Source organism: Pituophis catenifer, unplaced genomic scaffold (genome assembly GCF_029215685.1).
Source record: "Pituophis catenifer annectens isolate HBS135680 unplaced genomic scaffold, rPitCat1.0.hap2 SCAF_6, whole genome shotgun sequence".
Taxonomy (NCBI): Eukaryota; Metazoa; Chordata; class Lepidosauria; order Squamata; family Colubridae; genus Pituophis; species Pituophis catenifer.
Genome location: NW_027256886.1, coordinates 28,197,026 through 28,269,114, shown reverse-complemented (window position 1 = coordinate 28,269,114; position 72,089 = coordinate 28,197,026). Strand labels below are relative to the sequence as shown.

Genomic DNA, 72,089 nt, shown 5'->3' with positions numbered 1-72,089 from the left:
CACAGTGGTTAGAGTGCAGTACTGCAGGCTACTTCTGCTGATTACTGGCTGCCAGCAGTTTGGCAGATCAAATCTCATCAGGCTCAAGGTTGACTCAGCCTTCCATCCTTCCGAGGTCAGTAAAATGAGGACCCAGATTGTTGGGGGCAATATGCTGACTCTGTAAACCGCTTAGAGAGGGCTGTAAAGCACTATGAAGCGGTATATAAATCTAAGTGCTAGTGCTATTGCTATTCATGTTATGTTTTAAATCTTGAGGCAAGTCTTGGTGGTCTGTGGCCACAAAAGGTATTTAAAGGTGGGTCTGCAGTGAAGAAAAGGTTGAGAACACTGGTTCAGAACATTGTATGTTCTGTATGACATCATAGTCTAATGTTGGTTTCTGTACTTGTTTAGAAAGCAATAGTTATAGTTTCCTAGTTAGATTACAAAGTTTCTGGCAGCAATTACAGACTATAGGTAGGTTTGTCTGCCACAATAAATACATATATGTAGCAATGTATATCATTCTCTTAAACATATGCCTGTTACACATACATGCTGGATTTTAAATTTTAACAAATCCTTGCTTTCAATTTCTTAAGCCTGCAGAACCCTTCCCTTAGAAAATTCCTTGGAAGATTCATTTTTTAAAATCCTTTCTTTATATTTCCTTTTTGAAATCAAAATAATGGATAAATGGTATGACAAATAAATTAGTAAAAATTACTGTAGCTTATCTAGCTTTTATGAAAAAAGATGAGCGAAAACCTCACTTGTCATAGCTACCAAAAGTATTGGGGAATAGAAATTATGGATAAAAATTGGTATTTTTACCCATAACTCAAAACAAATTAGCATAAAAAATTAGAAATCAGCTATGCTATCAAAAGTCAAATTTGTCCAGCATGATTTCTCAGACTATTTCCCAAAAATGTTATATAGATCCCATAGTAAATCTAAATAGGAATATCATCTTCCCTGAGCAAGAAATATAAGCAAGAGGCCTAGAGTCCATTTCCCTCTCCAGTCCTCTTAGTAGTTTAAAATTGCATGTCTTCCAAAGGAACCTGTGATCTGGCCATTCTTCTGCTACTACTTTCATCTTATTGTATTTACAAAGACATTCTTCTTCACCACAACTTTATTTGGAATTATCAAATAGTACATACAAAAGACATGAAGGCAACGTGGCACAGACTTCTATGCCTAACTGGTGGAGAAAAATAGGAAAGCCTTTAATACAACTAGTTCTGACAGCTTCATGGGGACTCTGAAGTGCGTGCTCATACACACTATTCCTCCAATTCAGATGGTATCTCTTTGGAAGCAGAGAAAGAAGAAACACACAATTTGAACGAATTTCTGGTGCTAAAGGGAAAGATAAAGAAAATGAATGAATTTAATGTTGATTCTTGCAAACACACTCTGTCCTCTGAATCACTGAAAATTAAAGACCACCACAACATACTATTAGAGATCTATAAACATTACAGCTAGTATTTTAAGAATATGATATTAGTTTAAACTATACAGATAGACAAATAAAACATATTTTATCAGTGTACTTTCTGCAATTCTCTGGTCTTTTAATTCTGCATTCATACTAGAAACAATTTTTTGCTAAATATTTCTAAATTTGTAATTTATTGAATAGCATTAACTTTTGATTGTTTAAATTACATCTCCAGCTTTCACAGGTATAGCTGATGTTGAAACAAGATCAGGCCTTATTTGTGGCATCCTGACTTTGAAATACTATATTTAAAAGGGTTGCCTAAAACATTCATAACGTCTAAGTGACAGGACTGTTTAGACTAGTTTCTTAAAAGTAGTCCAAGTACCCCTACAGGTCCCCCAATTTGCTCTTAGGGGTCTGAGAAATCAAAATTATTTGCCAAATGATGTGGGGGGGGAATTCAAATATTTTAATATTTTTATTTGTTACAAAATACAGGGTTTTTTTTCAAGAAAAATATTTGTTAATAGCCAATGGATTTTATATTATTTTTTACACGATTCAATAAATAACAATTCAATGAATGCATTGATTTTAATATTTAATATAGTAAATATCAGTATAATTCATATAGCCAAAAGCCCTTTTGGGGATCCACCATGATTTTTAAAAGTTGGAACCCTTTGAGAGCAAAACATTTAAGAAATATTTAGATTAAATAAAAGCAGTTTGTAAAAATCATCTCTTAAGACACTAAAGAAACAGACAGAACAATAAAAACATAAAAAATAAACTAAATTTCTATCTTTAAAAAAAAGAAACTAAATTTCAAATATGATAAGAATTTTTTACTTACTAAAATGGCTTGCCAGATGTTGACTCAAGGCCAAAAGATCCAAATTAAGACCAGTAAGCATGGATGGAAAATCATCTAAATGGCTGGAAATCCATGGCAAAGACAGTATTCCAAACAAGTTGTCAAACACTTCATCGTTAAACTGGAATTTAACTTTTAGGTGGTAGAAGAAATGCACACACACTTTTACTGATGATTTACAAGAGGTAAATGCATTAACAAGAGAACAGCATCAGGTCATTTTAACTTTGTGGGGAGACTATATTTTTGTAATAAGATTTATATTGACATTAAAAAATGATGATCAAATTTGAAATTCTGAGGATATGTAAATTGGATTTTATCAGGTACTGAATTAATGCTATGCTCCAATAAGTCAAGTTATTGGGATAATTAAGGTAAAGCCTCGCTCAAGTCAAGTTTGACTTTTGGTAATTAGTTGAATGCGTGAATGTAAGGGTTCTGGCATCAGTATGGCAAAATGGAAGTAGTTTGCCATTCTAGTTTTCTGTGGCCTAATGGGCAGGCACTATAATGTGCCACAATGCCTCTAGTATAACCTAATACGTACTTTCCAATATTCCATCCAAGATTTGGTACAGACATGACTTGAATACTTTGTTATATTTTCCTCTTTTCCTCTTTCTGTCTTTTTAAATTTGCTGCATGATGGTCTTGGAAATTCAATACCATGCAAATATGTTGCAAAAGCAGCTCCAGTAAACTGCCCTATTTCCATCATCAATATGGCTATTTTTGCTTTTTAAGGTATTTTAAAAAGATATCTCACCTTGCATATAAAGGAAGGCATCAATTATTTTCACCACTTTTTGAATCACTGGCTCCAGGTCAATTACCAGTGAAGCAGGATCCAGAAGCTTCCAACAAACTCTAATTGCTCTCATGATAAATTCTGAAGAAATCCATATTAATTGGATGTGTTCTCTTGATTCTGAAGCATTACCATTTTCACGACTATATAAATTACACACATGAGCAACTTGATGATCTACTCTGTTAAGAATAAATAAATAAAACTGGTCACTGAAAGAGTTTAATGAGTAACATTTAAAAATTTTCATTTTTCAAAAATGGAGATCAAAAACTGTTTGACACAGCAAACAACCTGATCAAATCTACAGTTCATCAAGATCTTTAAAACACTATTTCTATCAAGTTATACATTTCTTGACACCATAGAAGGAAGACCACTACCACATCATGCTCGTTTCCAAAATGAAATGCTGGCCTAGCAGTAGGCAAGTTTCTAGAGAGCCCCTAGTAGTTGGTAAGACAGTTGCTGTTATAACTCCATGCTTTTTTTTTTTCAAAGCTTAACTGAAGCAATAGCATGTGGATATTTACAAAAACCTTTTCAGAAATATCTTCAGATATTTTTGTAAAGCTCAAATAAACTGAGCTGAAATAAACTGACTTGAATTTTTTTACCTGTTGAAATCTTCTTTAGAATGGACTGTACACATTGTGGCCAGTTGAGCTATTAAAGCAATTCCTTCTACAGTTTGCAAAACTTCCACCGGAAGATTGTCTTGTTCCAAAAGGGACAACAGAGAGTCTGCCTTCTGGCATATCAAATTCCACAACTTGCTCTTCATTTTCATGTTCAGGACATGGGGCCTATGAATCAACATTTTGGATACCATTTTAGAGCATTTTGTGATAAATTTACTATAAAACTAAAAGTGAAATAAAATATCTGGAAATAGTGAAACTAGATGAAGACTGTTTTAAATCTTTCATTTTGAAAGAAACATGTTTAAGGAAATAAAATATACATATTAATATCAGGCAACCTTATGTAATCCTATAACGTATATAAGAATGGTGGGGTTAATTGTCCTGATTTTTAGGTTTACCTTTAAGTATATTTAGATTTTTGTTTCTTTATGAAATACATGTGATAAAAAAAAAAAACTGTGGGCAGAATTAGAAAGTTATTGTGTGAATCCTCTGAAATCATGATAGGAGCTTGGCTCTATTTTAGCCATTGTTCTATTGTATTTCTTACAGTAAAAGCTCCAGGATGCATTAAGAAAAAGTTGGACAGAGATAAAATTTTGACTTGTATTTATATGAAAAATTTGTATTATGGGATAATAAATTTGAAAATAGCAGGTAATCCCTTTTTATGTGTTGGAGCAGTTAAGGATTTTTATTTTATTGCTTCCTTTGAGTCAGTTTTTGACTCCTGGCGACAACCAGACAAATCCCTGCAGTTTTCTTGGCAAGGTTTTTCAGAAGTGGTTTACCATTGCATTCTTCCCAGGGCTGAGAATGATTGACCCAATGTCATTTAGCTGGCTTTGTGCCTCATGTAGAACTAGAAGTCGTATTTCATGGTTTTTAGCCTGATGCCTGAACCACCACAATAAACTGGATTTCCAAGGACAATTATAGATGTTAATACTTCAAATCAAAGTACTATCAGTCAAATCTCAAGTCATCTGAGTTCCTGCAGCTGGAATGTGGATTTTATATACAAATAAAACCTTTCTTAATTAAGCAGTTTTATCCAGATGAATTAGCAATGTCAAAAAATCTGAATTATTATCAGTATTAGAATATGATTTAGATGATTCAGGTTAACTTTAAATTATTATTTTGAAATAATATTGAAAAATTTATTTTTAAAGAACTCTGGAATAAGAAACTGAAATATAATGACAAAGGTACTTCAAAAGTATGAAATGTATTTCTTTTAAAGTTAATACAAAATTAATACTAATACAGAAATGTTAACAATTAAGCAGTTTATGAGTATTTAAAAACAAATGCATGGCTTGGAATGAACCAACAAGAGTTTATCAAGAACAGCTCATGCCAAAGCAATTTTATCTTCCTTTTGGTAGTGATGAGTTTACTTGACCATTGAAATACAGTAGTTTATATGTTAACTTCAACAAGCATTTGAGAGTGTCCTGAAATCCTAATAAAGAAAATGCAAAATGTGAACTTAACTATGTTACTATTAGATGAAAATACAGTTGACTGAAAAATTGTATGTAACAAGGGTACACCAAACTGGGAGATACCAAGAAGTGTACAACAAACTTTTGTACAACTATTTATAAAAGACTTGAATGAGAGATTAGAAACTATTTTAATCAAACCTACAGATACTCTAGTGGGCATGACAAACATCTTAGAGAACAGTATTAAGATTTGGAAGTAACTGGACAAAAGAAGCATATTCAAAATAGATCCGAAAATAAGATTGGTTCTTAAAAGCTACCAATTACTTACTTTGGTGGTGCTGACAATTTTTTAGGATGTTTTAAGGACAGACATAAACGAAGCCTTTTTTGTGGGACATCATCAGTACTGCTACTACTTCCCCCATCAGTATCGGAAGTCTCTGGATAACAGCTACACTGCAGCTCCTGGATAATTTCTGCTGTCACAGTCTTCAACACTACATAGAGTGGACTCAGCAGATACTTTATCAAAAAGAATAAATTATACTATATAACATCTTCATAAAATTAATAGATATTTAAATACGATTAAAAGGACATAAAAATCTCATATATACTTCCTTGCAATTACTGGATTATGTAGGCAAACAGGTTTATTGATTTTAAAACTTTAAGCTAAATATGTACCAATTAATTATAAACTCTACTAAATCAGTATCCTATACTGAAATTACACTGTAAACTCATGAATTTAGACCATTAAAATGTTTAAGTTATTCTTACTTGTGTCGGTATAGAAAGCAGAAACTACTGCCACAAAACCTGATGACATTAGCCTTAGGAGAAAATGAGCTTCTACTTAACACTAAATCTAATAATTTCCTCAAAATAATTCTCCCTTAATTTGTCAGCATTTTGTGGCAAACCTTTGTTAACTTTTTAATAATACTTACCTCTTGTTCTACCTGGCATCCAATTGCTGAGATGAAAAATCTGCAAATGTTGTTAATATAAGTCTTTCTAACCGGAACAGCAGATTCATATCCAGCTGGCACATACATCAAGAAATACTGTAATATGTGACATAATACTTTTTTTATCTTCATAGACTGGAGAAACCTGAGCACATCAGCTTCAAACAATGCATGAAGTTTTTGCAGTAATATGTTTAGATAAATAGGTTCAAAAGTCTCATGGGAATTAATTTGAAAAGGAAATAAAGTTCTCACTAATATTAAGAGTGGTTCTTCATATAATTCCAGCTTTGTAGAATCCATTACAGGAATGGATTGCAAAATTCCAAATAGAAATGAGAAGAAATTATTGGCTAGGTCTTCTGGAAGTCCTCCAAGTTCTAGGAGTTCTGTTAAAAATACCATACTCAAAATTTTAACTTTAGGACTACCATAGTCCAAAAGGGAACACCCTATTCCAAACAGGGTAATATCTTGTGGTTTGAAAAACATGTAAGGAACTATATGAGTAAGAATCCTTATTGAAGTTGTTTCCAAGCATTCTACATTATTCATTCCATTTAACTGTAGTTGGACAGAACTTAAATTGCCCAGATTTAGCGTGGAATTGCAAGAAAATCTGCTCACAACCGCAGGCCATGTCAAAATAGTTTGTATATTTTTTTCATGGATTGAAATCAGATCTTGAAGAAGATACAGCAGTTCTTTTGTTGCCAAGTTAAACAAGCCACAGTTCTTGACTTTGAAAAGGCAAAGGTAAGAACAAATGACATTACTAATGTTCTCATGTAAAATGTGGCAGTTTGGACTAGCAGCAATTCTCAAAAGTCTTGCTATTATCCAATTGCTGAATTCTAAAGAAAAGAAAAAAGAAAACATTATGATCATATTAATTAGGACTAAAAATTCCAGGGGTAGGAGAGTTTCTTTTTAAATCTTCTTGCTGCAACCTTTTGATTTTTTTATATGAGATTAAAGAAGAGTGCCTTTTTCAGCTAATTTTTTGTTTATTTATGGCCTGATATAAAATATATAATTCACATTTCAAACTGCTATAATTTGTTGAATTATAGATCCAATAGATATGTTTCAATAAACTCACCAATACAGCTGGAATCTGTGTCATTTTGCTGATCAGGTACAGTTCCATTTACAAACACAAGTGGAGATGATTTCATGATATGGAGAATAAAGTCAAGCAACATTACAGAACTTGGCTGAGATTCAGTCTTCTTCATAAGTTCCAGAGCCACTAAAAAGATAGCATAATCTAAACAGGAAGTTCAATACCTATTTCCTATTTCAAGAAATATGTAACATTTCTTGGATCTCTATAATAGGACTGTACAATTACAAAGGGATTCCTTGAAGTTAAATGTTTTGTTTCTCATGTATGCTATACTGCTTCCTTTCCTCTTCCTCAAAGAAGTCATACAGGAAAATAAAATACAGGTAGTCCTTGACTTACAATCACAATTGAGACCAGAAATTTTGGTCACTGCATGAAGTGCTTATTAAGCAAGATATCATGTGACTGTTTTGATCAACAACTGGCACCCGGAGTTGCGGTTGTTAAGCAATCTTCCAGGTTGCTAAGTGGATATAGCAAAAGAGCTGCCTGCTGGAAGGACTCAGCACCCGCTATCTCCAAGCGGTGGCATGCCTCGGCCCCCATGACTCTTCTCGTGTCCCCGAGTTTCAGAGCCCAGGCCTTAGATTGATGCTGTGCAACGCCAGGTCCGTGGTTAATAAGGCCCCCCTCATTTGTGAGCTAATACAGGAGGGGGGCGCGGACCTGGCAGGTATTACAGAGACCTGGTTGGGCCAAGAGGAGGGGGTCCCCCTCGTAGAGATGTGCCCACCAGGTTTCCGCACATTCCATCAGCCAAGGGCCCAGGGCAGGGGTGGGGGGGGGTGGCGGTCGTTATAAAGGAAGGTCTTGATCCGAGGGAGGCCACTGTACCTCAAATAGCCGGATGTGAGTCTCTCCTGGTGAAGTGGGGCCATGGGATGCAGGTGGGCCTGCTGATCGCGTACCTGGCTCTCTGCTACGTGACAGCGGCCCTGCCCGAGCTTCTCAACGTTATTGCCGGGGTGGCGGTTGATACCCCCAGACTTTTGGTCATGGGGGATTTCAACCTGCCGTCTGCCGGTGAGGTGTCTGGGATGGCTCGGGAGTTTATGGCTTCCATGACAGCCATGGACCTGACACAATTAATTCATGGCCCCACTCATGCGGGAGGACACACTCTGGACTTGGTTTTTATCTCTGGTCAGTGGCTGAGTGGTCTGGATATAGGGGATATAGTTACTGAACCCCTGTCATGGTCGCACCATTCTCTCCTGAGGCTGGACTTTTTGACCGCTGCACCCCACTGCAGGGAGGCAGAACCGACCAGGTGGTTCCGCCCCAGGCGCCTGATGGATCCTGATAGGTTCCAGAGGGAGCTTGGGCCAGTTCCTGAAACTCTGGCTCACGACTCAGCTGAAGACCTGGTGGCTGCCTAGGATAGGACGGCCGCCGGTGCTCTGGACCAAGTTGTGCCTTTGCGGCCTCTGACCCGACGCCGAACCTGCCCGGCCCTTGGTTCTCTGAGGAGCTGAGGGAGATGAAGCGCCGGAAAAGACGCCTAGAGAGTGGTTGGAGGGCTAGTCGCTCCGAATCCGACCGAACACTAGTTAAGTCTCATATTAAGACCTATCTAGTGGCGATAAAAGCGGCAAAGCATAACCACTTTTCCGCTCTTATTGCATCGGCAGATAACCGCCCAGCCGCCTTGTTTAGGGTGACTCGCTCCCTCCTACATCAGGGAGCGCGGGAAGACCCCTTGCAAGGGCAGGCTGAGGATTTTGCACAGTATCTGCACGATAAAATCGCTCAGATTCGGGAAGGCTTGGACTCTGACTGGGTAGATCCTGGCGGGATGACTGAGGCTGGTCTTGAGAATGTTATCTGGGACGAGTTCGACCCTGTGACTCCTGAGGACGTGGACAGGATCCTGGGGAGGTTAAACGCAACCACATGTAACACGAGGCTGGCTCCAGAGGATTATAAATGCTTCGAGAGAGGGTTTCTTGTCTCCCGCCTTGAAAGAGGCGGTGGTGAGGCCCCTCCTCAAGAAGCCTTCTCTGGACCCAGCCGTTTTGGCAAACTACCGTCCGGTCTCCAACCTTCGCTTTGTTGCGAAGGTTGTGGAGAGTGTGGTTGCGCGACAGCTCCCACAGTACCTGGATGAAACCGTCTATCTAGATCCGTGCCAGTCCGGCTTCAGGCCTGGGTACAGCACGGAGACGGCATTGGTCGCATTGGTGGATGATCTCTGGAGGGCTCGGGACAGGGGTTGTTCCTCTGTTCTGGTCCTGTTAGACCTCTCAGCGGCTTTTGATACCATCGACCATGGTATCATGCTGCGCCGGCTGGAGGGATTGGGGGTGGGAGGCACCATGTTGTGGTGGTTCTCCTCCTATCTCTCTGACCGGTCGCAGTCTGTGTTGGCAGGGGGGCAGAGGTCGACCTCGAGGTGCCTTGCTTGCGGGGTGCCGCAAGGGTCGGTCCTCTCGCCACTCCTGTTCAACATTTATGTGAAGCCGCTGGGTGAGATCATCCGTGGTTTTGGGGTGCGATGCCATCTGTACGCTGATAACACTCAGTTGTACATCTCCACCCCAGACCACCTCAATGATGCTCTCGAAGTGATGTCCCAGTGTCTGGAGGCCGTGCGGGCCTGGATGGGGAGGAGGAACAGGCTTCGACTCAACCCTTCCAAGACCGAGTGGCTGTGGATACCGGTGTCCCGTTATAGCCAGCTGGTGCCATCGCTGGCTATTGGGGGCGAGTCACTGACCCCCACAGAGGGGGCTCGCAACTTGGGTGTCCTCCTGGACACACGGCTGTCTTTAGAAGAGCATATGACGGCCGTGGCCAGGGGGGCTTTTTATCAGGTCCGCCTGATACGCTAGTTGCGCCCCTTTCTGGATCGGGACTCCTTGTGCACGGTCACTCATGCCCTGGTCACGTCACGCCTGGACTACTGCAACGTTCTCTACATGGGGCTCCCTTGAGGAGCACCCGGAGGCTCCAGCTGGTGCAGAATGCGGCCGCGCGGGTGATTATGGGAGCGACGTGGCGCTGCCACGTAACACCTCTCCTGCGCGAGTAGCATTGGCTCCCGGTGGTCTTCCGGGTGCGCTTTAAGGTGTTGGTTCTCATCTTTAAAGCGCTCCATGGCTTAGGGCCAGGATATTTGCGAGACCGCCTGCTGCTACCGATAACCTCCCACCGGCCAATACGCTCTCACAGAGGGCCTCCTCAGGGTGCCGTCGGTCAGGCAATGTCGGCTGGCGGCCCCCAGGGGGAGAGCCTTCTCTGTGGGGGCACCCGCCCTGTGGAACGAGCTGCCTCCTGGAATACGATTGATCCCGGACTCTGTACCTTCCGTAAAGCCCTGAAGACGTTTTTATTCCACCAAGCCGGCCTAGCCTAAATGGTTTTTAATTGGGATTTTAAATTTTATGGATTTGGGGGTTTTAAATTGGGAAGCTAATGATTTAATTCTTTTTTAATTATCTTAACTTTTGTATTTGTATGTTTTTTAATTTTGGCTATTCACGGCCCTGAGTCCCCTCTGGGAAAAGGGCGGTATACAAATTAATTAATTAATTAATTAATTAATTAATTAATTAATTAAATAAATAAATAAATAAGCATCACACAGAGCTGAATCCTTCTGGGGTTGAATCTCTCTGCCTGTCAGAGAGATTTTTCTAGGGCCGCATGCTGCAAACACTCCATGCCAAAATCCTGTGTGGATTTCAGGACAGACCTTTTTGAGGCAGTCCCCAGACTAGAGGGAGTCCTCTAGGCAGGCAGCAATGGCTTGTAACCTTCCTTGCCAGCTTCCTCAATGACTTTCTAGGAAAACTGATTGGGAAAATGGGCAAATGGAGATCACATGATCACAGGGTGCTTGGTAACCAATCATAAGTGCAAATAGGTTGTGAAGTGCCCAGATTGCAATTGTGTGACCATGTAATTCTAGGCATGAGTCATAAATCCCTTTGTGCAATACCATTGTAATTTCAAACAGTCACTGAAAGAATGGTCATTAAGTGAGGACTATCTGAAGGGAGTGCTTATTTCAAACTACAATGACCCAACAAAGCATAACTAGACTAACAACAAATGACTTAATTATATTTTAATCAATCCCTATCTAAGAATTATTTTCATTAAGGTGAAAGTTAATATTTCATTTTCTAACAAAGAATATTTTTATCTAGTTCTCTCCCTCTGTGGTATGAATGAATAATAAGACTGTCTAATGTTAGAGATTTTGTCCATGACCATGATTTAGGGTTGGAATAACATGTAGCAGAAATCACACATAGTTTGAGTTTTTTAAATCTAGGCCATTTACTAACTTTACTCACCAACATCTACATCCACAAGAATTCGATCAATGAACTGGCAGAGTATTTGTCTTGGCTTCTGTACCACGGTATTATATTCTTCCGGTGTAGCACTGAAATAAAGATGCATTTAAAAGTTATGTTATCAAAAAAGCTACCTCTTATACTGAAATGCATAAAATCAAATCCAGTATTATGGTCACCGACCAGAATAATAGTGTTATATATAATTCTCACACACACACAAATATATATTTATTTGTGTATATATTTATACTGTATATATACTGTATATATATGTGTGTGTACATACATACATATACCTGTATACTGTTAAATTTTTTGCACATGTGTAAACAAATAAAAAGTACAATGTGAACTATTTAAAACATTCCAGTTATTAAAATGAATTTCAAGCACTATATAATTTTGCTCAAAGTCTCTTAGGAAAAGAAGTTCTATTTTTAGAAAATGAATTTTCAGTCAACAGAAATTTGTTCAGGGTATCAAAATCTTAAGTAGCTTGTGAAACATATGAAAAGCATATATATATATTTTTAATTTGATTTATATGCCGCCCTTCTCCAGAGACTCAGGCGGCTTACAGTGCATTAAGCAATAGCCTTCATACTTTTGTATATTTTATACAAAGTCACTTATTGCCCCCACAAACTGGGTCCTCAATTTACCTACCTTAGAAAGGATGGAAGGCTGAGTCAACCTTGAGCCTGGCAAGATTCGAACTTACTTTAATTGCAGACAGCTGGTGTTAAATTGCAGTGCCTTGTCTGCAGAGCTATCCAGGCTCCCTATTATTCAATAAGAGATGGAACCAAGCTACCAATGAGAAGTATGCTTCTATTATCAATGATTTTGTGAATGAGTACTTACATACAATTAGAATTGTTAGTGTATTAATAAATTGTGCATTTCACTTTTTTCTGGCCACTCCCTGTGTATATGTGCTCAACTGAGAACAGCACTTTATTCACCTGTTTAAATGACCTCTAATCTATAAAGTTATTCTAAAATGTTTTAAGTATAAGATGCTCTAGCCATATATTTATCCATCATATAAAATACTTTCATAGGCTAGTGACCCTCATAAGACCCTCAAAAATCTATCCCAAATTGAATAACAGAATTGGAAAGGACCTTGGAGGTCTTCTAATCCAACCCCCCTACTGGAGCAGGAAATCCTATATCATTTCAAACAAATGGTTATCCGATCTCTTCTTAAAAACATCCAGTGTTGGAGTTCCACAACTTCTGGAGGCAAGTTTGTTCCACTGATTGTTAACTGTCAAAAAATTTCTCCTTAGTTCTAGGTTACTTTTCTCCTTGTATAATTTCTATCCATTGCTTTTTACCCTGCATTCTTCTAATGCTTTGGAGAATAGGTTGATCTCCTCTTTTATGTGATAGCTGCTTAGATATTGGAACACCCTAATCCTTCTTTTCATTAAACTAGATATACCCAATTCCCACAACCATTCTTCCTATGCTTTAGCCTCCAGTCCCTAATAATCTTTGTTGCTCTTCTCTGCACTCTTTCTAAAGTCTCATCAGGGCCTTCCAATGTACTAAATTCCCAGAAAGTTGGGTAGTCCCACATTTATCATTTTTGTTCATTAAGGAAAATAAAATAAGGACGCGAGATAAGAGTGTACCTATGCTGTAAAGTATATCTATTGTGTAGTAAAAGCAAACAAAAGATATAGTAATTAATAACTTCAATTTCCATTAATTAAAATGTTAGCACAATGAAATGTGCTAATTTTAAAGTTTTTCTAGTCTAGGAAAAAATAACAGCAACGTTTTTTTGGATTTACAATTCTGTTCAAGAATTGTTCACCTCCCCACTTTTGCCAGTCTCTGAATTGCAGTTCCACACGACCCAGGAAAGACAAATAATGATGAAAGGGAGCATCCCGAGCTCCTGGGAACAGAACGCGATTACATATCGTAAATACAGCGATTCAGAAAGAGCCTGAAGGCAAGCAGCAAATGGGTGAAGCACTTCTGACTTTCAGCAATAATAGTTTGTGATTCTGATGCATCCATCTCACACATTTAATACTTGCCAATTAGTCTCAGTCACTGGACATGTTTGCGTGAGAAACTTATGCAGCATAAGACATAATTTTAACCACATAACTCACAGACCTGCCCAGTTCCCGGAGGGCTGGAATCATGGAAGCCATTTCGAGCCCCTGGTCAGCCATCCTTGACTCTCCCGAGTCTCCCGCCAGCTCCGTTTCGACACTTCGTCCCCACCCCTTTTCCTAGCTGACAGAAAACTGAAGGACGGTGGCTCGTTTGAGCCAAATTTCCCACGACGGAGATTCGTGTTTCTTCCATAATTATACCCCTTCTTGTAGATTGATTGCTTCCCGCGAAGAACTTCGTATTAGATAATTTGCATATGTCTTATTATTAACAACTCGCTGTCAGACACAGCGCTTGACTTTTGAAACTTCAATTCTACCTGCGTCCTGCGCTGAACTCGGCGGAGTTTATTTCCTAATTATTATATGTTGTGTGTTTTGTACGTTTGCACGAGTGATGCAGTAGCTTTTTTTTCAAATTATTCCCAGTTGTCTCTCTATATACGATTGTCATATGTGTCCAATGCACAACTACGTCACTGTAAACGTCTTCCGATACTTCAAACCCGTGCTGTTTCCTAGCAGGCTAATCATATCACAGTACATAAAAGAGTTGCATGCAGTTCTACTAACAAAATTCAGTATGCACACTAAACAACGTTTGGAGAGACAGGATCCTCTTTAAAAATATCAGAACTGAAAAGACAAGTATGCTCAAGTGCTGAGAATACTGGTAAGGAGCTGTGACTGGATTAACAGTTGAGTGGGTTATGCTTCTTGTGCAGTTCCCCCACAAAGCACGTTTAGAAAGGAGGGATGAATACAGGGGGTCCTCAACTCAACCACAATTGAGCCCTAAATTTATGTTGTTAAGTGAAAAATTTGTTAGGTGAGGCTTGCCCCATTTTACGACTTTTCTCACCCAATTTGTTAAGTGAATCACTGCAGTTCTTAAATTAAGAACATAGTGGTTAAGTGAATCTGGTTTCCCCACTGACTTTGCTTGTCAGAAGTCACAAAAGGGGAGCCCACATGACTGCGGGATACCACAACTGCTATAAATGTGATTCAGTTTCAAGCATCCAAATGTAAATCATGTGACCATGGGGATGCTGCAACAGACATAAGTGTGAAAAATGGTTTTAAGTCACTTTTTTCAATGCCATTGTAACTTTGGTGACTACATGAACTGTTGTAAGTGAGGACTACCTGTAAACGACTTCAGTGTCAGGCCATTCCTTACAAAGGAAGGTTGGAAAGGATTTGTGTGCATAAAAATGTCAAACACTTTGCAATAATAGTTTGTGATTCTGAAGCATCCATACCACACATTTAGTACTTGCCAATCAGCTTCAGTCATTGGACATGTTTGCGTGAGAAACTTATGCAGTGTAAGACATAATTTAACCACACAACTCACAGAAATTTATCTTTATCTTAGGCTCTTTGATATCATGTGAATATAAGTATACAATTTTTCTTAGATTAACATCTGTTTTTTCAGCCATTGATCTCCCAAGCTTTATTTATTAAATAATTCTTTCATTAGGAGCTCAAAATACTATACACAGCACCCCCTTCTATTTTTCCCCAAAAACCACCATGTAAGATAGGTTTATCCAGTGAACTTCCATGGTTGAAAATACATTAGAAAGTGGATCTGTCCAACCCTTAACATTACTCTAAATTTGCTCTAAATATTTAACAAATGGAATAGGCTGGGAATTAGTTAATATGATAAGGTCCCAATACTTTAGCACTTGCAGGATTTATTGGATTGAGAATAAAAGGGATTATGGGCATTGTAGTCAAACATATTTGAAAAGCATTCAGTTGGAGCAAATTACTTTACCTCCTGCCATGACTGCACGTGAATGCAGACTCTTTTGTAGTGGATAATGTTTTATATCCTTACCACCATCTTACCATCATCATTAGGACCCCTATGGCTGAACTTCTATCTCACAGTCATTTGTAGTTGGGTGTGACATAAATTTAATAAATTATTATTACTGTTATTATCTCCAGAACTCATCAAAATCTGAGATTGCAAAGTTATCTGAGAGCCTTTAATGGGATGGAACCGCCCATCTGAATTACTGTTGCCACAACACATTAAGCTACGCAGTATTTTTTATGAGATTGCTTGTACTGCTACTTTATCTTAGTTCAACATAGTATTTTAGTTAAGCACAGAACGTTATTGATCATTATTCTCACTCTTTGAGCTTTGAGAACTACCATTTCTAATTATTGCAAACTGGAATTTGAAACAAGCTTCCAGAAATTCCCATCCAAGAACTTAATATTAAGAAAATTATTAAATAGATTCCAATGAAAATTATCTACATATCAGTAAATTTTGTGGGCTTAATTCACATGCTCATTTGTTTACTCATGGTGTAAATGAGTGAATCACAATTTTGCACATAAAGTTACAATACCAAGTTTACAAATCATAATGGTTGGATTCATGTAGTAACTAAGCCAAAGCCAAACTATAAGGCATAGTGAAATGTGAATGCAACTTGTTTTTTTTTAACTGAACCATAGTGAATTTGTACAAGAAATTATTATAGTCAACTCAGCTCCCATTCTAACTACATTCCCTTAAGATCTACTCAATTAGACGGAAGGAGCGCAGTTTCCAAATCCCCAGCCAAGACAGCCACTGTCTATAACTGTTGGAGATTGTAGGAATTGTAATGCTCCAATACCTTGGGGTTATCGAACTGGGGAAAAGTGTTGTAAAACAGGGAGTCTCGATCTCTGTAAAACTTTTAAAATCGTATAACTTTTTGCGCAATAAATGAACCAGGTAAAAACTACCCGTCAGAAACTCATCAGACCCGTCACCAGCTCAGAACACCCATGCAATTTAATTAGTTTCCACGAGGATAATTGCGGCTGGAATTTGATCCCTAGCAGCTCTCCTCCCGAGTCCTTTGTAACGGCGATGTTTGTGCTATAAACCCGCCTCCTACTGCCGGGAAGACGAGGAGACTGATTTGTATAGCTGTCAATCAATAGCGATACTAGGGAGGGACCGGCGACTGCCTGCAGGTGTTCTCCTGCATACGGTAGTACTTTCCAAGGCTTAGTTCAGAAAGTGGATCTGCGACGAAATCCAGCTACGAAGTGGCTGCGGCAGGAAGGTGAGTCCAGATCCTTGATGTATGACAGGTACTTTTCCAACAGGGGCGGTAGGGCGGGTAGCACCGATTTTTAAATTTCATTTTAATTATAAGAAAAGATGTTCATCAAATGGGCGGTTTGTTTTTAGACAGCTTTAATCGTTTTGTAGGCTTTGTCATGCTATTTGCGTGACTTTTACTTCTTTTTAACTCTCGTTCTTAACTTGTCACACCCACAGCTTCTGTGTAAATAGGCCCTTTAAGTGAACCTTTGATTAAATACAAAGCAACCTGCCGTTCATAACTATTTCCTCCAGCACAAGGTGTGTTTTCAAGAATCTCAATCTTCACAACAGCAATTTACAGTGTCGTTATTCTTAGTTTTATACGGGTGCAAAGTGCAATTGTATAAGCTTTAGACAGGCTAAATAGGAAAAGTATGAAACCTGTTTTTTCCTTTTCAAAGGTAGAATGATAGAGTGCAATTTTGAATATGAAAACAAATTATATTTCTGACAGTAAACGTATTTCTTATGAAGGAAACTGTTCAGGATTGAAATAAAGGCTATATTTTAGCACTTCCCTTGAAACAAGATGGATGAACAATCGGTTCTAAATAAGCAAAACTCAGAAATACATAACTCCTGTAAATTGAGAACTTATTTTAATAAGTCTTTAGAATTGCTGCTGAAAATGGCAACCGTCTCTTCATTTACAGTGAACTATAAAATATGTATACATCAGTAAATTCCAAATTATTCCTTCTTGTCTTACTTTAAAGATCAGAGATGTATCAGTGGTATATGAAAGATTTGGGACAACCCTAGGTTATGAAACATCATATTAGTTTTACTTTTTATGTATGACTATAGGATCTTTCTTGCTCATTACAATAGATAGCAATGGAGGAGAATAAAAAATTCATGTTGTAATCTAATCCTAATGCAGTCCTAGGAACTCAAAATCCCCCTATTGTTTTCTAAAGAGATTAAATATGTATCTATTTCTAGAATTTGCCAAGATATTGTTGCAAATATTTTTGATATGACATTGTGACTCCAAATGCTGTTGAATAACAAAACAATTTGAGGTCTATATTCCAGGATAGCATTGAATTTGGTTTATGTTTTGAAGCTGGAATGAACATGTATCCTTCCATGGGAATGTAATAAAGAATCCTGTTTTATATTAACAACACAGTTAATAATTTTCTGCCTCTCTTAAATTCTTGATTACTTTTTTCTCTCTCACTCTTGAATTCAAAACTGCTTTTAGGACAAATTTGTTCTTCGTTCTGATCAGAGGTTTTCAGTATGAATTATTTATTTTTATTTTTATTGTCCTGCAGTTTTTATATAACACACACACACACAAACAATTTCAATAAAAACAATTTTACATAGTTGTGTAAAATACATATAAAAAAATAAGGCAATAAGTAGTGCCTCCTTTTAAGATGACTGTAACTTTTAATTTATGTTTTTAAAGGAAAAAATACCCCCCACCCAACTTTATATCTTTTTCATCTTTCTGTAAAATTTTATATTGTGTGATGATATCACTGTGAGCTTTCAGACAGAATCTCTCAGTAAGCATCAATTACATTAAAGGCAAAATATAATAATACTTGTTGAAATGTGAGCTTTACAAATTAAAATATATACTATTAAAATACAATGGCAAAATGAGTAACTTAAAACAATGTAAAGCATACTGATTAAAAAGGAGGAAAGAAATGAAATAAAAAAACTTTCATGCATAATATTCACCCCAGGAAATCTTGAATGAAGAATTAGTTCAATAGATATTTAAAAACATAGTGGGGGAAGACTCAATATTCAAGAGTGAGAACATCCTAGAATAGGATGAAGGGTGAGGCATCATATGAAGGGACATTTTATCAAGTTTAATGGGCATCTAAAAAAACTTTAAAAATGGATACAAATGCATATATTAATCCAGAAGATTTTAAAGGTTAATGTACAATTAGAATCGGAAAGCTTTCTTTTGGGACTAACTATAGAAAAAAGTAGAAAAAACTTGAACTTTGTTTTTATACATGATAATCACAGCAAAACAATTATATAGTCTAAAACAGAAAGGCTTAACTCTACCCATAATTTAATTTAATTTAATATTTAAGTTTATATACCACCCTTCTCCTGAAGGACTCAGGGCGGTAAACAGCCAGAAGTAAAAAACATTGAATACAAAATATAAAAACAATTTAAAAATGAATTAAACAATTTGGCCTGACAATTAAAATCCCCCATTAAAAATCCAAATTAAAATACCCAATTGGAGAGATTAGGCCAGCCCGACTTAATGAAATAAAAAGGTTTGAGGGCCTGATGGAAAGTACGTAAGTCTGGAATCGTCCGTATCTCCGGGGGGAGCTCGTTCCAGAGGGCAGGTGCTCCCTCAGAGAAAGCTCTCCCCTGGGGGCCGCCAGTCGGCATTGTTTGGCCGATGGCACCCGGAGGAGCCCCTCTCTGTGGGAGCGTACTGGCCGGTGGGAGGCTCTCGGTGGCAGAAGGCGGTCCCATAAATATCCCGACCCTAAGCCATGGAGCACTCTAAAGGTGGTCACCAACACCTTGAATCGCACCCAGAGGACCGGGAGCCAGTGCAGCTCATGCAGGAGAGGTGTTACATGGGAGCGCCATGACGCTCTCATAATCACCCGCGCGGCCACATTCTGGACCAGTTGGAGCCTCCGGGTGCTCTTCAAGGGGAGCCCCATGTAGAGAGCATTGCAGTAGTCCAGGAAGAATAAACGGTAAAGAGATGGAAAGATGGTTAAACTAACCTCTTTGATTAGAAAAAAAAAACCTATGTTCATGTTTGGCTGGAAATAGACTTTTTCAATGAAATAGAAAAAAAATACACTGATGTTTTGTGGGTTTGATAAGGAAAAAAATTGGTTAATGGGGAAGAAACACTTTTTAATCTAAGTGTTAATATTGTAAATATATTATATTTTTGTTGCAGAAGCTTTTTTCTATTTCATTTTCTCTTTTTGCACATTTTCTCTTTTTGCACTTTTTCTTTTATTTCTTTTGCTTTGTATTAGTGTGTATTAGTTATGTTTTTGAAAAAAAACTTTTAATAAGATCTATATTTAAAAGTGAGGATAGGAACCCCAGATTTATGCAGCTTCAAAACTACATGTATCAGAACCCAACTGCCTTTAGTAATTATACAGGTCTGCAAAAGGACAGGAAATCTATTCAGCACCCTGCTCCCAAGTTGTATAGGTCCAGTATATAAGAAGCACATCTTAAGTCTTAGCTTTTTTTTCTAATAATGTTACAAATCAGTCAAATGTATCAGACAAGAAATTTAGGAAGAGAAAGGCCAAGCATGAGAAGGCTTCTGAACTTGTGATCAATAATGCAGTATTAGTTAATTCAGTGATATGGGCCAGAAGCAAGCAGAAAAAAATCCATAAAAAGTGAAAGTATAGTAAATGTGTCTTTGTGATGATATCTCTGCCATGGGTACTGTAACATTCTAAATAATCAGTGTTATCACTTGCATTAGAATCCATATATGGTAATGTAAGTGGCCTCCTAAATGATAAGTTAGGCCACTAACCTTTGACCACACTGTTTTATCTTATCTGCTTAGAACAAACTTTAATCCTGATTCCTTTGGACCTTGCAAAAATGAAATAAAATTAGTTGTCTTTAAAGTCTGACAATTTATTTGTTTTGGAATGATTTGCATCTTCGAGGACATATTTGGCACTGGGACTGCTATTTGTAGCAACAATTTTTAGATGCTAAATGTATTTCATAAAGTTCTCAAATGAAAAATATGCAATAATTTACACAACCAGTGTAAAGATGTATCTATCTACTTCTGCATAAAAACTGCGTTTGGAGTTTTCTCATTAAGAATTTAGAATGAGACATGGTGGAGAGAAGAACAAAGCTGAGCAAAGCCTTGACTGATTTTTGGATTATGTCTCTCTCTTACTCTTTCGCCACTTTGTTTAGAAGGGTTCAATTAATCTTTTGGAAAGACTTTGCAAGGGCTGAAAGGAGTGAAAGAATCAGGAAATATTTTGTAAGTTAATTGATTATTATAAAACCCAAACTAATATCTTGCCCCCTAACATTTAGTGAAGGAATCTTCTCTGAAATGAGCTTTGAATGTTTTCACATAAATTTCTAAGAATAAAAGACTTGGAAGGTATAATTTTGGGCATTGCTCAATGCAGAAATTGAAATTCAAGAATTCACGAATAGTGAATGTCTAGGCACATCCTGTGAAGAAGAACCCTCTCAAATAATTGGCTCCATGTCAAACTGCTCTTGTAATTATAACAGTTTTACAACTGTTATGTATAAAATAACAGTTATTATTATAAAATAACTGTTATTTATAAAAAAAATAAATTGACATGAGGGAAAAAAATGCCTTGACCTTCTTCTATTTGACATTCTTTAATATATTTGAAGAATGCTATCATATTCCAGCCCAGTCATCTTTTTTAAGGCTAAATATAAACACTCTTCTTATATCTCTTCATAAGTTCATAGGCTCTTGATCTGTTCCCCTGATCATCCTCATTACCCTTCTCTGAAACTCTTTCAATTTCTGTAAAGTCATGCCCAGAACCATATACAATAGATAAAGGCTGCATGAATCATGATAAAAGCAGAATAAATTGAAACTATTACTCCTGTGATGTGGAAATTATACTCCTGTTAATGTATCTAAAACAGTATTGCCTTTTTTTTTGCTCAGAACATTACTTTGTTGATTTCATGTTCTATTTGCATACAGCTACTGTTTCAATCTTTTTTTTTTTTTTACATAGGTACCATTATCAAGCCAGGAACACACATAAACACATACTCCATTTTATACAGCTTGATTGTTTTTTGTCTCATGTTTCTTAAATTTCATTCTAATACTTCCAACCCATTTCTTTAATTTATCAAAATAATTTTGAATTTTATTTCTAGTATTAGGTTTTCTATTTGTTTTGTTTTTTCAACTATACATTTGATAAGATTTCCTTCTATCCATTCATCTAAGTCATTAATGAAAGTATTATACAATAGTGGCCTTAGAGCTGCTTCTCATAGCATCCCACTTTGTCTCTATCTCCAGATTGATAAGGAATTATTGATGAGCTTCTATGATTTTTAATCATGTACATATTTACTAAATTGTTATGCATCCAGCATACATTTAACTAGCTAGCTTTAAAAGATTAAATGTTTTACTAAAGTCAAGATATGTTTGTAGCATTCCCACAAATTATTAAGAAGTAACTTAAACAAAAAATGAGAAAAACAAGCCTTGCTAGAATAATAAATCCATGCTGACGTCTGATGATTTACCATATTGTTGTCAAGGTTTTTGCAGACTGAACACTTTATGATCCAGAATCTTTTGATGCTTGTTGATTAATATGTAGTTTGCTACACCTTCCTTTACCCACATTTTGAAAGTGAAGACAATACTACACTATCCTTTCTATGATCACCATTCTGCCAGTTCTCCAAAATTTCTCAAAAATAATACATAAGAGTTTATTCAGCTGGACTATAAATAAGTATCTTTATTATCCTAGAAGTGGGTTCCTCTGATCTTGGCAATTTAAATTATTCAAAGAAACAACATGTTCTGCAACTACATTTCTATCCATCTCAAACTTCAGTCCTGGTGGCTCAGCAGACTGATAGCATTGTGATTAACACCAGCTCTCTGCAATTACTGAAAGTTCGAATCTCACCAGGCTCAAGGTTGACTCAGCCTTCCATCCTTTCTAAGGTAGGTAAATTGAGGACCCAGTTTGTGGGGGCAATAAGCTGACTTTGTATAAATATACAAAACTATGAAGGCTATTGCTTAACACATTGTAAGCCTCCCTGAGTCTCCAGAGAAGGGCGACATATAAATAAATAAATAAAAAAAAAATTCTGCTGTTCACATTTTCCTGGTAGAAAAAATGATTGTTTAAGACTGGATCAAAGTAGGAGTTAAGTGGCTCTGAGTTCTGTTTGTTAGCATTAGCATTTTGTCATCTTAATTGAGCATCTGGTATACACATTCCTTTCATTTTATTTTGACTATATCTAAAGGAATCCCTTTTATTATGCTCAGCATTCTTCCTTAACCTTAGTTCATACTCAACTTTCCTTTTCCTAATGCCACTATCACCATTTGATGATTTATTTATTTATTTATTTATTTATTTATTTATTTATTTATTATCAGATTTATATACCGCCCTTCTCCTGAAGGACTCAGGGCGGTGCACAGCCAAAGTAAAAACATAAATACAAACATTAAAATACAGTTAAAAAGATATATATGCGTTTGGGCCCATAGTTAAAAAACAATAACAAACCTATTAAAAACATTTAAAAATGTGTTAAGCCAGCCCGGCTTGCTGAAAAAGAAAGGTCTTGAGGGCACGGCGGAAGGCACCGAGGTCTTGGATTCTTCGTATCTCTGGGGGCAGTTGATTCCAGAGGGCAGGTGCCCCCACAGAAAAGGCCCTCCTCCTGGGGGCCACCAGCCTACATTGCTTGGCCTGAGGAGGCCCTCTCTGTGGGAGCGCACAGGACTTCTTTTTTCATTTCTATATATGATATTTTTTTGTTTTCAAATATTTCTAGGTTTCAGACATTTTTGGGCACCTACATTTGCCATTTCTGCTCACCTCCAACTTCTTTTACCATAAAAATAGTTTATTTTAAAAAAATTCTGAATTACATTATTTGTTATTGTTCAAGTACCTGAATAGTTTTGATCCATAAAAGTCTTTACTCTTGGACTTCATTGGCAGTCTTTACAACAAAAGGACTAATTACATGAAAATTATTTTCTGTGGTCTTTGTTTATTTTATAGCTGTTATGTCATTTTACCCTTAAACCCAATCAACTTCATTTAATATTTAATATGAATTTAATTTGATTATAATGTAAATTTTATTTGGAATGTAAACTTAAGGTTTGCTTTAGGCTATCCTAGGAGCTAAAGATATTAAAATGTTTTCAAAGTATGTATTATATTATAAAAATTATTTAAAATAATGAAATTGTAATGTCCTGCAATACATAAATAAATCTGACTCATCTGGATGATTCAATTTTCAGAAAGATTGAGCATTCAGGTACATACAATTCAGAGTCTTGGCTTATGTGTAGTTTTAATCTTGGCCGTTTTTATTATTTTCAAGTTCAGTTTTATGTCACATAATTCCAAAGTTATTCTTTTTCCCAAAAAACCCTAAATCTCTGAGAGAAGACGACTAGGAGCACGGTTTCATACATATCATATTTATTCATAAGTAAGTCATATTTAATTCAAAGGAAGTTCCTTCTGGCATGTAGAGTATATATTGAAATGTAGCATCATAAGAACATCTGCCCCTTGAGAACAAATACTCTATTACTGATTTCATATGTTATGCTGTTTTGTAATGGCATAGCATGTGATCCCAGTCCATTTAGCATAATATGAACCAGGTCAATACAGATGGTTCTGTTACAGGGATGAAGGAAAAAAGCTCAGGCCCAAACTGTGAAGTTTTGGGCTATAAATTGCTGTATAAGATATTCAGGAAGCACAAGGTTCTGGATTCCAGTTAGCAAAATTGTTCTGATATATTTTGATCCTTAAGGCAAAGGATAGTTCTTGATACCTCTATTTTACCTACAGAAGTATTTCAGACTGCTGGTTGAATCATATTTAATGCTGTCACTCAATGAAGAACCTCCTCACCCCCTGAAAGAAGTAGTTGCAGAGAAGGAGTTGCTATTGTATCTCTCACCTATCTGCTCATGTATTCCAACAGCTACCTTGCCGCTCCTAATAGAGCAATCAGTCTTAAAGTCATATGCCACTGAAATGATACCTCAGCCTACTTACTTTGTCACATGTAAATCAGTGTAAACAAGTTTTGTCTAATTAAGTTGAGTTTTGGATATGACAATGCATAGTCTTAAATTTTAAATAAAATAGCTAGAATAACAAGATGCTTTTTTGTTAGCCAGAATGCTACAGCAATTTTTGTTCTGAACAAAGGAGTTTGAGAAATGAAGTTCATCTCTGCTTATAATATAGCACAATTGAAAACTCTGTAAGGAGGATGACGGATGCAGATAGCACATTTGGGAAGTTTTTAGATCATTAACATTGGTATAATTATAGGAACTTGCTGACTAATTAAATCCTTTTAAATGTTTCAGTCCAAAATCTGGCTCACTGCCATTCAGTTCATATTCTTAGTTAGACCCAATGTGTAATTTATATGCATAAGACAACCTCTTTCTGGATTTCCTTTACACGCTCTTCCCTGTCATTAGTAATTCTTTCTCTTTATCCTAAGTGACTTTACCAGAGTTCCTAGCATTTTGCTGCCAAATGCATTCTTCATCAGAATCATGTGGTTTAGAAGTGTAAGCCTGTAATTTTCCTAATAGCTTTCATTTACAAGCATGCTGGTAGCTTCAGGCTCTGTTAAGAGTCACAGATGTTCTTTTCTCCTCCCCCTGTGTATCTATTACTTTTTCTTCCCCACCATGATCTCTCTATGCATTTGCTGTGGCAGATTTTGATCACAGCCAGTCAATGCTTCTACTGTCTTTCTCTCCCAAAGTAGGTCAAGAGAGAAAAAGAAACATGAGGTCCAACATTCCCAAGAGTGCTGGGTGTACAGTTTCTGCTGTTCTCTTTGTCTCTTTTAAGCTAGCAGGGGAATGGCACATCCTTTTGGGAAGAGAACAGCTCCCACTTTACAACAAAATGTGTAACATTTAGTGATAGCAAAACTGTTGAATTTGGCATTTGTCAAAAATGTTTTAGCTGTAAATGGTTAGGAATGGATGATTGGTTCCTAGAAACTTCAGAGGTTTTCTTTGGAAATGTATAACGAGCCTTTCTCTTAAAATCAGTTATAAAGATTTAAAAAATAATAACAGAAGCCCCTGAATTCCTAAATTACCCCATATAATATAATGCCATTTCTTTTACCATGATTTATAAGTCCCATCCTTAGTATTATCTTTGACCTTTGAATCACAGTGAATGTCTGAAGAATTAGATGGTGTGCGCTTTTGTCATCCATCCAGAAGAGAGTAATATGACATCGGTATGAATAAAATGTTTATTCTGTAACATTGTAAGTATTGTCATAAATTAAGTGTGCTTAAAGTGTATTTGTTCATTACCTTACTTGGCTTTGCAATTAAACTATGTTTGCTAGCCCTAGAGCATGGGAAAGTCCTCTAAAATTAAAGCAGTCTAGAAATCTTATGAATAAAAAAAACACAGTTAAATCTATCATGGATAAAAATTTTCTGTCGTTTGCATCACACATCACTTTTGTCTTTGTCTGACAAATGTAATTCTATGAGTCTCTCCTATTGTTGTTCATCTTTTGGAGTGTTTGAAGAACTACCCAAAATTATGTTTTTTAAACAGGAATTCTTAACTCAAAAAAAGAAAGAGAGAGAGAAGCTTCTTTTAAAAAAAATTGGTGCCTGCCAGATTGTAGTAGTATAGCAACATATTCAGTATTTTGAAATAGTTAAGTCCTCATTGCACACTTAGATTCCCTAGGAACACTGTGGCAGGATCTGAAATGTTATTGGGCTAAAGCAATTGATCAAGGAGCAGTTAGTGAAAATTCTTACACAACAGTGTGAGAGATTGGTCACCAATTAGAACGGATATATAGTTGTTGTTGCAGCTAAAAGTTGTACAATTCAATACTGCATTTAAAAAGGCAATTACTTTTGTACACGTGGACATTGCATGTTGGTTTATTTTATGTATGATATAAATTTAAAAAGCAGTGAATGTTGCTATTGCATTTTCAAGTCATGCTCCCTTTATATAACCCTTTCTTTTACGTACACTGAGAGCATATGCACCAAGACAAATTCCTTGTGTGTCCAATCACACTTGTCCAATAAAAAAAAACTATTCTATTCTATTCTATTCTATTCTATTCTATTCTATTCTATTCTATTCTATTCTATTCTATTCTATATATCAGAATGGTATAATATAACTTTGTTATGCAAAAATTCAAAAAATTTATAGAAAAACCTAAAAGAAAAACCTAAAAGGATTCAGTACTTTTTAACAGAACTCTAGGTATTAAGAATTATAAGTTCATGCTTGATTTGTAATTGTCTAACCAAGTTAAAAGTTAGTATCAGTATTTGAAAGCTAGTATTTAAAATTTTGAGTTCTGTTTCAATTTCAAACCTTTATTGTCAATGCACAACATGTGTACAATGAGATTGGTTGAACCTTTCTTAGTGCACCCCCTCAACACAATACATCTCAATAACTCACAGTGAAAGAAAGAAAATTCCTAATCCAGTAAATCATATTAACAAATACACAATCCTCTATACATATATGTGCATAACATTACATTGTAATGCACCAATATGAGCATGTTGCACATTGCACCAGCCCTCAAGTCTATCATACTACATACTTACAATGTTATGTGGCATTCAGAAGTCTGACAGCCCACGGATTAATTTTAATTTATTCTTGGCTTTTGACAATAAGCTTCATATGGACTTAATGCTGCTTTAGAGATGCATACCTAGAGTGTACTGTACTGTGAAATTCATTAATCCCAGGTCAGACAGGCATGAACAATGTTATGTTGAATTAACTTCAGGAGTAACCAGTTCTTTGGTTTTGGCAGATGTCTGTGTGGGTGATTGGCTAATTGTTATGTCAGTCTTATGCTTTCTCTCCTTCAAGAGGATTAAAAGTTTCTAGTTCACAATGAAATGAAATGTTAATTTTTACTGATTTCTGGCAGAAATCATAGACAAAATTGAATAATTCTTTAAATTTTGTGGTTACATGAATATTGGAGAAAAACATTATTCTTGATATATTATTTTTGTACGGTTATGGGATTATTTTAAATGGAATGAACAATTTTTACTCCAACTTTTTTTCCAGCACTCATAGTAGCCTACAATTACCGTAGCAAAAGTAAGAGTAATTGACACAACTAAAATGAAGGAAACATTGTAAAAAAAATTTCTGTGTACATCATTCTTAGAAGTTTAAACTGACTCTTCTTCAAAAGAAGTGAAAAAAGCATATTATGCAGTTTTGTAATCAATACTGATTAAGGAATAATTTGCTATTAAAATCTATGTATCAAGAAGATTTCTATATTTAACCAAGCAAATTAAAAAAAGGAAATCCTGATAATGCTTAATGCTATGTTCATAATCATAACTGTGTCATGTGATCACTTTTCCTTTCATGCTAGTGTATAATATATAATATAACCTGCTTAGTTTTGACCTAGGCTTATAGTAATGTAGTTTTGACCTAGGCTTATAGTAATGTTCTGGAGAAACTTTAAAAGTTTCTGCAGAACATTACTATTCATTAATACTTTTATTTTCATATAATCCACTTTTAATGCCAGTCCTGCTGGTTCTAGGATGTTATTGCCTTAATAGCCAAATTAACAATGCAGGTAACTGGTAAATCACAGCGGAATCAAAAGCCAAACCAAATTTTACACATAAGTTTCTGATATTGAATAAATCATCACAGAAAGCTGGACAGTAACAATCAGTCCAAATAAGGACTCAGTATTTCAAGTAATACTGTTTATTAGTTAACATATCTTGTTATCTTATCCAAGACTTTGATGCTACTTTTCAAAATCAATCAAGGTCATTAAGGTGTACATAAAGGAAAAACACACACACACACACACACACAGAGCTTTATCATCTTAGCAATAACACTTAAATACCACTTTATAGCACTCTCTAGCCAGTTTACATAGTCAGCATATTGCCCTGAACAATTTGGCTCCTCATTTTACTGACCTCGAAAAAATGGAAGGATGAGTCAATCTTGAACCAATCAGGATCGAACTCCTGGCAGTAGATAGAGTTAGCCTACAATACTGCATTCTAACCACTGAATCACCACGGCTTTTAAAATTTTCTAAAATGATGGTTTTTTGCATCAAAACCAACAAAGAAATTTCTGGTGTCTTAACAATTTGATTATGGCATATGCTTTTATAGGCCAGTCTATGTCATCAGATATATGCTATGTGGAGATAGAAGCACAGATAATTGGATAATTTGGTTATATGTGGACTTCTAATTAGTTAGATTGAAGAGCAATAAAATTCAAAAAGTTGGATTGTGAAAGTGACTGAATAATCAGATTTACAAGATATAAGTAAAAACAAATGTAGCTATTATATCTATATGGAGTGTTTTTATTTTCTGTATTTTAGTTTCATGAAGCTGTCACCCAGAAATGCAGAAAAATATCTTGCATTTTTAAAATGAAATGAAAATAAATGAGTTTTATTAACTATAGGTGAAATGAGTGCCTATATTTTAATCTTGCACTTAAATAAAATTAGTGGTATTTACATTTAGAAATAAGTAAATTTTCTACCCATGTTTTATTTGACTTATTTCCTCTGTTTGCATGACATACTTAACTGGGTCATGGGAAGGGAAGTGTGATACATAGACTCTAAAACCTAGCCAATTAATCCAGAGGAAGTTAGATATAATCCCAAACACACCCGGTAATCCGTATTATTTGCTGTAACAAGCTACAAGGTAATGAATTGATTGGGGGAAGGGATTGCTCGGTCATTTCTGACATGCAAACGGGGCTATTAATTCCAATTTATAAATCATGCCAATTTTTTCCAGTAAAGAATGTTATGCTTTCAATGATACACTGATAATACCATTGATAAATTCTGTTCTTTGCTTATGACACAGTGGGTGTGATCAGAATTCCAGTCATCTTGTACCCTAGGTGGGATTAGTGGGGGAAAAAAAGTGTCATTCTTCTTTTTCTACCACCACAAAGCATCATCTGCAATAAGAGCAACCCTGCAAAATGGCACTGATTTAAGAACTTATCTTTTTTTTTAAAAAAAAATTAATCCTTCCTCAAATAGTTAGGCAAAAATAATGGAATCTTCCTTAGCTCTGCATAGTGACACTGACCCTGATTAGGGCATATGGATTTTTAATTGGAGGGGGGGAGGGCAACATAAAAGAAAAAGTGGCAGGAAGTGCAATATGCTGGTCAGTTCCCAGGAAGCAGGTTGGCCTTCTCCACGGACCATGTGGGTCCATTATAGTTTGTTTCACAGCTCTGAAACACCACCCCCGGTTTACCAGGCAGGAGAGGACCCCCTTAAGCTGGGGATCAAGTATCACAGTAGCAGGAATCCCCGGACCACCGGCGTGTAGATTTCTATCATTTCGAACCACTGACGTGCAAGTCATCCTGCTGTTACACTACGGTGCTCCGTTTGTATCCCTGGGCATACTTTTTGACCTAGGACTCGAACCTGAGACTCTTGGTTCCTAATCTGAGTCACAGAGTCACCGAGAAGAATTTGCAATCTGCCTGTGCTCCCCTGGGTCTTAGAGCCCTCCCACCATCTAAGGTTGTTTGTCGTTTCGTCGCCTCAGCTCTACCAGGGCGGGCTAGCTAAGGCAGCTCAGAGTGGAAAGAAGCAATGTCCAGAACAACTGTAAATTCGGATAACCCTTAATCTATGGACAAGCTCAGTTGTGGTTTACTGAAGAATGAGTCAGTAATTTTAGGACTGGAAATACTACTAATTTAGCTGAAGGTAGACGCAGAGAAACCCACTAAGTTTATCAGCATTCTTTGCAATGGGAATTCTTTCTGGGAAAATTCTCAGCCAAATTGACTTTTAATCTTCACTTTCCACGCCGCCAATAAAATAGCTATCCTGGACTAGAGGTTTTCTTTAGAAAGAACTAGGACTTATTCCCGTGTAAATGTTTTTTTAAATAGAGCCAAGTTGTGGCTCCTTAGACTGTCCTAGCAGAGAGGAAAGTTGGACCTCAACCAGGAGGAGTATTGGAAGGAAAAACTGGAGGTTTCCGTGAAATGCACTGGGCCTCCCAAGGCAAGATGGCGGAATGGCCCTCGACTTTGGGAAATGATCGGACAGGGCTAAGGCTCAGCGACTGGAGGGTACCCGGCTGTTTCCTGGGATACCTCAATATGTGGCTCTTCACAAGCCATTGGTAGAGTCCCTAGAGCACTCCCAGACTTGCTTCAATTTCATCCGACATCTTCTGAAGCTTAGACCATTCTTTACTGTTGTTTGATATATTAATTTTATCTTGGGAGGGTGCGTGTGTCTGTATGTGTGAGTGGGTTTGGGATAGTTTGAAATTTAAATTATAAGAATGGAAAGAGTGGGTTTGGAATGGCTGGAACTAGGGAGAATGAGGGAGCTGGGGGCAGGGAGTGGAGTCCCCTCTGCTGAGTGTGCAAGCAGAAGCAGATGGGGGCTTATATATGACCCCTGTTTCGGTATGAGTGGGGTGACTTGCCTGCCAGGGAGGTGGAGGGTCGCTGAGGTGGGGAAGGGGATCTCTGGGGGGATGGAGAGCCGGAACATTGCGGTTATGACTGGAAGAGGTAGAAATGGCGGGAACTGCTGATCTCGGGGAACTAGGATTCACTGCCTCAAAGTGATTACTTGTTCCGGACCCTTTGGTTTTGGTTCACCGGGCTCACCTCGTATACCTGATGACTTGGGATGTCAGGGCAGGCTGCTGCTGTTTAATGCCAGGTCTGTTGTTAACAAGGCTCCCCTCATTCGGGACTTAATCCTGGAGGAGGGGGCTGACCTGGCATGTATAACTGAGACGTGGCTGGGCCAGGAGGGGTGTGTGCCCCTCTCAGAGATGTGCCCAGACAGGTTTCAGATATCACATCAGCCACAACTCCAGGGAAGGGATGGAGGAGTGGCAGCTATTGTCCGGAAGAGTCTTTGTCCTCACAGGATCCCTGCCCCAGAGATTGTTAGGTGTGAGTCTCCCCTCTTGAAGTTGACTCATGAGTTCAGTTGGGCTTGTTAACGTACCTGCCTCCCAGTTGCATGACAACAGCCCTGCCTGTGCTACTAGAGGCAACAGCCGGCTTGGTGGTAGAGTTCCCCAGGTTTATGATACTGGGGGACTTCAATCTGCCATCACTTGGCGAATCCTCAGATGTGGCTCAGGAGTTCATGGCTTCCATGACAACCATGGACCTGACCCAAGTAATTCAGGGTCCGACCCATGAGGGGGGACACATGCTCAACCTGGTATTTCTTTCGTGGCAGTGGAGACAGGATCTGGAAGTAAGGGGTATAGAGGTTTTACCCTTGTGGTCAGATCATTTCCTGTTGAGGTTGGACTTTAAGACGTCACTCCTCTGTCGCAGGGAGGCGGAGCCTATTAAGTGGTTCCGCCCCAGACACCTAATGGACCCTGAAGGGTTTCAGAAGGAGCTTGGGGAGATACCTGACTCCCTTGTCCAAAGTCCGCCCGAGACCCTAGTGGCTGCCTGGAATAGGGCGGCGTCTGGGGCATTGGACCAGATTGTGCCTTTGCAGCCTCTCAATGGCAATGGATCCAGGAAAGCTCCCTGGTTTACCGAGGAGCTCCGGGAGATGAAACGCCAGAAGAGATGTCTAGAGCAACACTGGAGGACCAGTAAATCCGAATCTGACCGAACACTCTTGAGAGCCTTTATTAGGACTTACTTAGTGGCGATACGGGCGGCAAAATATTCACATTTTTCCGCACTTATTGCATCCGCTGATTCTCGCCCAGCTGCCCTATTTAGGGTGACCCATTCCCTCCTTAATGCAGGGAGAGCGGACGAGCCCTTGCAGGGTAGAGCTGAGGAGTTTGTGCAGTTTCTGTTGGATAAAGTCGCTCAGATTCGGATGGACCTGGACTCTGATTGGGCAATACCAACCAAGATGACGGGGGCGGGTCTTAGTCCTATTGTGTGGGAGGAGTTTGAGCCAGTGATTCCTGAGGAAATGGACAAGGCTGTAGGTGCGATGAGTTCCTCCACTTGTTTGTTGGACTCGTGCCCCTCCTGGCTGGTTTCGGCCAGCAGGGAGGTGACACGAGGCTGGCTCCAGGCTTTAGTTAACGCGTCCTTGAGGGAGGGGTCCTTCCCGCAACCATTAAAGAAAGCGGTTGTAAGGCCTCTCCTCAAGAAGCCTTCCCTGGACCTAGCAGAATTAAAGAACTTTCGGCCAGTCTCCAACCTATCCTTTGTGGGAAAGGTTGTAGAGAAAGTGGTGGCACTTCAGCTCCTGTGGTCATTGGATGAAACAGATTATCTGGACCCTTTTCAGTCTGGCTTCAGGCCTGGCTACAGCATGGAAACTGCCTTGGTCACACTGATGGATGATTCTGGCGAGCCCGAGATGGGGGGTCACTCCTCTATCTTGGTGCTACTTGACCTCTCAGCAGCTTTCAATACCATTGACCATGGTATCCTTCTGAGACGACTAAAGGAGTTGGGACTGGGAGGCACCGTGTTGCGGTGGTTCTCCTATCTCTCTGGTCGGTCATAGTCGGTGTTGGTAGGAGGACAGAGGTCGACCCCTAGGCCCCTCGTTTGCGGGGTGCCTCAGGGCTCAGTCCTCTCTCCCCTCCTATTTAACATCTACATGAAACTGCTGGGTGAAATCATCCGACAATACGGGGTGCGATATCAGCAATATGCTGATGATACCTAGCTGTATATCTCCACACATACCCCATCAGTTCAGTGAGGCAGTGGATATGATGTGCTGGTGCCTGGAGGCTGTGAGGGCCTGGATGGGAGTCAACAGGCTCAGACTTAACCCAGACAAGACCAAATGGCTGTGGGTATTGCCTCCTAAAGACAATGTCAATTGTCCATCCTTGGTCCCGGGGGAGAGAGAAATTGTCCCCGTCAGAACAGGCTCGCAATCTGGGTGCCCTGCTAGACTCACAGCTAAGATTGGAACATCTGACAGCTGTGGCTAGGGGGCCCTTTGCACAGGTTCGCCTGGTGCACCAATTGCAACCCTACTTGGATCAGGAGGCTCTCCTTACAGTCACTCATGCCCTTGTCACCTCACGGTTGGATTATTGCAACGCGCTCTACATGGGCCTACCCTTGAAAGTTGACTACAGTTGGTCCAGAATGCAGCCGCGCGAGCTATTGTGGGTGCACCTAGATACAGCCACATTACACCAAATCTCTGTGAGCTGCACTGGCTCTCTATTGGTCTCTGGATGCAATTCAAGGTGTTGGTCATTACCTTTAAAGCCCTATATGGCTCAGGGCTAGGCTATCTTCGAGACCGCCTTCTAAAATATAGCTCCCAGCGACCGGTAAGATCCCATAGAGTCGGGGTCCCATCAGCTAAACAATGTCGGCTGGCGGGCCCGCGGAGGGCCTTCTCTGTGGCTGCCCCGGCTCTCTGGAACCAATTACCTCCTGAGGTCCGGACTGCCTTCACCCTATTGGCCTTCCGGAAAGCGGTGAAGACCTGGCTTTTCCGGCAGGCCTGGGGCCATTGATCTCGCTACGGCGATCTTGCGAGACCCGGCCATGGAATGGAGTGTATGGGTTTTTAATATTCTTTTAAAAAAATTTTACGGGATATTGTTCGCATTGTTTTTTTGCTGTAAGCCGCCCAGAGTCCCTAGGGATTTGGGTGGCATAGAAATGCGACAATTTATCTATCTATCTATCTATCTATCTATCTATCTATCTATCTATCTATCTATCTATCTATCTATCTCCCAGTAAACTTTTGTGACAGCTGGAATGCTATAAAAATTTTATAGATGTTTGACCAGGACTTGGTGATCTGCGTTACTGTTTTGTGGAGTGTTTACTCTGGGAGAGTGTCTGACTGGATAAATTGTGCTATCCCATAGCTGCTGTTGTACTGTGAGATAGTTATCTGAGAAAACGTATATAAAAATAAATAAATTTTGAGGTTTCATTTTTATTTGATGGTATTTCATTAGATGTGTCAACAAAAACAAGATGGATCTACAGGCAGGAATCTCTCATACAGCACTAGTCAAAATACTTATTAGAATGTTGGCCATTACTGTAGATACCCCCAAAGCTCATTGGAATAACATGGGCTAGTCAATGAGTCTCTGGCTGTCAAATTCCTAAACAGTATATATACATTAATATAAAACAAAATGCAAAATGAAAGTATAATATACAGAAGGTAGCAGTAATAATAATTCAAAATCTAAATCAATACAAATCAATGCATTAATTAATACACATTGCAAAAGAATGCATTTATACAAATTAAAAACTAATTAAAAGCCAACTAAAAAACCTGGGAAATAGAAAGGTTTTCACCAGATACTAAAATGCTAATAGGGTGCCATTTGAACCTCTCTTGGAAGGAAATCTGTGGGAAGGGAAGGGAAATCACCACAAAAAAAGCTTTCCCTCTTGTACAGATCTACCTCACTTCCTTTGTGGAAGTGGATGTCATTACAGTAGAACATCTTGAGGTCTGTTGGGAGGTCCACTAGAAGATTTTAACTAATTAACTATTTGACTTTTAAGAAGATAGTTAAGAGGATTAAGCAGAAAAAAAGCGATGAGAAAAATGTACTCTGACCTTCTAAAAAGAAGTGTTACATAAATGCAATTTCATAGGCTACACTTACATTTAAAGTTTTGGAATAATGATTGTTTATGACAGAAATAAGCTGTTTTCTGAAATTAAAGGTGAAACGACCAGAGTCAAACTGAAGGAAACATTGCCATCAGTCCCGTCAGCTAAACAATGCCAGCTGGTGGGCCCGCAGGGGATGGCCTTCTCTATGGCTGCTCCAGCTCTCTGGAACCAGTTACCTCCTGAGGTCCGGACCATCCCCACCTTATTGGCCTTCCGAAAAGCGGTGAAGACCTGGCTTTTCCGGCAGGCCTGGGGCCGTTGATCTCGCTCTTGCGATCCGGTGAGATCTGGCCATGAATGGCGTGAATGAGTTTTAATGTTTTTAATGTTTTTAATTCTTAAATGTTTTTTATAATGATTTTAAATGCATTGTGAGCCGCCCTGAGTCTTCGGAGAGGGGCGGCATACAAAATGAATGAATGAATGAATGAATGAATGAATGAATGAATGAATGAATGAATTAAATAAATAAATACTCATCACTAGTAAGTGATGTAAGTACAGTAAGTACAGAAATAATATTTTATAAACATAACACATTACAGTCTAATTTTACACACACACACACACACACACACACACACACACACACACACACACACGCGAATATACCATTATGGCCATTAATAAAATAACTTAAAATCTAAAACATCCTATGAAATTTATTTTAATCTTATCCCTACCAGCTAAAACAGGTTCTACCAGTAAAAGTGATATCCCTTTCTAGTAGCTAGAGATACCTCCAAGGAATTTAGTAATTGCCTTCTATAGTTTGCCCTCATTTTATAGAAACTTCCTCAAGAAATTATAACCATTCAATTAAATATATTTCTACCATATATTCTTCTTCTATCTTTATAAGAAGAAATAGAACATTATTATTTTTTCCCCACTACAAGATCAGAGGTATTTCTAATAGAAGATCATAGAGTATCTACCAGCTAAAATTATTGATACCATACCATTTACCCCTTTTACAGTATCTGGCACAATTAAGGAAATACATGCTGCTACTGGTTATTTATAGAATGTATATGACTGTCTGTCTTACATACTGTAATCCTAAATGACTTACAATAAAAATCAATAGTAAAACAATCATACTTCTAAAAGGATGCATCAATTCTTCTGTCCAATATTTTCTCTAAATTTACAATGAGAAAATTCATACTTTTTTTCATCAAATTTTTTTCATCAAATCTCTCGCCAAAATCATTTTAAGGGAAAACAGGTAATTTTTAAATATTCATAATAATTGAGAGAAAATTTGGAATTGACCTAGGTGTAATAATTGCGAAACTTTTGTATTTTATTTTACTAAAAATTGTAAATCAAAACTGAGAGATTCTTTTTTAAAATATACTGCTGTAGTTTTCTGCACCAAATTATATAAATTTGAGTTTTTATAACCTGTCCCAATTTGAAAGGAACCTGGATAGTGAACAACCACGATAGATTACAAATAACAATATAATCAAATAGGTTACAAAAGAGCATCAGAAATTCTGATTTAAAAAATTATATTTTTAATCAGCTCAGGTCAAAGGCTCATTGAAAAAATAATTATTGATTTGCTTTTAACATTCATGGAGGTAGAGGACAGGCAAACCTCTGCAGAAAGTTCCATAAAGTGGAGTTTGCTACTGAGAAGACATACCATCTATATATTCCATGTAACTTGCAAGGAGTGGGAGGCCTTCTGTAATTGACTAAACTAAGTTGGGAGGCAGAATGTATTCTACCAAGGTCAATGTAAAATCTGTTGTTGCATCCTGCAGAGTTTCAAAGGCATAATAAGTACTTTGAATTTCAGCTGGAAGCTTCTGGTAGCCAATGCATAATGTAGATATTATTCTGAGTGGTGGGGTTTTCCCACCAGAAATCTTGCTTTTGCATCTTTGTGCAGTGATCAAGTTATCTCCGGGGTAGCGGCATGTAGAATGTGTTACAGTAATCCAAATATATAGTGATCAAGATATGAGTTGCTGTTCACATTGTTTAGACAGTATTAGCATAAGTAATATATTTAAAAAATATACATCCCACTTGTAATTCATATGATTTTAATAGCAGCTTATATGTAAACACAGCTTTAAAAACTCTCACTAAAAGTACATGCAAGTACATACATAGCATCTAACAGCAAGAGACAAGCAATACAAATTTTAAAAATCTCAGATAAAAATTCAAGCAGCAACATAATATTAACATTTGTTTGTCTTCTATTCTTTCTTAGGCTTGTTGATCATCTTTATTCTATTATTTTTTATTTTTTCCTCCCAAAAATATTGAATAACATTCTCAATTACTCAGAATTGTTGGGATGCACAAAATACTTTAGCTTCCTGCTTTAGGTATTAGCCCACAAATATTGGGCTGCAATCCCATAATTTCTAGTCATTATGAAGCTGCATTGATACCACTGAAGATTTTCCTTTTGATGCAGGTGGAAGCAGAATCTTTTGTCTTCTGTCAGCATAATTTAATAAGCCCAATTGTTATTGATATAACTGTATTTGTCTGGTAAGAAATAAAAAATCCAAAATCTGTAACTTTTGCATAATGTGAAACTTATACTTAGAAAAAAAAAACGTATACCTAATGCTCAGAATAGTATAAATTCTGATGGATCACAAAAATATTTCAATTAATTGAATATGTCTTTCCTTATTGTACTTTGTAAATATGTCTTGTTGATTATTTACAGACATAAAAAATTGGCAATCAAGATGGAAAATAACATAACAACAATTTCTCGAGAAGAACTGGAAGAACTAAAAGAAGCATTCAGTAAAATAGGTAAGTTTGCTGAAGTTTCCCAAGATTTAGTTGACCCTTGTTGAGGATATAAGAAGATTAAAAATTGATCACATCTACTACTTTTCATTTCATAACCCTATCCCTTTCAAATATTATATTAAGATATCTGCCATGATAATTTAATAATAGATTCTATGTATAATAACGATATTAATAATATTTCACATGTGAGTTCCCGTGACACAGTGTTTCTCAACCGTGGAACTTTAGGATATGTGGACCAACTCCCACAATTTCCCAGCCACATGAAATGCTATACTGTCATAAGTTAGCTATAATTACATAAACCCTGCTGATCCCCAATATTCACTATCATATCATGAGAATATTGGAAGAAAATCCTGGGTTCGAAGTTCAGCTAGGTCACAAACATGCTGGGCAACTGCTTGAAAATTAGGGTAGTTTTATTTGACTACATTTCATGGAGTACAACAATCAAAAGTAGGATATGAAGTTAAAATGCTGAGCATGGTAGTACTTCTAGCAGTAATGGACTTTGATCATGGAATATGTACTTCAATGTGAAGTATGTTAGATGTCTAAATTGAGATGTTCCTACCCCAGGGACATGTTGTTTCTTGTTCTGTGGGGTGCGTAGATCTGTTCCTAGGTGTGAAATTTTATGATGGGTGCAGTATTGTAATAAAGATTTCCCTTATCTTGAGGGAATTGTATTTATTTGCCAGTGCACACTGTCTTCCCGAAGAGACCTATTAATTAATTGCAGTCCAAATGTTAATGCAAGTGGGAAAGTTCAAGGGATTTCATTGTATCTTTCATTTGTGGCTACTGGTAGATCAGAGGTGTTTTATGAATGGCTAGCACAGATATCATGAAGGTTTTTATCTTCCAACAAGAAAATTATGCAGATTGGGAACAATGAAATCTGAACAATTGCATTAATGCAAAGGCACATTTCCTTGATATATTTTGCCTGAAATAACCTTATACTCTAATTTGAGAGCTATTTATAAGTCCTTAAAATATATATAATTAGGCTTCATTGCCTCTTGTAGTGGTATTAAAAGGTATACCCTATACTTCATTAAGTTGCCTAGAATATTAAAAAGCTGATGTCTGGCAATCCAAATAAACTGATTACTCTGTAGCATCCTTCCCTTGCTTCATACATAATCTTCATATATAAGAATAGTCAGATTGCCATGAAAGAAGCAAATCTGTATTGCCTCAAAACTGGGTCTTGGCTTTGCTTGTTGGGAATGCAGTGATTACTCTATTTCTTTATTAGTTTAATGAAGAAACTGGAACACTTCAGTCATTAGAGGTGAGTTTTTCCATCATACTCTGAAATCTATATTTTAGTGAAATAAAGCAATATTCTTCTCTTTCTGCAAACAACTGCTGTACAATCTGAGATTTGTGCTTTACTCTGTTTGTTCCATGATACTATGGGGCCTGGGAAACTCAACTAATTATCTATGGTGTCATCTCTGGCTTCAGAGGAAGGTTATGAAGAGAGACGGGAGATTTTACATTGATAGGGACTTGTAAGATGACTAGTGAGAAATGAATTGGCATATAATAGACTGAATACAGAAGCAAGGTAAAATTGCTTTGGCAAAAAATAAATATGAGACAGATATAAAGGAAAAGAAATTGAGAACAAGGAGTCCAACCAATTATACTATACGGAATATTTCTACACTAATACACAAAATATGGGTTAAACAAACAAGATGAGCTAGAAGTAATGAGGCATAAAGGCATAATAAAAGATTATATAACATAGTAAGACGAATCCCACCGGTGGAGCATTGGATTTGATAGGAAAACTTTATTTCAGAGGAACAGGCAACACATTATATACCAAAAATGAACTTACCTACACAGAGATCTATTGGATTGAAAATAGCACAAGTGTTATTTGAAATGGCATGTTGAAATGGCAAACTAACAGAAGTGCTATGTTTCTTGGGGTATGATACAGATCGCCAAATCAGTTATTAGAGGTACATGATGATTTTATAAAACAGATAATTGAAGCTTTAAAAAATCATGAAGTAATTGTAATGATACATCCAGATACGAGTTGAAAGACTAAGTTTGTCAAACATAAAATGTCTGAAATTTTTTTTTCTATGATGATGATAATTTTCTCTTTCCAAAGACAAAATTGGGTGGACAATAGGCCACTTTATTACCTTAAATTTGTCTCTTACTAAAGATGCTAAATAAAGGTAAGTTTGGATACAGTGGCTACATTGTTAGAGTTTTTGATTTAACAAGCACTTGAAAAAATATCAACTTTAATAATGGTTTTTAAAATGCCCAATAATAATACAGTAAACTAATGGAAATGATAAAAAGATAATATGAAAATAAAATCTTAAAAGATACTATAATTGACTGAAACACCTTGAAAAGAAAATTAAGGGCAGTGCAATATCAGAAAATGCTAACAAGAAAGAAAACTAGCAGACATCTGAAGATTCAATGTTGTTAAATAGATTACAAAGGAGCTGACTAAAGGGTGTTAACAAAGAAAGTTAACACAACTTCATATCAAAACCAGGAATAAATCAGAAACACAAAGATATCAAGAAGGTAATAACAAAAGAATAAAAATGTATTATTTTAAAACAGCAATTGAAATATCAATAGTAACAAAGCAGTTTTGTTTTGCAATTTATAGACATTGATAATAGTGGATATGTCAGTGATTATGAACTTCAAGATCTTTTCAAAGAAGCAAGTCTTCCATTACCTGGCTATAAAGTTCGTGAAATTGTGGAAAAAATTATAGCCGTGACAGATAGCAACAAGGATGGCAAAATCAATTTTGAAGAATTTGTATCGGTAAGTAAACTAATTATCTTAGGCTATATGTTTATCTGAATATAACTGGATTAGAATGAATTTATTATATATGAAACAAAAGGTTATTAAAAGATATTTTAAAATTCATGCTACAAACTACATTGCTCAATAGTGTACAATATTCCTAAAATGTACCCTATGCAGTCAAGACATAAAAACAACATAACAAGTCTGTCATGTTAGTTGAGAAATGGTTATATGATATAGCAATAGTAGATAAACGTACTATGTGGTTTACAATGTTAGCATATTGCCCCCAACAATCCGGGACCTCATTTTACCAACCTCGGAAAAATGGAAGGCTGAGTCAAGCTTGAGCCGATCCTGTTAGTGGGCACAGTTAGCCTGCAATCCAATGCACCAATACAGCTCAAATATATGATATCCTGTTTTGTAACTTTCACAGTATTTATTTAAATTTATTAGCCAGCCAACTTTAGCAGTACAGTGACAGCTTTTGAACAATAGCTCTCAAAATAATAATTAAAAAAAATCATTTTTGAAAATGGGTGTAAGACCTTTTTAATAGCTATACCTTACAAAATGTGCTCTTGTCCTTGCAGTTGTTGATTTCAGGGCAGCACATGGATCTTCACATCATTTGCTTCAGGAACTATAAATTAGTCTGTATATCAATTATAACAGGTTATGAAATGATGGCTGTTAAATTTAGTGCAACAATTATCAAATCCTCTTTTGATTTTGCCCAGGAAAGTGATAGACTATTGATAGGCACCCCTGGTGCAATTTTAAAACATTTTTGGCTTTTGGCTGCCCTCCACTGTATGACCAAGATAGGCCACTGTATTCCATCGTCGCCTACCTTAAACTTTTTTCTCTGTTTAGTTTCTGAAATGAAACTCTTTTAAATGTTTTTGGAGTATGCCTTTCTTTTACCTAAACAATTTTTATAGTAATGTCTTCATATAATTCTATAAGATTAAAACTAATCTTAATTACCTGAGACAATTTTGCATCTTGTTGCTCTAGTTCTACTGTACTTGAAAGGAGCTCAATGTATGCAATACATCATTCATATTTTATTTATTTTTTAAATTCCATTTAAAACATGAAGGAAGTGCGTGAAGCTATTTTGCTGAAATAGCTGAAGACTTTTACACATTTCTGATGAAATTTATCTTTAATATGAATAAGCAAATTGTCAAGAATGGATTAAGTACACCTCCCCCTCCCCCCATTTTAGAATGACCTGGAGTTTTGAAGGCTTGAAAACACATGACCAAGGTGTTAATATATTTTCTCTGTGCCTGGGATTGTTCAGGCTGTACTTCCTATTTCCACTTATACTTGTCTTGGATTATTAAACATCCTGGATTTGCTAGGGCAGTCCAAGTTTTGGAGAATTATGTCGTATGCATTAGGCCTAAAAATCATGTCTAAGCATTATGCATGTCCCATAACATCAGAAAATGTCACAATTTTAAAGAACCTGTTCTAGGTGATAAATAGCAGCAGATGTAAGTTCTGAGAATAATGTAAGAAACAACTTTTGCATTCACTACTCATTACACCTATGCAAATATTTGATTGACTAACAGCAATATGGAAAGCATATACAAATGGCAAAAGACAGATTGTCACTTTTACTGTGTTTTTGAAGTTCCGTAAAGACATGGCACCACATTTAAAGTTGATAATAATTATTAAGTGTTGCCTTAATAATTTGAAGATGTTCACTGTTTATCAGAGACTGGGATTTACATGTGTATTGTTTAATTCTTGTTTGTAAAGTATTTTCAAAATATGTTTGGAAATTATTGCAGAAATGTTTTAAATAAACAATATAACCTTAGCTTGTGCCTTAAATTAGGTAGGGAGGACAACCAGCAGACAACTAGCAGCACTGCAAATTATGTCCATATTAGAAACAAGTACAGCTGTTACAAAAATATGCAGGATACTTTCACTTATAATTATATATTGACATCCTAAAATAAAACTCTAAATAAAAATTAAATAGATGTGACAAAAAAAACACCTTAATAAAACACCTTAATTAAAAACAATTATGATATACATGCCCTAAGATTCTGGAAGGAGATACAAACCTTAACAGGTAGCTTTCTTGTTTTGTATTTCTTATTCAGTTTAGGGGCTGGATTAGAACCTCTTGATTTTTTTATTGGTATAAATGAAAAAGTATATTCCTGATAGCTGTATCCAAGATTTTTAATGTATTATTATTATATAAAAATATTTTTAATTCTCTTATAGTCTAAAAAGATCAAATATGAAGGGATTCAATAATAAAGAATTGGTTCGCAATTATAAATCTTCTTGGTTTGTCCCTTTTGTCTCTCCCACTTCCCACAAATAATTGATTTGCTTTATTATATAACTTTAATGCTTCAGTTAGGTGGAACAATTATGAAAATGTGCTAAAAAAGAACAGGAAGAAGAAAGTTAGCAATTTTACTATTGTTTTGACATGGCTGCTCTTTGATTATTTTCTATTCTGTTTGATGTTAATCATCTGAATCAGAATATAGCTGGAAGGGATCTTCTAGTCCAATCCCCTGCTGAAGCAGGAGACCCTATACCAGTATGGCTAACCTTTTCCAGACTGAGTGCCTAAAGTGTGTGTGTGAATGTGCGTGCGCGCCTGAACCCCCCAAATTTAATGTGCATGCATGTGTCCCACCCCCGCACATGCACCTCCTGAATGTGCCCTGTCCCCACGCATGCCCCCACGCCTCTGCAAATGCACATGTCCCCGCACATGTCCCCGCACATGCACAGCCGAGATCCGAAGACCAGCTGGCTAGTGGGAGGCACACGTGCATGCAGTGCGGAGCTGAACTGGGGCAACAGCTCGCATGCCATCAGAGAGAGCACTGCGTGCCACCTCTGGCACGCGTGCCACAGGTTCGCTATTACGGCCCTATACCATTTCAGACGAGGCTGTCCAGTCTTTTCTTAAAAACCTCCAGTGATGAATATCTATAGAGATTCTCAGTCATTCAGGTCATAGTTGTCCCAAAGGTGCTTTTTGAAGAGGCAACTGGACTTGTTTTTCTTTAAATTTGTTTCTCTTCTCATCCAAGAAGCTTCCTCAGCTCACTCCTCAGAGCTAAAGAAGCTTCTTCGATGAGAAATGAAACATCTTCAAAGAAAAACAAGAAAGTCCAGTTGCCTCTTCGAAAAAGCACCTTTGGGACTCCTGTGATGAAGCACCCACAACTTCTAAAGGCAAGCTTTTCCACTGGTTAATTGTTCTCACTGTTATGAAGTTTCTCCTTAATTCCAGGCTGCTTCTCTCCTTGATTACTTTCTATCCATTGTTTCTTGTCTTGCTTTTTGGTGCTTTGGAAGAAGATAGGTTGACCTCCATCCTCTTTGTTGCAGCCCCTCAAATATTGGAATACTGTTTATCATGTCACCCCTAGTCCTTCTTTTCTCTAGAGTCTAGACTATCCATACCCAATTCCTGCAACCAATATTCATGTTTTAATCTACAGGCCTTTAATTATCTTAGTTGGTTTTCTCTACACCTTTTTCAAAGTCTCAACATCTTTTTTGTAATATGGTGACCAAAACTGGATGCAGTATTCCAGGTATGGTCTTACTAAGGATTTATAAATACTTCACATGATTTTAATTCTATTCCTCTGTTTATACAACCAAGAATTGTATTGGCTTATTTGGCTGCTGCCACACACTGCTGGCTCATATTTAAACGATTGTCCTCTAGGATTCCAAGGTCCCTCTCACAGTTACTATATTTGTGCCATGTTTTGCATAATTTGTACTTTTACCTTTGGTTTTTCCTGTCTAGGTGCAAAACCTTGCTTTTCTCCACATTAGATTTCATTTTCTTCATGTTGTTTTTTTCCAGGTTATTCAGGAACTGAAAAGTAAAGAGATTAGCAAATCATTTCGAAAATCCATAAACAAAAAACTGGGGATTACTGCAATTGGAGGAACATCATCCATTTCCAGTGAGGGAACTCAGCATTCTTACTCAGGTAAAAAAATTGTAATGTTCAAAGGAATGTTTTTGTCAATGTAATGCCAGGATTAACATTTATGCAGGAATATGGATATGGTTCTTATAATTATAGGATGACCTGCTCAGAATAAAAGATACACAACAGTTTCTTTTACAATGTGCTAAGACAGCAAGGTTGAGTTTGTGGCATATGTATTGCTAGACTGCTCTTAAAATATATTTTCCTCTTTTATTTTCCAGAAGAAGACAAGGTCGCATTTGTTAACTGGATAAATAAAGCTCTTAAAGATGACCCTGACTGCAAACATTGCCTCCCTATGGATCCATCAAACGATAGCCTTTTTAATTCACTTGCTGATGGTATCCTTCTTTGGTATGTTCAGTTTTTTAAAAAAAATGTTTACCAAAATACAGGCTGGCGAATTCTTAACGCATTACCATCGCTTAATTTTGATACTATAAGTCCTATTTAGTTGGAAAGATCAACAAATTTTGAACTTTCATTGAAATCAATAAAAATTAAACCATATGCAGGTAGTACTCACTTATGAATATTAATTAGCATTGGGAACTGCTGCTAAGCAGCACAGTCATGAAGTGCAATATCATGTGACTGTCCTGACTTACGAAGGCAGTTCTTTCATGTCCAATTGCTGTTATTAGGCAAATCCTCCAGTCACCGTTTGCTACACAATTGCTGCTTCTACATTGCTATTAGCAGTCTCATTGAGGAGTTTTACAAAGGAACTGTCCATTCTCCTTTACCTCCCCAATCATTCATATCCACCTTGGATAAGAATGAACTGCTGTTTTTAACAGTAGTTAAAAAAAAAGTAATTGTATCTGGATTGCTTTAATACTAAACTCTACTGATCCCAGAAATTATCCAAGTATAAGCATTTGAAAACCAGAGTTAAGCTAACTGTTTCTAGCATGGTACTGTGGTCCAAGAGCTATTGTCTTCATTCTCCATGCTAAGTCAAAGTTCTGACGTTTTTCATCTTGACAGGGAGGAAATGTATGTTACATGAACATGCATATACATATGCTTATGCCTTTTTTTCTGTCTGTGGTGACTAAGTGCAGATTGTTCAGCTAATAACAGTGGAATATTGGTATATGAAAAAACTAAATGAATTACCTCTATGTATGGTACTGATGTTATTCCACTTATGGAAACAAAATACTCATTCCATAAATTTCCATATTCTGTAAGTCTACTAAATGGTTTGCTAATGTTCACATTTATGGAGAACTTTAATCTGCCAATCTTTTAAATCACTTTACACTGAATTTCTTTCACATTAAGCTAACGATTATTTTTCTTTATTTTCAAGCAAAATGATTAATTTATCTCAGCCAGATACAATTGATGAAAGAGCAATTAATAAGAAGAAGCTTACTGCATTCACTAGATCAGTAAGTAAACCATAGCCAAAATCTAATAGTTGAATGGCAATTAAGAAGATGAACAAGGCAAATTGTAAACTGTAAGACATATATGGATGATGTTTGGGAAGGAGATTAAAATTTGATCATAGCTCTCATGTAAAATTACATTACAAGATAATGCAAACTTGAACATTTCTTGCACAAGCCAGAAATGGGATTGATACTAGTATTTTAAAATATTTAAAAGAATTTGGTTTGCTTAAAACTTCTGAGTTGCAATATATCTAATTAAAATGTATTTTAATTTTACAGTTTGGGCCTGATGTGTGAGCAAAATCTGAAATTCCTAAATTATTAAAATTATTAGAAAAAGGTTTTGGAAGTTTCTGAATATATAATTAATTTAAATCTACAACTGAAAAGTTGTACCAAAATAAATATAGAAAAACCTGCACTGAGTTACAACAAACCAATGTGTTAGAATTTTTAAAAAGTCACATTAGTGTTCTGTGATCTCAAAATGCAATTAATTCAACAGACTGGACACCATGAAAATAGGTAGTTAGATTCCAATTTCCATATGTAACATTTTGGAAGTGACACAGATTTTATGTTTTGGAGTTGATATACATCGAAGACATTTTGGTATAATATATTCTAGGCTCTAAACCTTACAAAACAAAAAGATTTATCATTAATGGGGTGCAGCTAAGAATATTGTTTTATTTATTTATTATTTTATTTATTAAATGTATATGTCGTCCCTTCTCACTGTCTGAAGCAACTCTGGATGGTTTTACTCCAGTGGGAGGAAAAAGATCCTTAATAGAAAATACTCTCGGCATAGGAAATAGCTTTTTATTGCATAAAGTGTGATCAATATCACTTCAGTTAGCCAATTTAATTTGTTGTTTGAGACCTGGGTTTCAATTATATATAAGAGTGTTGAACATATATTTTTCTTTCAATATTTTTCTGTATTTCCTTTATCTTTGTTTCAGCTTCTTAAATTTCTTATATTTGGGGGGGGGGGTTGCTTCTGGTTATAGATGGAAAAATGTATATAAAAACAAGGCAAGGCATTTATAGTTATTTAAACTTTCTATATATACTGTATTGCTGTAGTAAATCCATTAATATATGTAAGCCTTTGAGTAAAATAGTTTCCAGGAAGCTTTCTGGAAGTTTTTTGCAACGCTAACAACTTAGTTTTTAATTTCTAGCATATAATTTGGCACATAGTTCTATTACTAATATATTTGTAATGCATGTTTGTAGAACGTATCAATTCAAGTTGTTCTAGTACCAGATTTGTTATGCCTATTAGCTTCCTCCAATTTTATATTTCCCCCCACCAAATGTGTTTTTGTTTCAGCATAATCCTTTTTTCCATTCAAAACTCGTGTGTGTGTGTTTGTGTTCATCTCTGATTCGAAAGGTCTTATTTATTTAGCTTCCAGATGTCCATTTTTCTTATAGTATTCTATTTAGATATCATATTTATATGGCAATTTTTTGAAAATCTTAGCCCAGGCATATTGTGAGTTATGATGGTAACATTTATATTGTTAAATTGCTAAAAAAATAAATTAATAGCTATATTAAAAAGGGCCTATGCTCTAACAGCTCTTTCAAAGGAAAAATAATCTAATTTTTTCCCCAAAAATAAGACATCCCCTGATAATAAGCCCAATTGGGCATTTGAGCGCAGGCACTAAAATAAGCCTCCCACCGAAAATAAGCCCTCCCCGAAAATATTTAAACGCAGAGCTGGAAATCAGGTAAGACGGCAAGAGATGCCCCATCTTGCTCCACGCACCCCAAAATAATAAGACCTGCCCCAAAATAAGGCCAAGCGCTTATTTCGGGGTTCAAAAAATATAAGACAGGGTCTTATTTTCAGGGAAACACAGTATTATAGAATAATTTATTAAATGCTGACTTTCAGTGTTTCAAATATGCTGAAAACACTTCAAATGTTGGCCAATTTATGAAATACTTTCTTAGTCTGTTTATTTTACATCTGTTTCTAACGTTTTTTTTTTTTGCTTTGCTTTTAGGAAAATCTAGATCTAGCACTAAATTCTGCATCAGCTATTGGCTGTACAGTAGTTAACATTGGATCACAAGATTTAATAGATGGAAAGCCACATTTGGTGTTAGGATTATTATGGCAAATTATTAAAGTTGGGCTTTTTTCTGACATAGAGATTTCCAGAAATGAAGGTGAGAATTTTAAACATTCATAAGGAATAATACATTCTGTAGCTTAAGCATATTCTTTTATTTGTTTTTCTTTTGAAGTTCCAGAATAATATTTATTAAAAACATTTTCCAGCTCTTATTGGTTTACTAAGTGATGAAGAAGAATTGGAGCAATTAATGAAATTGTCTCCAGAAGAACTTCTGCTACGCTGGGTTAACTACCATTTGAATAATGCTGGGTGGAAGAAAATAAGCAACTTTGGTCAAGACATTAAGGTATATCTTACTTAAACTTGTAGTAAACAAAGCAATTATTACAATCTGAATTTTAAAAATAATCAAATTTTTTTTAAAAAAACTAATCGAAGTTTTCATAAATTATTCTGCTGTTGCCTTTTAATAAAAAGTATACTATTGAAATACTTTTTGAACCTAACATACTACTGCCATACATCGCCAATTTATGAAAGACCATTTTTTAAATAAATAAAGCTATGCTAATAAGTGGCTTTGGAAGTGATTCAGTCTTTACCAGGAGGCTGGGTGTAGTGCTATTGGAACGGAATATGTAACACTTGATTGACAGATAAGAAATTCCATGGTCTCAAAAAGCCATTTATAAAACTTATAGAAGAATAATAAGAAAAATATCATTTCTAGAATCAAGAACGATGGAAGCAAATTAATACTTAAAGCAGAAAATAAAGAAATAACAAAAACAGATTTCCTTACTTTTTTTTATATCATTAATCTTGTATGTAGCACAATTCGCAAAAGCTCTGGTATCCAGAGAAGTGAGACAGTTGCAACTGGAATTGTTTAAGAACTTTGGATCCAGAGGAAAACAACTGAGCCTGTATTTAGAGATTCAATTCATCTATGAACTGACCTTTAAACTGAGGACTCCTGCTTCCGCAAAATCTCTATTGTGAGCCAGTAACATTTGATGTTGCTCTCCATCAAGATCAGCTCCTGTATTTTTCTTAGCACTATTTATCCAGGCACCTTTTTATTGCTATAATTCTGTAGATACATCCCTAGTATAATCCTATACTTGGTGTCTTTTTCAAATACTTTTGAAAATCCTTTGATTTAACCTTTGAAAAAAGGATATCACCTGTGATATCCTCCAAGAAATATGAAAATCCATTAAGAAAATATGTTCTATGCAGAACCTATACAGAATATGACACAGGCATATTAGTATAACAATTTCAGTCATTCTCATTTCAGCATTGGATAAGTGTACGTGAATAATTTTTGTTTAAAATTTGCATTGTTCATTTCAGGATTCAAAAGCTTATTATCATCTTTTGAATCAAATTGCACCCAAACGAGGCAACAATGGAGAAACAGCCATTGCCATAGATCTTTCAGGTTTTAATGTAAGTGTTCTGTTAAATCTTTCAGATTATAAACACTGGCTAGATTGGAGAACCAAGTTATAGCATTTCTACTAAACATATCTAACAGATTTCTTGAATAGAACAGTATGATTGAATGGATAATTAACAATATGATACTTTTAAGTCAATCTTTTTTTTTTTAAAAGGAATGGGTTGCTTTGTATTATCTGACCAACTATGTTAAAAAAATTGATAATCCAGCCATCTGATATGATGGTTTCATAATGAGTCTTAATGGGGGATACTTTGAGAATCGAGCTACCGTATTTCCCTGAAAATAAGACCCTGTCTTATATTTTTTTGAACCCCGAAATAAGCGCTTGGCCTTATTTTTTTGGGGGGGGGCTGTTCTTATTATTTTGGGGCCCATGGAGCAAGACGTGGCTCCTCTTACCTGATTTCCACCTCTGTTTCTCTAGAGGAAATGGCGGGGACCGGCTGCACATATGCTTAAATATTTTCAGGGAAGGCTTCTTTTCAGGGAGGTCTTATTTTAGCGTATGCGCTCAAAAGCCCGATTGGGCTTATTATCCAGGGAGGTGTTATTTTTGGGGAAACAAGATAGAATATGCTTCAAGTATACAGTTGAAGATTTATTTCAATTTATTTTTGTCTCACGTTTATATGGTAGAGTCAGTTATGACTTTTTTTTACCATTACATAGTCTTAGATTATACTAATTATTCAAATTGATCTAATCTGGTTTCAAACTCTGAGGCTGAAAAATTTCCAAAACAGTCATTTAAGTCTGAGAAAGACATGGCTGCTTAAATTATTCAAACATTATGCTTTGAATATGCTTCCATAAATTTAGAGGCACCTGTTTTGAAACATTTATATTTATAACACTTACTATCAGTCACTTAACAAGTAGAAAATGAGAAAATAAAGGAAAACAAAACAGATACCTGTTAGTATTCTCAGTAAAACTCTTCTTGGAATATAACAGCAAAATATGTTACCCTTTCCCCTCTTTATATAGGCTGCTTTTTTTTTCATAATAATATATTATTGACTACTATATTGCGTTTGCCTAGTCAGAGTCTGTTCTTAGAGATTAAGAAACTCCTGAGAATGTTATTTTGTGTTTAATGAAAACAATTGTTTCCTTTAGATCTTCTGAGGGAAGAGTATAGTAGACTGCTATAAGTGGTCCAAAACACAGATTCTAAATGCATTTAAATGCAATCAGGAATCCTGAAATAACAGGATTTTTTTTCCAAACAATTTCTGGTTTGCTTCTGTATCTAGAATTTTATGTCTAATGCAAGAATAGATGGAAATATTTTATTTCAAATTTGCAATTTATTTTTCCCCAGGAACCAAATGATTTGAGGAGGGCTGAATATATGCTTCAACAAGCAGATAAGTTGGGTTGCAAACAGTTTGTGACACCTACAGATGTGGTTGCAGGCAACCCTAAACTTAATATAGCCTTTGTTGCAAACCTCTTTAATACATACCCTGCCCTGCAGAAACCTAAGAACAATTCTTATGATTTCAGTTTATTAGAAGGTAAGTAATGTCAATACATATTAATTGAGATATTAGAAAGACCTATTTGTATTTGGTTGCTTATTATTTCTTAATTTAAATAATCTAATTTGGGTATTGTTTGCTCGTTTATTTAATTGTGTACTTGCATGTTGCCTCTCAATGGCTTAGGGCATCTTAGAGCAATACAATTAAAACAGCAACAGTTTAGTTAAAACAAATGCTAAACCAGATTAAAAGATTTGACTATGATTTGAGCTCCTTTCTAAATCCTAAAGAGAGTGAAGTGCTGCCAAATTCTAGCCAGCTGAGTTTCTAGACTATCTTCAAAGATATCCCATAGAGACTAATGCAGTCTTTGGTTGTTAGTGTACAAGATTTTCTTCTTCACTTATGGGCATGATTTATCAACCAAAGTTGATAAAAGCATCTCTTGATTTTATTAATGGTTCAGGATTTAATGCTGGATTCAAAAGGGACTCCCAGATTGCAAATCTGATCCTTAATGGAAAATGTACACTTTTCAGAGCAGGCATTTTTCCTAAATCCTAAAGTCCACCTTCTGAATCAATAGCAACTCCATCTTGTCTATGGAAAGTTTCTCTAATATCAAGTCCCTTGTTGTTCTCGAACTTAAATAATAATATTATTTCATTGAAAGTTTAGTTCACAGTGTTTTCTCCAAGCCATATAATTTTACATGATTTGGGGGACGGGGACGGGGGAGGGGAGATATGCTAGTTTCCATTCAAAACTATGGGGTAAAATTGGAACACACACACACCTATAAACTTAAGTGCACAAGGCAATTAAGAATGGAAAAGATTTCCCCAATACAGGTAGTCCTCAACTTGCAACCATTCTTTTAATGACCATTTCAAGTTACAACAGCACTAAAAAGTGACTTATGACAACTGCAGCATCCCCATGATCACGTGATAAAAATTTGAACACTTGGCAACTGACATGTATTTATGATAGTTGCAGTATTTGGGGCTCATGTGACCTTCTGACAAGCAAAGTCAATGGGGAGGCCAGATTCACTTAACAACCATTCTTAAGTTAACTTCAGTGATTCACTTAACAACTATGGGAGCAAAGCTCACTTAATAATTCTCTTCCTTAGCAATGGAAATTTTGGTCTCAATCATGGTCGTAAGGCAAGGACTACCTGTATAATTGAAGTTCCTCTGCTTTTTGAATGTAAGAAACACCTGTTTCTGGAGATAGGGTTTGTGGATGGGGAGGAGTTCAAATCACATCAAAATCTTGGATCTTAAACTGTTTTTTAGGAGTTAAGCACGCCCAAATACTGAAATTAGGCTAGTGCTCATATTATTACATTTAATAACTTTCCAATCTTTCTTCATAAAATGCAGATTTGACTCCTCCTACTGTAGGTACTGTATTTAGTTGGAGACTTTTGGCTTGTAAAATTATATTTTGAAATCTGTTTTCCCTTTCATTCTATTACTGTTATGACTACCCTCTTTGTAACTGTCCTGCTTTTGTGACATATTAGTGTTTTTCTTTTAATATGCCATTATAGCTGTGGAAAAATATTAGTAATAGACATTGATTTTAAAGTCACATAAAATGCCAAATTAACTTTACTTGAATACATAATTGAGTTCTTGGGAGTCATGATATGAAACCTCACAAATGTGAATGAAAAGTTGTCAAAAGTGAAAATTTCCTTCCCTAAATTCAAGTATTTGTTCAAGGCATGTATCAGCTAGAAAAGGCTTCCAACAGCTTCCAGTGGCATAAAAACAAGACAGTTACCTGCCTCAGGCTTATAAAAGAAAATTATGGAGAAAAAAACAAGGCAAACATAAAAAATTAAACATAGTTCTTAAGATATATAGTAATTATCACAAACAGTTGTAATAAAATTAGAAGTTGCTAGTCGTGTTATCACAATGAAATGGAATGGAAACATTTCAAAGACAGGACAGAATAATATGGCATTCTATATTCCTCTTAGGACAGCTTGAAATGGTTGCTGGATAATTCTTGAAGGACACAAGGGCTTTTCCTCACAGCTATGCTGATATCTGCACTCCTTATCTTGGCAGAAATTTAAGCTGATATAATTTGTGCCATTCCATCAGATAAATCCTATTTTGTTTGATAAAACTGGAGATTAGGTGCTGTTCTTATTGTTTTACAGGTAGACCTCAGTTAACAACCAGAATTTGGATTAGAATTTCCATCACTAAGCAATTTATTCATAAAGTGATATCACGTGACTGTATTGTTTAGCAGTAATCCTCTTAGTACCCATTGCCATTATTAAACAAATCCTACCCAGTCCTTAAGCAGGGATCCATCCCAATCCAAACCATTGCTGGGTTGGTACTTCCAGCCCTGACCCTCAGTAAGCATGGGTAAGACTGCCTCCTCTTGAACTCCCCCAAGCTCTCTATCTCCCCCCATCTCTATACTTTTTGGCCACCAGCACTCTGCTAACTCTGCTGCCCTGCATTCTACTAGTCTTCCCATCCTCAGCTGATCTTCACCATCTTCTTTCTGCTGCTGCTGAGAAGAATAGCCAGGTTGGACTTATCTTTTCAGCATCAGAAGGAAAAAAATAGCAAATATCAACTGGGAGTGGCAGGGCCAGCAGAGCACAGGTTGCCAGGACTGATGGAGCATGGTTGTGAGGGGATGTGTGAAAGGCACCATGCACAAGAAGCCTGGCACAGATCTGGGAGGGTGTAAGAGGGGAGTGCACATGAGGTGTTGTTCAGGTCTGCAAGGGTGCCCAAGTGGTGCTCCGTAAGTTGAGAGGGTGCTAGCCCAGTACAAGCGCAGTGGGGCTGGGAGAGGATGTGCGAGTGGGTGATATACCCCAGTAACTTGACTTTCTGGGGAAGCCAACAGGAAAGATTGCAAATGGTGTTGACATGATTGCAGGATACTTGGCAAGCAGTTGTAAATGTGGTTGGCAATTACCCAACTTAACATCACGTGACAATGGGGTTGGTTGAAACTCCAAGGACTGGTTGGAACTATCATTGGTTCAATGCTGTCTTAACTTGGAAACATGACTGGCCACACAAGTCATAGTTTGAGGACTACCTATAATTCCATGTTAGTTTTATTATGAAAATATTCAAATCATATTAGATAAACAAAATGAATTGTGTTTTGATCAGCAATACTGAGAGCTGCATGGCTATATAACCCAATGGAGAAATATATCTTATCCTGAATAGCAATCATGCTTAAGGATGGCTGGGTTTATTTTCCTTGCAAAATGTATGTTGAAGTTACTCCTATTTTGATAACTGAAATTAAACATTCAACATTTTTCTATTTTGAGAAAGTGAAAAATAATCAGCCTAATTGTTTGATCATATCCGTTTCTGATCTCTATGTATACCTATTGCTACCCAACATTGCAATTACAGAAGAAAAGTGCCACAAGGCATGTTATTTCCATGTTCCAGTTTGTGTTGGTTATCTATTATTGATATTCCACGGAAAGCAAATGTGTATATTCTCAAGAAGGTACCTATTAAACACTGAACAAGAATGAAAGGAGTTATAGTGATGGTAGGTGGTAGTAAAGAAGTTTAAGAAATTTATTTTAGAGTGGCATATTAAATATAACCTTTATTTTTTTTACTTTCACAGTTCTTTCAGTCAGAATTGATTTTTTCAGCTTGCATGTTATTTTCTGCATTATTTAGCATGAAGTTTTAATTTTTATTGTGAACTTGCCAAATATATCATGTAGCACCCCTTCTTTCTATAACCAATTATCTTGGAAGCATGTTAATTCACTCTGAAGTATTCAAAATATATTTCAATTAGAGATTGAAATACCTTTTGAAACAAATCTTAATAATTAATCCCAAAAGGGATTATGGTCTCAATTTATATAATAAGGTTAGTGAATAAGCAATTGGATAACATTTCATATATATATATGAAATAATGTTGCCATAATTGTGCATGATTTTAATGAGAACTGGTGTACTGTGAAGAAATGTCGAATAATTTTAACTGAAAGCTACAAAAGAAAATATAGATTTTTCCTGAACTGGGCCATTGACCAATCCTATTGGCTAGTATTCTAGGCAGCTGAAATTGGCTTTGATTCAAATGATCTAGAGTCATATAGACCCCAAACATATAATTTGATGAATATTCTTATACATAACCACCAAACTGAACTAACTGTTGTGGACACAAAGAATTTTTTTGCTATTGCTGTGCTCTAAATATTTTGCACAGTAAGTATCTTTTTTATGGTTTTGATTTAATTTAAATTTGTTTATTCTTCACCCATTTATATATATTTCCACTCTATGATAACATTCTCATTCTCCTGTTTTGTGATACCATTCCTTCTCTTTGGGATTCAATAGATTTAAAAACAGACCAAAAATCAGAGTATAATTAAATTATTATCTTTCTGTTGTAGGTGAAAGTAAGGAAGAGAGAACATTTAGAAACTGGATGAATTCATTGGGTGTAACTCCTTATATTAATCACTTATACAGGTAAAAAGATAAATAAATCCTTGGATAGTTTTTACCCTGAGCAAACCTTGCTCACTTAATGTACGCTGAAATATACCAATGCTCTTAAGTGTTTTAGATTGTTCCTTTGTTTCAAGGTTTGACATAAAATTATATGCAATAATGCAGTAGTGCCAACTTCAATCACATTTTTTCCTAGTGTACCTGAGCTGAATCATTTAAGCTTATTTGAATTAATGCTTATTTTCTACCTGTATCCAAGGGCAAGGTTGTTCTATCTAACTTAAAACTGTTGCCAGTTTGGGCAGTGTTATTTTTAGGTATATTGATGATTCGAATATGTCCCTAAAAGCTATTGGAGAATTGAACTGATGGCTGCAGTGCAAAGTTGATTTTTTTAATAGACAGCTGTCAATTCTTGGAGCAATTTGAGAGTCTACATTGCATGTTCTTTCTGATCCACCTCTTGAATAAGTATTGCCTCAATACAGTACAATTTTCTGAATGAAATAATAATACAGTAATACAGTTTATGATTATATTGCATTCCCCCTAAATGTATCAATGACAGCAGTGAAATGCTACTGGTTCGCACCAGTTCAGGCGAACTGGTAGTGATAAAAACCACCGGTTCAGGCAAACCAGTAGTAAAAAAAGCTACCAGTTCCTCGGAACCGGTATTTCCAACGATCAGCTGTGCCACGTGATTTCAAATTTCAAATTTTAAATTTTCTAGTCAATCTAAATTGCGCGGCACAGCTGTTCCCCCTCCTTGCTGTTCTACTTACCTTCCCAAGCCGCCTCCTTATACATGCAGCTCGCATTTGGCATGCAGTGTGCATTTGGCGCATACCATGCATGCGCACAGTATGCATTTGGCATGCACCATGCATGCGCGGGCAGCGAACCAGTGGCAAACCAGGGAAGATTTCACCACTGATCAATGATAACCCAATAGTTCAAACCTGTTCAGTTCAGACCTGAGGAAGTAGAAAGGATCCTTATGACTGTGAGCTCAGCCACTTGTTCATGAGATTCATGCACCCCCATAATTGGCTAAGGTTGCGGGGGGGGGGGAGTGATATGTGAATGAGTTTTAGTTGGGGTGAATTTATCCTTGAGACAAGGGTGTGGTTTTTTCACTTCTTAAGGACATGTTGATTTGCCCTTTCCTAAAAAAGCCATCACTGGATCCCACTATACAGGACAACCTTCAACCAGTGTCAGATCTCCCTGTTTTAGGGAAGCTAATGGCGAAAGTGATCCACAGCAAGTTCAGTCAGGATCCAGGCCTGGGCATGTTTCTGGACACAGAAATGACATTAATTGTACTTTTGGATGATCTCTGGTGGGAGCAGGTGGAAGTAGTCCATCCTTCCTGATTCTTCTTGCCCTCTCAATGGCTTTTGATACTATTAATAATAGTATATTTCTGGATCAGCTCCAAAGATTGGGAGTGGCACAATATTGGGCTGGTTCTCTTCCTTCCTGTGGGGCCAGCATTAGTTGATATTGATTGGCAGTGAAAGGCCCTGCCCATGATCCTTGCAGAATTCAGAACTCTCCCCATTCCTATTTTAACATCTACATGAAACTGCAGAGTGAGATAATTTGTTGCCATGATATGATTATACATCTCTGACCCTGGCGAATTAAGCAGCGCTGTTGATGTCTTGCCCTGGTGCCTGGAGGCTGTGAGAGTGAATGGGGAATAATAAAACTAAATTATTTTGGGTGTTTAGGATCTGGTATTTTACCACCTCGGGTGGCACAGGTCCAGACAAACTCAGTGCGCAGTCTGGGGTTCCTTCTGCTTTCATGGCTTCTGCTTGAGGAGTAGATGCATGCTAGGAGGGCCTTTGCACAACTTTGTGTTGTGTGCCAGTTGTACCTGTTCTGGGACCATGAGGTTCTGCTTACCTCCCAAATGAACTACTTTAATATGCTGTACAAGAGACTGTCCTTGAAAAGTATTCAAAAGTTTCAGCTGGTGCAAAATGTGACAGCATGAGAAAGTTACCATTTCAGACAAAGGAAACTTTGTCTAAAATGGTATAGGATTTCCTGCTTGAGCAGGGGATTGGACTAGAAGACCAACTCTGTTATTTTGTTATGTCTGCCTTTAGGAGAACACACACCACACATCTTCTCCATGAGCTGCATTGGTTATTACCGTATTTTCCGGCATATAAGACGACTGGGCGTATAAGACGACCCCCGAATTTTCCTGTTAAAATATAGGGTTTGGGCTATACTCGCCATATAAGACTACCCCTCTTCCAACACACACCAAATAAAAATTAAAAAACATCAACTGGATCACCCACAATGTAAAAGCAGCTGTGCTAGACCCAAAATGGCCCCTGAAACAAGCAGGAACCTCACATAGCCCCAAAAAGCCCCAAAAAACAACTTTCACACTTTACACACACACAACACAACTGGCTCACCCACAATGTAAAAGCAGCTGTGCTAGACCCAAAATGGCCCCTGCAACAAGCAGGAACCTCACACAGCCACAAAAAGCCCCAAAAAACAACTTTCACACTTTACACACACAAAATTCCACATACAGCTTTGTGAGATTTTGTGTGTTTGTGTAGTTAGAGTGAAACACTACAAAAACACACTAAATCTTAGAAAGCTGCACAAATTTTATTTTATTTTATTTTATTTTTATTTTTATATGAAAGCTAAATTTAAAACTTCCTAAACTTTAAATGGCTAGGTCTAAAAAAGAACAACTAAAAAAACCCCCAATTAACTTTTTTTTTTTTAAAGATCCCAAAAACAGGGGATAGAACTTACCCAATAGAACGGGGTCTCCAACCTTGGCAACTTTAAGACTTGTAGACTTCAACTCCCAGAATTCCTCAGCCAGCTTTGTTTTGCTGGCTGAGGAATTCTGGGAGTTGAAGTCCACAACTCCCTGCCTGCTTGATTGCAGGCAGGGAGTTGCTTGCTGATGGAATGGATTCAGGCAAGCGAAGCAAGGCAAGCGTTGCGACTAGCAGCTAAGGTAAGCAAGCTGGAGGGGGAAAAGTTTTTTCCTTCTCCATGGCTCTGGCGATCCCAGCTGAGTTGCCTGATTAGCAGATCATCAGAGCTTGGATCGCCAGAGCCATGTGAAAGGAGAAAAGTTTTTTCCTTCTCCATGGCTCTGGCGATCCCAGCTGAGTTGCCTGATTAGCAGATCGTCAGAGCTTGGATCGCCAGAGCCATGTGAAAGGAGAAAAGTTTTTTCCTTCTCCATGGCTCTGGCGATTCCAGCTGAGTTGCCTGATTAGCAGATCGTCAGAGCTTGGATCGCCAGAGCCATGTGAAAGGAGAAAAGTTTTTTCCTTCTCCATGGCTTTTGCAATCCCTGCTAAGTTGCCTGATTAGTAGATCGTCAGAGCTTGGATCGCCAGAGCCATTTAAGGCTCGTCAGAGCCTTTCGGGCTGGTCTGCCTGGTTACAGGAGAACAACACCCGGCGTATAAAACGACCCCCGACTTTTGAGAAGATTTTCATGTGTTAAAAAGTCATCTTATACACCGGAAAATACGGTAGTTCACTTTCAGATGCAATTCAAGATCCTGTTTTTGATCTTTAAAGCCCTATGTGGCATTGGGAAGGATTATTTGAGGTACTGCCTCTCCCCAATTACATTTGTTTATCCCATTATGTGCTGTCCCGCTCACTCATACATAACAGTGGTTTAGTGATTTTATTAATATTCCCCAACAATTCCCTTCACAAAAAACCCAGAACTGTCCCAATTAAATCAGCCAAAAGCAGACCGTTTCTAGTCCACAGAGCAATGGCCAATGAGTCCACAAGGCACTTGAAAGTTTCTGAAACAAGATAAACCCACCAAGCAAAATTAACTCACAATACAAGAGGGTTTACAAGGCACAATCCAAGTCAAAGCAGGTGTCAATCCAAAGCAAGGCAAGATATACGGCCAGGATGCACATTGGAAATTAACACCTTGTTCCCAGCATCACCTCCATTTGTCTGCTGTGCTAAATTTCCAGCTTCTGGTGCAGCCCATCAAGAAGGGCAAGGCTGCCCAAGTAATTGGGCTGACCTTTATTGCTCCTGCCTTTTTTCTGCCCTATGTGTTCTCGGATCAGGTGCAGAAGGCAGTTCTTTCTTCCTCATCAAACTGGCTGCAGCTGTGTGCTTTCCCTATCTGAAGCCTCAGGGCTATTCTGCTGCAGCTGTGGTTCAGCCAACTCCCAATGGCTGCTTGACCAACTCCCCTCCAAATGTGCCTGTAACTGGTTCATCCTCCTCCAAACTGACATCTGGAGAGGTATTTGGGGAAGTGTCCAGGGGAGTCATCACACTTAAGATCTGACAGGAGATACATGTTGTGCATGCCATCGGCTAAGAGTTTCCATCCAATAGGATCTAGGAAGGTGCCAAATGTATTTTTTCATCAGGGCTGGGCACATAATTGTATGAGGCAATGACATTGGAAATGAGGAGAACAGATGCAGCCTAGGGAACAATCAAATAAAAGAGGGTGGAAGCGAAATTTAGTAAGGATCCACCCAACTTATTAAGTGAAAAGATCCCATGGAAAGATTTATATTTTAGTCTAGCAAGAATCTGTTAATATAGCCCTACAATAAAGTAGAATTAACTCATATTGTGTTTCCTGTCTGGGCCACTCTCTCAGACAGTACTGGGAGTACAGTCAATCTCAGACGTACTGGAAGTACTGGGAGGCTGACAAGCAATCTCCTGGTAGTAGGGAGCCCACACATGTATAACATTCTGAATTTAACCTTCTTGAAATCTTGTTCTTCTTTATGCTTAATTATTTAAGTGGTTAAGTGGTTTTAAAATAAGGTTTATTTGTTTGTTTCATAGTACGTCACCCAAAGTCTCTCTGTGTGAGATGGGGTGCTATATAAATGTGATAAATAACAATATATTACAATATGTGTTATCGTTACAGTATATTGTGGAATTGTTGAATACAAACTGATGAATTAACATACCAGATTATACAAAGTATCAAGATCTGAAAATCAAAGTTGAAAGATTATGGCATAAATCATCCATGGTGGCCTAATTGGTTATCGGCACATTGCATGCCATACCAAAAAATCTTGGATGGCATTTAGAAAATCTGTGCATTGACAAAATTTCCATCTCTTAACTATGTATACACTGCTTGGATCTGTACCTATACTATGCTCAATATATTATCACATCTTAGGTTCTTGGGAAGAACTCATTTCATATGAAGGCCAACACCAGCTAAAGAACTGGTAGCTCTGAGTTCACGTTGTGTACATAATAATAATAATAGGAAGATCTGCAAGTAATAGCATTTGCCTGCAAGCAAGAACTGGTAGAACCATAAAATAGAGAAATAGAAATTGAAGAATTTAAAGTGCTCTGAGACTTTAGAATTAAAACCGACAGACACCTGCCACATAACATCCCAGACTTAGTTGTTGATAAGAAAGATCAATAGTGGACATGGCAATATATGGAGACAACAGAACAGAAGAAAAAGAACTGGATAAAATAACAAAATATAAAAACCTGCAAATAGAAATAGAACAACTGTGGCAAAAGAAAGCAAAGGTGCATAGTAATATGCACCTTAAATGCAACTCAAAACAATTGGAGCACCACTTTAACACCATCATCTTTGACAAATTCATTGTCAGTCAATTGCAAAAGGCAGTTTTACTTGGAACAGTTTACATTATGCAATACCGCTAATATCATCAAACATCCACATCTATCTATCTCATGTGCCTTGGAAGGACTTGATAGGTGGATAAAAATGCCAAATCCAGTATAACCATCTGGCTGACCTCAATCAATCATAATACTTTAAAATAGTCTTCTGAGTTGTGAATGATTTTAATAAATAATTTAAATGAGAAATTTAGAAAATGTAGAAGCAGTGAAAATATCTGTTTTCTGATTAATTAAAAGATAATTATTTTGCTTTTAATTAGAAAAAACTTTTTTTCTCCCTCACCTTGCCAGTGACCTTGGTGATGGTTTAGTAATCTTTCAACTCTATGAAATGATCCGTGTACCTGTAGAATGGAGTCATGTCAACAAACCACCATATCCTGCACTTGGGGGTAACATGAAAAAGGTTTGTAAATATTTCTGTGTTAGGAACTCTGGTGTCTTCATTATCACCACTAATTTCTATTCATCTATATCAGTTACAAGCAAACAGGGTACAGATAGTAGCATATATGTAAATATCTCCACTGAGAATTTTTATGGTTCTATTTGTGATTCACAAAGCCAAGTAGAAATTTGTAACAGAATTTTGAACTAAGCACTGAAGTAACTTCCATGTTACTATTTGGCTAACGTTGAAGCATTGACATACTGTACAAACAATAGACTACCACCACCGCTAATAACATGAATATCAGCAAAAGCAGTGTATAGTAGAGACATATTTAGTGATACACCATCAGGTGGCTGGCTGATGAGAGATCTCAGGATATAATCTACATAGCCATAAATAAGATGTAAAAAGAGCAGAAACTTAAATCACTCTTTGATCAATAACAAAGTATTTTATATATTGTTCATATACAGTGCTATGATTTTCTTTACTGCATTAGCATATCATAGTGCAAATATATATTGTTAAAAAATCTACAGGCAAACCAGAGCTTTGGCAACTTTTCCATTATTTTATAATCATTTAAAAATCTTATTGGAAAGTTAAAGAGCAGTTGCCAATCATGCATATTTATAGCCAGTTTTGAACATCTTACTTAATAACATCACATGTCAAATTTATTATTTTTAATAGAATACTTCTGGGAAGGAAATAATCTTTATGCATTTTGCAGCAGAAACATGCCTCTATTTTAATGTAAATTTAAATCATTTGGATTTTTGAGACATAGCAAATGTGAGCTCAGAATTGTATAACAAAATATAGCAATTTAATCTAAAGAATTAATTAGAAACTAAATACTAATGTCTCCCTATGGGCCTTCATATAATATATTTGACAAATCCAAATATACCTTGCTCAAAACTTTTTCTAACTGGATACATTAAAGAAAGTAAAAGTGTGCATTCTATATGGTATTTTTTTCCTTCCAAAAGTTTCAGGTCAAAATATCTGCTTTTTAAAACACTGGATAATAACTGTGATTTGTATCTATAATCAAATTATTTTAGATTGAAAATTGTAACTATGCAGTAGAACTGGGAAAGACAAATGCCAGATTTTCATTGGTTGGAATTGGTGGAAAAGATCTCAACGAAGGCAACCCAACTTTGACCTTGGCACTAGTCTGGCAATTAATGAGAAGGTGAGGCTTTCTTACATCTCACAAAATCCAATGGCTTTAAAAATTAAGTAGGTTGTATTTATATCTGGCCTTTATTATATTTATAAATTATATTTATAAACTCAAAGTGGTGAACATAGCTATACTCCTTCCTCCTCTTATTTTTCTCCACCAAAAAAAAAAAAAAAAAATCTATGAGGTAGATTAGGCTGAGAAAGCATGATTGGCCCAAAGTCCCCCAGAAGGCTTTCATGCCTAAAGTAGGACTAGAACTCACAATCTCCTGATTTCTATCCTAAGCCCTTAACCATTAGACAAAAATGGTTCAATCTTTTTTCATAGGAGTTCTTAACTTATTCAATCAGCAGTTTAAAATCCAGATAACTCTAGACTTTTTTTCACTTTTTTATCCTTTATGATATGCCTTTTTCAAAATGTACAGTAAATCTGCGGTGCATTGCTATGCATATCTGCTATGTTATAAAGGATTTATAAATCTGTAAAACTGTTGCAACCTAGAATGCCATACATATATCTATATACTGCTAAAACTTTCATGTTGGTTCCATTGTTTGTAACCTTCAATTGGGCAAAATGGTGCATCATAGGGCAACAGTGAATTTCCAGTCCCACTTACGCTACAAGACTTTGATTTCCATCTTTCTCCATATTTCCTTCTGCCCATCAGTATGGGAATCCTCCATCATTCCAAGCAACTTTGAATTTGCATCTGCACGCTAGCATCTCCCACAAGTCCATGGGGATGCTGCAAGAGTTATAAGTGCAAGGACCAGTTGTAAGTCACTTTTTAAAGCACTGTTGTAACTGAGTGGATGTTAAACAAATGGTCATAAATCGAGGAATACCTTTCGTCATTTAACATGCTAGTTAAATGACATTTACCCAATTTGTCACTCCAAGGTGCCTCATAATTTTGATCCCTGCCTGCTACTAAGTATGCATTCAATCATTTTTTACCTTTTCAGGTCTCAACACCATTGCTCCTGCAATCCTTCCACTCAGTTCCCAACACAATATTTTATTTCAGTCTTTCTCACACTTCTCACTATAATTCTGACTCTGGCTGTCTGTGTCAAACCCATTCCAGCTCTTCCTTGAACGTTCTTCTTTCCAGGTAGCAAACCAAAGTCTGGTCGTGGCCTATCCTTCCTGTTAGTTCATTCAGCCTTCAAAGATCTTAACTAGCAGGTGGTCAGTGGCTACAACTAAGTACTTTTAACTTTACTAGCAAGGTCTTTTGACAGCACAATTCTGGTGGTCATGTTGTCATCAGTCTAACTAGCACTCATCTGTCTGGCTTCAGCTCCGTTATCAATTAGGTTTTTTCTTTGTTTCCCCATTGTTTTTTCTCGCCATGTACATGTATACATCCAGACTAGACTCTGTTATTTTTCTGTGTCATATATGTGGGTACATGCATAATTCTGTATTCATTCATTCATTCACTCATTCATTCTGTCATGGTTATGTAGTGTATATTGGAGGTAGTGACCCTTTGACAGCTGTATGCAACAAGATTTCATTTTAATGTATGCCAATTAGTATACATTCAAAGTGACAATAAATTCGTTCTATTCTATTCACACCTCATGTAGATTTTGTTGAATATCTAAAACAATACTGGTAAATTCAGGATAACTTCAGTGTTCCTTACCAGTTACATATATTGTCTATTGCAGATATACTTTGAATGTACTATCAGACCTTGGAGAAGGGGAGAAAGTAAATGATGAAACTATCATTAAATGGGTGAATCAAACTCTTGCAAAAGCAAATAAGACGACTTCAATATCTAGCTTCAAGGTAATAAAAAGACTATCAAATAAATGGAATATTATATTAATTACATAGAGAAAATCTGGGTGAGAATGAATTTATAACAGAAATTCAACACTTTATAAAAATGCTTAAAATATTAGATTTTAAAAATATAAAAACAGATTAGATATCGGCATATATATTACTATCTTTGTCATAAAACATAATTATATCTATTTTTCTGTAGAACTAGATGAAAAATTATTTGTGGAAAGAATGAGGATTATACATGATGATTAAAAACAGGAAGAACTTTCTAGCAAAGAGTGAAAATTTGTACCTATGTTGCAATATCATACTCAAATACAGTATAGAGGAAATTTATGCATCATAAAACTATTAAAAGTATTCTTTAGAGAAAAGCATTTTGATCATCATAATTTTTTGAGAACAACTGATCTATATCAACAACTTTGTAAAAATATCCCCAAATCTTTATTTACCAACTAAATTTTACATATCCTTGTGTTTTCTATATTTTCAACAATATTGTTTTCTCAAGTTCAATTTTCACTTCCATCCACATATTAAATTTTGCCACACCTTCAATCAGCCTTAAACAAGTACAGTATTCTAAAGTGCATACTGATCACGGCAACACCAGAAATACTGTAAAAATAGTTTTATGACCAGTTAGCCAAAATGTTTTTCAGAAATCCAGTTTCTGAAACTGCCAGTTTTTATCTTAACAATGGAATACCAGAGATATACTTAAGAAAAATAGGGACAGCAGAGTTACAACAGGCCAACATGATCTATAATTAGAACTAAAATTATATATCCAATCAGTGTATTAAGAAACATCAATTTAGTAGCTCAAAGGGAATAGTAAAATGCTGCTTTCAGATAATACTGTGTTCATGGTGGAACTTAAAAAGGATGAGCCAATCTTGAAACCATAGCTTTAATCTCCTAGGTAAGAAAAGCATGGTGAAACTCTTAAAGCACAGAGCTAATTACATCATTCTAGGGCACCTCCTGCTGATAACTTGATGTCATGGATAAGAATGCTCATCCGCTTGAGCTGTTAAAAGGATGCTGAATGTAGCAGTACCACCTGCTATTTTAAGACAGAAGTACATCTTTGAATTCCAGGAACAAGATGTATTACCCAGGGACCATCTCAAAATCATAAAGAGATTTGAGAAAGAAGCAGAGTACTATATAGATTTATAAGCATGTAGAAGGAAATAGTAATGGAGTAGCCACTTCTTTTTAACGCAATACTAATATCTTGCACAGTTGTCCTATTTGCGTATGTAACAACAGTACATAGAACATAGAACATATGTTATTCTAAGGTTGGAAGGGATCTTAGAGGTCTCCGGTTCCAACAGGAGATCCTATACCATTGATATACTTGGTTTAACCAAATTGCATTCCGAGCAGCAAAACCACTACTTTTAGATCTCCAGAGATATTTGTGGAATACTGGCTTCAACAACACTTTCATGTTTTTATATGTTTCATGTATGCAGCATAGCCAATAGAAACTGAAGGGTGTACATTGCCATTGTGTAAAAAAAGGTTTCTATAAAGTGGTACATGGTAGGTTAATTACAAGTTATTTTTGTGATTAGGAGCCAAAAATCTATAAGATACACTCAAAAGTGTTCAGGAAACAAAATCTTTGAGGTCCAATGAAACATGATGAGGACCTTTTGTTTGATGTATCATGGACAGTAACTGGATAAAAGGGAAAAGGATATGACAAACCAAATTAAAGATGACAAGCTATGATGACTGAAAATCATTATTTATAACTAACAATACTTTAATGTATTTTGTTTCAGGACCAATCTATAAGCACTAGTTTGCCAATATTAGATTTAATAGATGCTATTGCACCAAAAGCAGTCCGCTCAGAAATGGTCAAGAGAGAAGATCTAACACCAGCAGACAAGCTAAATAATGCTAAGTAAGTCCTTGCAGCATATTTCAGAAGACTATCCTGTGAAATGAAAACAACGAACAACCCTTTAAAGTGCCATAGTTTATAGAAGTATGGCATTTTAAAGTATAATGTTAGTTAGTTAGTTAGTTATATTAGTATTGGCTAAAGCTCTCTCTGTTCAGTTTCAAATGGGAGAACTATACAAATCATTCTAAATCTTTCAACTGTTACGATTATTGAAGTTATAGAAGTGATAGTAATTAAATTTATTATGCTTGCCCACTCTAAAAGGATCTAGGCTGCTTACAATATATTAATATATGTTAAAACGTATTAACAAAATATATTAATAATAAAAGTTAAAAACATGACAACAATACAATATGTCCCAGTCAAAAAATAGCCATGTCAAACTAAAGTACAACAGAGAACTGGTTAAAGTCCACAAAGAAATTAAATCCAAAGCTGGGAATATTTCATGCATCTAACAAAGAGTATTAAAGCTGGGAAACATATAACATCCTACTTCATCAATGAATAGTCCTGGCTGGAAAAAGATTTGCATTAGACACGATGCAACATTCTTTACTTCTGCAAAGAATAGAGTCCCACTCAATGGAATACCAGTACATGCAGCATGACTTTAGACTTTGACATAAATCAAATAATATTTAATGGGTAGATTATAATTAATCATATCCATGGTTTTCAGAATTAATCACATCCATGTTAGGATTGGAATTGTAATGAGTCACATTAAAGATGTTCTAATCTATCTGTAATGAGTCCCATTAAAGATGTTCTACACTAATCTCAGTCCACTAAAGCAATAACATATTTTTGCAGATTTATGTGGAAACCTGAAAAATAAATATGCATACTTTAACAGTCTTCACAAGAGGACTGAAACACTTTTTAAAAATCATTTTGAAGCGTGTACATTATTTAACTCTATGGTTTATATCCCATATTTTGCCAATAGCACTCAAGATAATTAAATAATAAAATTTTTTTTTAAATCTTATTAAAACAGTTAAAATCTCTGTTACAACCAAGTCAGACAAAAAGGACCAGCTGAAATTCAATGCAAAATATTGATACCCTTTCTAGACTTTCTAGTAAACTTCTACAGGAATACATATTTTTACAGCATATCCTGTTTTTTATTTCTCTATTGCATTTTAAACTGCAACATTTTGGGAAATTTATATTTAATAATATTTTACACAGTGTTTTAGATACTGCATAACTGTTGAAAAGAAAATAGACAAAAATAGTTTAAAATATTAATGCATATTTATGACTGTAAATTATTTGTAGTTTGGTGGAAAGAATGCACTGAAGTCAACATTTGTTATAAATCATATTTTTTTTAAAATACAACTATATTGTTCATAGCTCTTTTGAAAAGTTAGTCCTGAGAGTTAGTCCTGGGGAAATATCTGGAATGGGATATAGCATATAGATTGCAAGAGATTATGACTGGAGAAAAGAGTGAAGAAAAATTATTGTCCCATTAGCCAAGACAAAAGTGACTAAGGAATCATCATTGGGTATACTTCCAATGCAAATAATGCTAAACGAATATTTTTTCCCCTTTTTCTTTCCAAGGTATGCTATTTCTATTGCTCGGAAGATTGGTGCTTGTATATATGCCTTACCAGATGACCTGGTAGAAGTGAAGCCAAAAATGGTCATGACAGTGTTTGCATGTTTAATGGGAAGAGGATTAAACAAAATAAAATAAAGAACAGTTTCTTTTCTTTTTTTGCCATGATAAACGCATTGAATGCCTCATTGTTTACAGACTCATATAAAGCAGATAGTTTATATATATAAATGTGGAAAAGTAAAGATAGATTATTTAAAATGATTTCTTTTTTAGTTATCACTTGAAATGTGTATTACATCGGTATGCAAACTAACTTGGTTAACATAATGCAATAATTGTAATTAACGTTACTAAGTTCAGCAGCTTTTTTTAACTTGTATATGATTTTTCTCAGTGCAAAGATTCCCAAAATTGTAAAGTGCTATTTTAGGAAATACTGTGAAGTCAAAACTTTTGATTGATAAAATAAATTTCAATTGTTGCTAGCAAATGTCTCTTGCTATGGTTATAAAATAAGGAGACAATGTTTTCAGTAAAAGAGAATATATGTAGCTCAGGGTTGAATTGTGGAGTCCTTGGTCCTCTTGTCTTTGGTTCTTTGTAGATGTTTCATTACCTAAATAGGTAACATCATTAGCACTATTAAGTGTGGACTTTGCTCACTGTTTATATACAGTGTCATATATATCCTGCCAGTGTTGGTGGAAGTGTGGTTTTATCCTTTGTAGTTCCTGGATATCCTTATCAGCAGAGGAAATAATAACAAATTAGAAATACAAGTCTATCAAAAACCAGTCCATACTAACCAAGTGCTCCATTACTAAAATAATAACCTAACCTCCCACGCTAGTTGCTGTATAAAAACATTGTTCAGAAGAGTACAAGCACTGCAGCAACCAAAACATCAGAAAAAGGAACATGCAAGCTATGAAAATAACTACCACACATCAAAAACATCTCAGAAAAACCTATTACTCTATAACAGTGTTTCTCAGCTTTGGTAACTTGAAGATGTGTGGACTTCAATTCCCAGATTTCTCCAGCTAGCCATGCTGGCTAGGGAATTAAGGGAATTGGAGACCACACACAGTCAAGCTGCCAAGGTTGAGAAACGTTGCTCTATAACAACCACATAGCATCATCACAGCATGTTAACCAACTAAAGACCTCCAAAACATCTTAAGTAAATAAAAAGATCCAGTAGCCCAAGAACAAAAAAATGGGAGTCTACAACGTATACTGTAAGGACCATAACAACCATTACATAGGAGAGACAAACAGAGCAGATTTTATGATCTTATGACAAACAGAGCAGATTTTACCAACCTAGCAATCAAAAGACATAATGAAACTTCTTAATCTCACAATACATGGATAGACTCAGCTATAGTTGCAACTTGGAAGTCGGGTATCCTAGACAAACCTAAATTCAAAAACACTAGAAAATTGCTGTCAGCTTGGAAGTCAGACAAATCAGCTATCACAGATAAATCACATTTTTACACCATTCAAAAAAGATAATAAAAAAGCTAAGGAAACAAAAAGATCAGAAAATATCCTTCTAGTAGCTGATATCCAGATAAGCAGGGATTAACACCAACAAACCAGTGGCAAAGCTACTATATATAAACAGAACAAAATTCACACTCACTACCATTGCTGATGTTACCTAGTCAGATAAAGACAAACAATCGAATGGCACCAAGGATTCCACAGACAATGTTTAAAGCTGTAACAAATCTTCTATTTCAACTATGAATTAGGTATTGAAAAGAAAATGTTCCCTTACTAAAGCAACTTTATTTTATTAGCTTGCAGGTGTAAATTATCGTTAATTGTTATGTGAGTATCTGTTCTTTAGACTGCTTGTTGGAAAATAACTTCACAGAGAGACGGTACAAACTGTAAATAAACCTTAAGCACTGATAAGGCTAGTGTGGGTAGAATCAGTAAAATTTGCTCTGAAGAGGGAAAAAATACTCTGTTTCAATCTCAAATTCCATTAGCGTGGTCATGAAATAAGACATTTATAATGGCTTCAGAGTAGTAACCTTTGTTAATTAAATTGTACACTGTTTTATATTTCAATTTCTCAGAAAAAGGAATCTATAGAGAGGACAGCAGTATGTTAGTTATCTTTATGAAACAATCAGGGATGTGACAAAGTGAAGATATTTTGATATAGAAAAGGAATTTTGGTGTATTCTCATACCTGTGCTTATATGCCTCTATTACTATTAGGATAACCATTATACATTAGATGCAGGATTGTACTGCTAATCAACTAATTAAATATTGGGAATTAAAATGTTTTTTAATTCATTATACTGATAGTTCAAATTTACTTGTGCTGTTGAACTTACAGATTCCATTTCGGAGATTTTTCTGTAGAAAAGTTTCTTCTGTATTACAACTTGTACATTTTATAAAAAAACAAAAAATACTATAAAATCAAACTGTTAGGGTTTGCAGTTTAGAATAAAACTAATTAAAACATGTTTAATGATAGCAAGAAATAAATGGTATGTATATTGTATTACTTACAGTGTGTGTGTTTGTGTGTGTGTGAGTGAATACAAACACACATTTTTAATAGAATACTAAATTAAAAATCAAATAAAAGAAATATCAAGTCTATTTTTGAATAAGTCATAAACGCTAGCCAATTGCCAAGAACCCAAAATACATGACCATTAGTACGGTGGCCAAACATCTTACAATGGCTAGAAGTGCTTTATGAACTGTAAAGCATTGTTCTCTTATAATTTCAAACAGTTGTTAATCACCTGGTCATAAGTTGAGGACTACTTGTATTAAGCAGTAGGAGGCACTACATCCAGTTTTATCTTTATTGGGATTCTTCAAGCATAGGTATCCTTCATACTAGAGGAATATGTTTGAAGGATTTATATACCTATTACTGGCCAATAGCTATTACAAAATCTAAAGCTATATAAGCTCACATATACCCCTGCCATAAGATCAAAATTCAAAACTTTTCAACTCCGAGGAAAGCTAGTTAGCCAGCCTAATTCACAGAAGGAAAAATCATCACCAGTATCTGTAACTTGTTCTAAACCCGGAGGAACTCACTTATATCAGACTGGACTGGCCAATACAAACCATATGCTGCTGGTTTATATCTGGACCTAATTTAAAGTGCTGGTATTATAAAGCTCTCAGTGATCTAGGACCTGGCGATCTGGAAGAACACCCTCTCCTATGTGTACCTAATGGGGCCCTTCTCTAGGTCCATTCAGTATTTCTCAGCTTTGGGAACTTGAAGATATGTGGACTTCAACTCCCAGAATTATATTTTTCCAAAAGAATTTAATCTTCTTAAATGTAGTTTTGGAATTTTCACCAAAGAAAGGAGCACAGAGCGGGAGAGAAATGGCTAAACTTTATTCAATAATCACTGGGTGCCTGCTTTGCAAGAAATG

At 36.3% G+C, this 72,089-nt stretch overlaps 2 protein-coding genes across 2 annotated transcripts in view; one reads left to right on the top strand and one right to left on the bottom strand.

Moving 5' to 3' along the window:
- Nucleotides 1-13,838, bottom strand: part of ATR (ATR serine/threonine kinase) — a 57,433-nt gene extending 43,595 nt beyond the window's left edge. The window contains exons 1-9 of the mRNA XM_070944891.1: nucleotides 13,780-13,838; nucleotides 11,635-11,726; nucleotides 7,307-7,456; nucleotides 6,184-7,058; nucleotides 5,559-5,752; nucleotides 3,744-3,932; nucleotides 3,085-3,308; nucleotides 2,295-2,447; nucleotides 1,152-1,350 (exon numbers count right to left, since the gene is read on the bottom strand). Coding sequence (XP_070800992.1) covers nucleotides 1,152-1,350; nucleotides 2,295-2,447; nucleotides 3,085-3,308; nucleotides 3,744-3,932; nucleotides 5,559-5,752; nucleotides 6,184-7,058; nucleotides 7,307-7,456; nucleotides 11,635-11,726; nucleotides 13,780-13,838 — 2,135 coding nt within the window. The remainder of the gene's footprint in view (nucleotides 1-1,151; nucleotides 1,351-2,294; nucleotides 2,448-3,084; nucleotides 3,309-3,743; nucleotides 3,933-5,558; nucleotides 5,753-6,183; nucleotides 7,059-7,306; nucleotides 7,457-11,634; nucleotides 11,727-13,779) is intronic.
- A 24,285-nt stretch (nucleotides 13,839-38,123) lies between these two features.
- PLS1 (plastin 1) lies at nucleotides 38,124-68,781 on the top strand. The gene is made up of 15 exons (XM_070944988.1): nucleotides 38,124-38,193; nucleotides 40,868-41,031; nucleotides 44,909-45,038; nucleotides 45,263-45,395; nucleotides 46,360-46,441; nucleotides 48,475-48,640; nucleotides 48,753-48,895; nucleotides 49,909-50,004; nucleotides 51,345-51,540; nucleotides 55,955-56,033; nucleotides 62,016-62,130; nucleotides 63,189-63,322; nucleotides 65,002-65,125; nucleotides 66,934-67,058; nucleotides 68,646-68,781. Exons 1-15 carry the CDS (start codon nucleotides 38,124-38,126, stop codon nucleotides 68,779-68,781), a joined length of 1,893 nt encoding a protein of 630 aa, XP_070801089.1.
- The last annotated feature ends 3,308 nt before the right edge of the window (nucleotides 68,782-72,089 follow it).

Coding starts and splice junctions, on each gene's coding strand:
- PLS1 (XM_070944988.1), top strand. CDS start 38,124: ATGGAAAATAACATAACAACAATTTCTCGAGAAGAACTGGAAGAACTA. Junction 38,194..40,867: donor AGAAGCATTCAGTAAAATAG/GTAAGTTTGCTG, acceptor TGCAATTTATAG/ACATTGATAATAGTGGATAT. Junction 67,059..68,645: donor GACAAGCTAAATAATGCTAA/GTAAGTCCTTGC, acceptor TTTCTTTCCAAG/GTATGCTATTTCTATTGCTC.